We start from the raw sequence: 70,675 nt of genomic DNA, 5'->3' as shown, positions 1-70,675 counted from the left end.
TGTGAGAGATATGCTGAGTGAACATCAACTTCAGCAGATGGAAGTATCTAGAAACTCTTGATACCCTGTCCTATCGTTGAGCCTCAACATCCAAGGAACAAACTTTGGTTTGGTATAATGGGCATAATCTAGAGGGCTTTGCCCTTCATATGAGCCTTTTCTGATTACAGTTCATCAAATCTAAGTCAAGATTGTTGCTCCTACAACTTGGATAAGCAACAGATCTTTGAACTAACTGTGAGCATCTTTTGGGTTGTGTGGATTTTGGCGCTGCCTGTGGACAAAGATTCCTAGACTTCTGGTGATCTGAATAAGGTTGATCACTTCCAGGTTTCTTCAGCTAGGCCTAAAGTCAGTAGGATTACCCGATCCATATTACCCTGAAAAGAAATGACCGTTACCGGAACGAGACCGTTTCAACCACCAGGCTTTATGCCGTCTTCATGGCAAAGAAAGTGGTTTTGAAAAACTGTACAAAATCCCAAACAGAATGGGAGTGATTTCCTCGAAAGCCTCTGCAGTCCGTCTCTCCATCTGCAGCTTTTACACAATCCCTCTAAATGTTGTTCCTACATGATCATCATAAATGACCAATAAAACACAACAAATCACAGCCAGGGTCTTAACACACACACCAATCAGCTGTGTGTGTGTGTGTGTGTGTGTGTGTGTGTGTGTGTGTGTGTGTGTGTGTGTGTGTGTGTGTGTGTGTGTGTGTGTGTGTGTGTGCCAGTAGAAAAATCTTTATCTTATCTGTGTTTTCTTTCCTGATTGGCTGGCAGTCCCGATCACAAACACACTCGTATAGCTGAAACACACTCGACCATTGTTTGGTGTTTCACTTGGATCGGTGTTTCACAAATGTTATCAGAGTCCAAACCCACATCAGGGCCGAGAACCATCAGAGCTGAGTGAAAAAATGTGTGTGTCTCTCCCAGTGCACACAGCCAACATCCCCACAGAGGCTGTCAGGAAAATGATCTCTGCTATTAGCTGCAAGAGACGGCTGTAGACTCTGTGTTTCAACACAATCAACTCAATCTGACGGAGCACTGAGGTCAGCCCGAGGTCTCTCTGGTACTCACACTCTGCAGGATGCTTTATGTTGGTTCCCCCTGACATCCTCAACATCATATTTTCATGCGCTGTCTGTACAGGTGGACAGAGGTACCATGACTTACAGGGGTATGAACAGAGGAGAGGCAGCAAAAATCAGCCAAAACATGAGTTAAAGTGCCCTCTTTAGAGCCAAAACCTGCACTAAGTGCCATCTCTAGGACCAACAGTGAGCTAAGTGCCCTCTTAAGAGCCAAAAGGTGTGCCAAGTGTCATTTTTAGAACCAATGTGCCTTCTATGGACCCAGAATGTGCTCCTAGTGCCCCCTTAAGAAGCGGAACATGCTTTTTGTTTTCTATTTTCCCCTGCCCTTCAAAAGGTCTGTGCGCGTCACTGAAGAATCACACACCAGGTCCTGGGTCATCTGCCTTAGAAAGTCTTCATTCATATGGCGGTCTGTTGTTGTAAAATCAGGCTTCAACACAGATTTTTTTTAATGTATTTTTCCTGAGAATTAACCAGATGTTTTATTTTTTTTCACTGCCTGACTTCTAGAAATTTCATGTATCTGCTTGGGAAGCCCAAAAACAGTCTGAAAACAACAGAGCAGGATGAGTGGAAGTGAACATATCACCTAGAACTCAAACTAACTGGCGGTGACAGAGTGGAGACCAGGACACAAACCTGGAGGAATTCAGCTGCTACAGTTTTTCTTGTTGATTCATGAAAGCATCTCAAATACTGTATATTACCCACAATGCACTACACAATGCTCACGTGCATGTTTACAAGGACACTTGGCTTTACTTCATCAGTACTATCTGCACACAGTTCAGTTCATGTTCACATGTTCAGCTGGATCAGCTGCAGTCTGTAGGATATGTAGACCTGGGGTTCGTTTCACAAAGCAGTTTCAATAAACTCTGAGTCTAATTCTGAACTGTGAGTTGATCTACTTTGAGGTGGAAAACTCAGAAAAAAATTTGTGCGAGGAGCTGAAAGGTTTTTGTTCCAAATTTAAGTTCCCATGATTCTGGGGGATTTAAAATCTTTTCTCTCTTTTTTCCGTGTGGATTTATCTTTCATTTCCTTGTGGATTTAATGACGTTTTTCGTTGTGTGCATCAAGGACAAAAAACTGAGTCAAAGACAATTCAAAATAGCTTAAAAAAGAACACGTAGATTATTTTTGTTAGTTTGGGACTTTTATATAATTTTGGATTGAAAAAAACTGAGATTGGGGAATTATTTTGGTTGAGATTTACTTTGGATTTGTCATTACGCGTGGGGTACGCAGGAGAGTGATTAGTTGTTGTGGTGATCTGTGTTGGCCTGTGTGGACTTTCCCTGGTCTCCCCTGCAAAGCCTTGGCTTTGCTAAGTCTCTCACTCCGCAATAATGACTCCTGCACACCTGATGAGGATCACAGTCACCTGGAGGCTAAATTTAAGCTCTGTGGAGGGAGGACTCAGTGCCAGATTGTTCCCTGCTCAACCAGTGGTATATCGGCTGACCTTTATGAGTATCTTGAACATTGAGATTGGCTGTTTTCGAATTCACCTACTACATACTACTTTCATAAGCAGTATGTAGTATGACTGTTCAGTTGGGTTAATTTTTGTAGTATGCTACGCTGGTTTTCAGTTCGAAGAAAACTGAAGTTGGCTACGGCTGACTTTTCTTCCCCAAAAATCTTTATTGAAAATGTACAAAATAAACAAACCACAAGTAACTTATCTGCAAATATATTGCCAGAGAGAGCATTTTATATGAACTTTCAGTGGTGGAGATGATGAGGATTTAAAGATAAAAAAGAAATGGCTCTTATATTTATATTCCTCTGCTACTCCGGTTGTTGTTGCTCTGCTCTCTGCCATTTTCACTTCTGATATGGGACCAGGCGTGTTGCATTGTGGGTAACAGTAGGCGAAGCAGACTGGTCCGATGCATACTGTAGATTTTTTCCGATTCAGTATGTCATCCGGGTGTTTTTCTCATACTACAACTCTGACATTTGTAAAAGGGGTCAAGGCCTTTTGGCCTTCCTTAAAGAGCAGGCCAAAAAGGACGAGGAGGTGGTGGCCAAAATACTACAACAAAATGAACGTTGCCTCACTTTGTTGGAGGAACTTGTGAAAAATAAACAAACATGAGCTTTCCCGTTGTATTTTTCAGTTTCACTACAAAACATTTTGTCTACGAATATGATTTAAGACAGAGGCTGGTAAAGAGGTAAATACACTTAAGCATACTAAAATGCAGTAATAAAAGTGACTGCTTTCATAATTCCCACAGCAACAGGTGTAATAATAATTACATTTTATAACTTTACACAATGCATCCCCTGAAGTGATGAAAGTGTTGACAGATCAAGTCCAATGTTTTAAAGTCTTTCAGGTTAACATTCAAGCTGAAATGTGTGAATATTGTTGAATAGCTGAAAGTAAGTTGATATTCTGAAGGGTCACAAAGCTAATGTTTAGTCAGTCACCTACAGTTTAATGCATTCTATCATAAAATGCATTGGGATTTGTCTGCAGTATGGTCTTCAAATTTATAGCATGCTCACATTAAGACCCAAGAAAAGAACAAGGCAGTTTTTTCACCAAAAGGCAATGTTATCATTTATTATGGAACAAAGAGTGGAATACGTCTTCAAATACAGAAAAAAGAAATGATGTTTAAATTCAAATGATAATTTTACAACATAACATAATTGTTTCCTAATAATCTTTGTTTCCGTTGCTAGGCGCTACCCAAGTAGCTGCCTGTTGCGGCAGCTCTCTCGTCTTTGTCCGTTTCTTGTAATTTTTTTGTCTCTTTTTCGTAATCTTTGTATTGGGAGTGGATCATCACTTTGTATGGTTCATTGTCGGTCGCGGACACCAAACTTTTTGTGGCTTCGGCGGTATTTTTTACTACTTTTCTCCTGTGTTTGTCTGGAGATCCTACATGTAACCATGGCTGCATTGTTTACATGTGAAATTAGCTGTTAGCAGCCTGTAGCATGTCAATGCTAACTAGAGTAGGGCTTGATGATTTCCCTCGAGCTGAGGAGGAGGAGGTGAGGACGACGTGCTGGTTCTCGGATGTGAGCTGGGAGGTGACGACGTGGACCTGTCCTTCCATCCATCCTTGTTGGGAACATGGGATCTAGCCCCAGGGGATGGACGAGCTAGCTGTGCTAACCCAGCGGCATCGTGCTGTTCACGGACGAGCCTGACGGAGCTGACATCGGACGCCGGCGCCACATTGGAGGAGCTTCGCCTGCTGTGAGCAAACAGGATCCAGGAGACAGAGACTGAACAGACTGCTGGGGAGGCTCAGTCCTGGACCCTGTGGAGGTGGAGACTGGCTGGGCTGGAGAGTGGCGGACGAGTGGTGGACGGGATGTCGTCATCTAATTTCTTATGGACTTTTTTTGCACTTTCTATACTCTTTCTTACTTTTGTTTTCTTAAATGCTGCGGTGACTCCTGAATTTCCCCTCGGGGATAAATAAAGTATTTTCTATTCTCTATTCTATTCTAATTGTGATCCTGTAGAGGAGGGGGTAACTGGTGAGGAACAGACACTTGTGCAGCGAGTCTTTCCCTCAGCTGCTGACCACTGCTCTCATCTCCCTGCACAGGTGGAGGTGGTGGTGGAACAGGATCCTCATCCTCATCCATCTCCAGGACATCTCCAGCAGTCAGGCAGATGTTGTGGAGGACTGCACAAACTGCAACAAACTCTGGGGCAAAGGTATGGTCAACTTCAAGGGCTTTGAAGAACAATCCCCTCCACCTTGTCTTCATCATGCCAGGGCTCGCTCAGTGACTGAGCGAGCCCTGGCATGAGGGGCATTGAAACGGGCCTCCAGTCTTCCCCTTACAGGCTCCCGGTTTGGCGTGATGAGGGTCACTGGTGTTTTAAGGCATGGGTAGCCCTCATCCCCAATGATGAAGAGCCCAGCTGGTGGGTAACAAGCACTGACTAACACTGGACTATTTCTCAGTACCCTGGTGTCGTGGACTGAACCAGGGTAGCCAACAAAAATGTCCAGGAATTTGCCAGTGCTGTCGCAGGTGGCTTGGAGCTGGACAGAGTGGAACAGTTTCCTGTTCAGGTAGTCCATACCACGGGGTCCATGTGGAGCCTTTACCCGGACATGGCATCCATCTATGGCTCTGACACAGGCACTGAAGGCTGGAGAGTTTGCAGGGTTCTAGAACCCTCGGCCTACTCCAGGAGACTCTTCCAGGGAAGGGAGGTGCATTACCCATGTGAGGAGGGTCAGGATGGCCTTGCACACCCGGTGCACAAAGTCAAAGACTGTGGTATTTGGAACATCGAATACTTTCGACACTACAGTGTAAGACAAGCCATGTGCCAGGCTGTACAACACCAGCAGGACCTCCACAGACTAGCTCCATCCATGGCCCTTGTCTATCCTGAGGAGGGTCATCATGGCTTCGATGGACTGCCTGGACAATGGGTAGTCACTCCTTGTGTCTGCTGAGGCGTCCGCATATACTTGGAAAATAGGGAGGTGGGGGTTAAGTTCTGCATAATACTTTCTCTGTCCTGTAAAAAATACAAAATTATAATGTTTTCATTTTTGTATTAAACAAATGCATTCATTTGTTTTAAAGCAAAAACAGTGCAACAAAATGTGATATAAGAAACGTGTAACCTCTGAAATGTGTGATCTCTGTGGGATATACTATTAACTCCCAACCATTTCCAAATAAAATGCCATGGCCCTCCTCAGCCATTCTTTTCTCATCCTTCGGATCAGTCTTCTGTTTTTCAGCCACACAGAAAACGCAGCAACGCGTGGATTGTCCGTTTTGCGCTCTAACAGCAGTGCAAAATCTCTCCTTTTATGGTCCACTAATTGATGCTACTCGTCAGGATAAACTCTACTCAGCTTGGATGAGGGGTTAGATCCATTATTAAGTTCCACACAGATCCGCTCTGATGCAGAATAAGTAGTTTGCGTAATTATTTGACAGAAAAATAACATTCTCAACCTGTGTCCATTTTTAAAAAACCTAGCATAATAAAGTAGACATTTCAAACATTTATTAGATGATAATTTAACTACCATGACCCAATTTTTATAACTAGATTGTAGTGATCCTGCAAATGTAAACATTGAGCTCTGTGTAGAACATCTTGATAAGACATAACATTTTACTTTGTGTGTTTATGTTTTAGTTTTGAGGGACAATGAAGATATGTAGACAATACAGAGTAAACATTTGGGCAGGCATCAAGAAAAATACATGCTTCAAAGATAACCTTCTGTTCATATCTTTATCATTTAATTTATTGGTGGACAGATAAATAATTGCATGTTATTAATTATAAAGCGGTTACTTTCAAGCATTTTCTTGTCTCCATAATTACCCATAATGATGATGAATATCAAACAATTGTGCGACTTGTTTCCTGTATAAATATTACATACTAATTACCATATTTTCATCTGTCTTAATACATGGAGTTAATCATTACAACAATAAGACAGAACAATGGGGTCTCCAGTAATGTTTATTATGAAACAATCAATAAAAGAAAGATATTTGGTATTTTACAATCTTTCTCGATGATAATGTGTAAATAAAAAAAAGATAAACATGTATTAGCAGGCTTAAGGTTTTCATATGTAAACATTTTACATTATTTACCCTAACCTTACAGCTATGAGCAGAAGAGACAATGCATGGTCATAGAAAAAACACCTGTTGTTGATGTTAACAGGTCAAAAAACATTGCAGTGAGGTAAAGCAGATCTCAAGGGCGTTTGTTGTAGATCTCTTTTTCAGAACACTGGAGTTCGTCATGGCTTACATCGTCACAAGAAGCCGTCGCATAAATATGACATCAAAGTGAAAGTGCAGTCGAACTCCTCTTTTACCGCAGTTCTCCTTTCCTTTCCTCTTGCTCCCTCTTTTCCTTGACCGTGTGACGTTTTTCATTGGGGTTAAGGTAAAGTTGAAAGGAAAAGAGTTAGGAAGGAGTTTTCAGCTCTTGTGTTTCCTTGATCATTGCTCCTCCCATCAGTCTCCTCCATCCTCCTTTTCTCTCTCCTCTCTCCTCAGGGCACAATTATCGCTTTGAGACAGTTTTTTAAAATGGCATCTAAGAAAGTACTTCTGGTGCTGCTGAGGAGATAGGACAGAGGAGGCATGAAACTAACGCATTGGGACACACCCAGTGTCTCTCTGTTTGTAGATTGTGTGACACGGTGTGATCATCACATGAGCCCCTCCTACTGGCTGGACCTGGCGTGGCCATGTGAGAGTTTCCACTGATCCCCCTCCATCCTCACAGCGTGGGGGTTCTTCCTGGTGTGTTCAAGTTCTGGTGGCCACATCCGTTTGTTTTTGGTAACATCAGTGCAGACTGGTGACGCACACTAGGACCAGACACCTGATAAAAGCTGACTTCCTGCTTTCTGCTTTGTGTCTCAATCTCCCCATGTCAGACCAGTGTGTGCAACTCTTCCTATGTGCACACTACTGACCTGTTATAATAGTCTGCTCACTTTGCTCATTTTATACAGAACCACTTTGTAACTCTTGTAAATCCACCTGTTTATTTGTATAGGCCAAAAAGCTGGGGTATTACTGCAGAGAAATCTTAAAAAAACTGATCTGGTGGGGTTAGGTTTTGTTCAGAATGTCTGCATCGTCCCTCATCCCAAACCACATCAGACTGCTGTTTTTTTTTCTGTTTTCATCCAATCAACTGTTGCTAGATCAGCCATTAATGCTGTAAAGTGAGGACATAGCAGCAGCACAGTGAAATGATGTGTTTTCTTCACTGACGTTTCCACACGGTCATCACTGTGGAGGTAAATCTGTGATTTTACCAGACTGTGGTTTGCTTCTTCCTGCACTGATGACACCTCTAACACCCTCACAGATCACTAAAACCCCTGCTTCCATTTTTTTAGATTGTTCCTCAGGTTGAAGTGTTTCCTGTTTTCACAGCTTGTGAATAATCATGACTTAATATGACTTATTTTAACCTGAAACGAATGATCCATATTGGTCTATCTAATATGTTGGGATTATCAGCTCCTTCCCATGAAGCTTTGGTGACTTCTTTTTTTTTGGACCCTAGATTTTCCTTTTTTCCGCCTTCAAAGTGCAAAGAGGTAGAAGTAATAACAGGAACATAAAAAGGGGAAGGATTTATAGTGTGGTAAAAAATCTGAAGGTGACATTCAACAGAAATTCAGGAAATGGCAACAAGAAGAGCTGAAGTCTAATCTGAGCATCCAAATCCAACATAATGAAGAGTTTCCACCTACTCATCCTCACACTGATAACAGGTAAATCTATAAAATCATTACAAATGAGCTCCATGTGTTAAATATGTGTTAAACCAGCTGAACACGGGGATGCAGAAATGTTGAATAGAACTTGCATCTTCTAGCGAACATAAAACTCAGGCTTACAAACTTACAAAAGAATTAAAGCTGTCAGACAAATACAGTTTTTGAATATCACTTCATCAGGATTTTGTTACATGTTTAGATTTTGACTGTTTTGCATTTAGAATTAATTAGTGAGTCTGTGTTATGTTTCTTCTTGTAAGTTACATTAACGTCCACTGGGCTAAATTGCACAGCTTAACATTGCTCCCTGTATATTCCATGTTTGTCATTTCTTTTAATTCTTTGATTTTTTTCTCATATTTTTCTTTATTTCTATGATTTATATCTTAACCTTTTTTACATTTTATGTTATGGGTCACATAGCTTCTAATTCTGCATTAGTTAAGTGGCTATATGTATAAATGTACTTGGCAATCAAACCTATTCTGACTTTGTTTAACAGCATCGACTTACTCTACAGTGTGTTGTTTTCGAATCAAATGAATGTGCTGAAATGTGTCATGGTTTGTGTTTTGGTTTGTGTTTTCCTGGGTTTTCTTGTGTTTTGGTCTTCTTGTGTTTCTTTGTGGTTCTGCGTTCCTTGGTTTGTCTTCCTTGTAGTTTTGATTTGGTTCTTGTCATGTGTATGTCTTTCTGTGGATGTCTTTGGTGTTTTAGTGTCTTTTGTGTATTTGGTATCTGTCTGAGTTTCCCTGTGTTTGGTTTGGTTCTCCTTGGCTGTTTTTGAATTCTCCTACTACATACTGCTTATGAAAGTAGTATGTCGTAGGCACTGCCTACTACATACTACTTTCATAAGCAGTATGTAGTATGACTTTTCGGTTGGGTTAATTTTTGTAGTATGCTACGCTGGTCTTCGTCTTGTGTGTTCCCCGTTTCTTGAATTTCCTCTTGTGAGTTTTCCAGTGTTTTTAGTTTGTTTCTTTGTTAGAGTTTTTTTGGGTTTACTTTGATTTTTGAGTTTGGTTGAATAAGGTTTTATTTTATCTATGTTTGGGTTCACCTCTTTTGCTTTTTCCTGTTGTGAAATACAGCAGTTACACATTCCTGCCCCAAAATGAAGTGAAATCTCCACGCCAACCTGTAACCATGTCATATCCTCGGGATGGAAAAGCTCTGACTGGTCCTTCTGTCTGATCCACAGGCTGCAAGGCTTCACCTGTGGAGTCTGAAGTGGAGGGATGCAGAGGTGGATGGGTGGACTTCACCTGCAACTACCCAAACCCTAGCAGAAGCTATGAGGCTGTTGATTTCAAACTTGAAAAAGTAATTGCAAAAAGCACCCTCAAGAATCAATGGGACAATGATTCAAGATTTTCTCTGCACCACAACACAACAAATAAAGCTCTCAGGGTGATCATCAGAGACCTTCAGGACGATGACAAAGCAGTGTACAAGTGTAGGTTTTTTAGACCAAACGGTGGTAAAAAAGATAAATGGAGGGTGAAATTGACATTTGGACAATTGGGTAAGAAACGTTTTTTCTTTCTTGTTCCACATGGTGCTTGTTGCAAAAAACTGTATAAGGATGTGAGTAGCATCTCCACCTACTGGTGTTGTATGAAAGCAAAACCAAAATACTCCTCCAGCAGACACTGACGTGCTGCACAAATGTTTTATTCGTCAGGGAGCTGTCAATCATGATGCTATCTTTGCCCTTTTCATCATGTAGTAATTTGACGATAAATCAGTGTGAGAAGAGCTCGCTATGACAACAGAAGCTGTTTGAAATAAACCTGACCTGTTTTAGTTTCTAACTTTGACCCATGTCCTGTCTGTTCACATGGCTGGGCTGAGGTTTGTGACTCATACTGAGGCCTGTCAGCAGAGGGAGCTCCAAATGTTTAGGCTTCACTTCATATTTCAAGAACCAAACATGTTTGATCAGTTTATCAAATTCAGGGAATCTACATCACGTGAACATGTAGAGATTTGAAAATCTGCACACGCTCAGTCTGAACATCCAGCATTGGTACTTTACATGTGACGGTGTGTAACCAGCTGAATAATTGGGACCCAAAAGCAAAGCAGAGGGAGTAGTTTGCAAGAATTTAATGAACATGAGGAGGTGAGGGGGAGATCCAAAGGAGGTGCAGGAAAGAGGTGCGCAAAGGAAGGTGAATGTCAGTGTGAGAGCGTGGCAGAGTTTTGGCGGGGGAGCAGGAGGCTCGTGGGGGCAATGGAGAACAAAAAGAGGACAGCAGCAGATACACATGGGTTAACCTCAAAAGATACACATTTTATTCATGATTACAATATAAGAAAACAAAATAAATACTCTTTACCTTTTTCTGTTTGTTGGTGCAAAGTCTGCTCACCCTCTGGCCTCTCAACTATGGTACAGACTGAACCACTCTTCAGCCATGAACGTCTTGGTGAAGTCATGTCTCTACGACAGTGGGTGGTGGTGGTCATGGGAAAAGGAGTCTTTGTCCCAATAACACACTCATGATGCAGACCACAGGTGTCAGAGAGCCAGGGATTTGGGATCCTGCTGTACAGGAAGGTCTTGATGGTTAGGGTACCATCAGTGTAGGTCAGGATGTAAACAGGCCAAAGAGACTTCACCCATTAGATTCAAGCTTTGGGTTTGGTGTCTTGATCTGGGGTCTCCAGTGATTTTTAACAGGAGAGTGTGTGTGAGCATTGATAAACCCACTTTAATCACACGTGGTCCTGGTTTACCCTGACCTATTGTCAGTTCTCTGTAAGGAAGACTTTCCTTTTTATTTACAGATAAGGGTGTGTGCCAAGAACCAGTTGATGTAACGGCGTACAGAGAAGCTGAAACCACCATCACATGTGAATACCCTGGAGAAAGGTCCTACGTCAAGTTTTTCTGCAAAGAGAGCGGCCCCACCTGTGAGGATGTTTCATCCAACGGGATGTTCACTCTCACAGAGACTGACAGAAAGCTCACTGTGTCCATCAACGAGGTGTCCTCACAGCATCGAGGTGTCTACTGGTGTGGACTGAAACCTGATGGAGAGAGTTTTCAAGCTGGAGTCAGAAGAATCACGATAAACGGTGAGTTTTTAAAGGTCCCATATTATGCAAAAATCACTTTATTGAGTCTTTTAGTGAAATTTTCTTTGTCTTTCCTCCCAGCCCACAAAATTTGACATTTAATGACAAAACCTGTACTTAGTTGTGCTTGTGAATGTAAACTCCTGACCCAAGACGAGCTGTTTGGAATTTCCGGGGTTTGCAGACGTCAGCGATTCCCTTTATTGACCAATCAGGAGCAAGTCTGACCTGACTGGTCCACCGGAACAGCTACCACCTTTCCTCAGTGTCCCCCCCTGTCTCTGCATTAGCTTCAGGATGCTAACTTTAGCTGCAGTTAGCCTGTTGTTTTGGCCTGTATTGTTTCAGTAAACGAGCTTTGTTGTTTTCTAAACATTGTGCACTCAGAACTCGTGGCGCCGCTCTCAGTGGCGTGGAAGAGCGGGGCGGTATCAGCGGTGGCTCATTTACATATGAAGGCCACGCCCACTAAATCAGAGCGTTCTGAACAGAGGGGCTATGAGAGCCTGGAAACAATGCTGCTGTGCTTGATTTATTGGCTTTTTGGAACAAAACATGTTACTACCATTTCACGAAGACATCAGTGATCCAGATTACACTGCAGGAAAGGAGCAGAATATGGGACCTTTAAGGAGACACAGTCCTCTCACTTTGAAGAGAGCAGATACTAAAGACTGTTTTCTGTCTGTGTGCAGATATTCCTACCTCCACGTTTTCTCCAACAGTTGGAGAGCCGTTCACACACCAGTGTGAGTATCCAAACGATGCTCCATTAAAGAAGTTCATCTGCAAGGGAGACCATCCTTCTTCATGTCAGCAACTTATAAGTGGCATAAAAGGCAAAACCAGCAGGGGGAGGTTTTCCATCAAGATAGCTCCTCAAAGACTCAACCTCACCTTCTCGGTGAGGGCGGTCGCAGCAGAGGACTCGGGGACATACTGGTGTGGAGCAGAGAGGACTGTGGGAACACACAGAGACCTGCTCTATCAAAAGTTCAGGATGGTCATAGGTGGGTGATCTGATTCTGTCTGACTCTCTTTCTGACTGTTGGATGCTAACTGAAGCCTCATGTCACTGTTTTCATGTTTAAATCACATAGAATAGTCAGAGGCAGTTGGAGTCTGTACCAGAAACACATCAGAGTCAAATGTACAGACAAAAATGTGAGTTTACAAGATCAATCTGTTTTAATGGCCTGCAGCCCACTTCCAAATCCATATCAACTGCCAAATCTACATCCATATTCGTACTTTCATCTACACCTACAGCCACATCTATATCCACATCCTCAACCCTGATGACTGTTAGGCCCCGTTTACACGACGCCAAAAACGGTCGATTCCGCAAACATTTCGTTGCGTTTTGGCCTTCCGTTTAGACGAGACCACGTTGCGTTTTCAGTGAAAACGCAAACTTTTGAAAACGCTCCCCAGAGTGGAAAGATCTGAATCCGCTCCTCCATCCAGCTTTGTGTAAACACAGAGCGGAGCGTCTCAGGGTGAAACGCTGACATCACCGCATGCGCACTCGCAGTTTCAGGTGAAGGCTCCGCGCTCAGCCACATTCCCAGTTGAGCCGGTAGTTGGCGGTAATGCGCGTCTCACACAACAAAACGGCAGAAAAAGAAAGAACAGAAGAGGAGACTTCTCCTCCTGGAGTCGTATGAACGCGGATCGTTTTCACGCCGTCCTCATGTAAACGCGGATGGCTTTTGAAAACGCAAAGGAAGAATCGTTGCGGGAGTCTCCGTGTAAACGGGGCCTTAATGGGAATGAAGTGGAGGCAGAAACTACTTCTTCTTTAGGCTAATCTCAGTTGTACCCTTCAGCCCTTTGTTTTACTCCCAGCTCTTGGTTTTGTGCCTTCACATCTAGTGAAGGGTTGTCCCAATCCTCTGTAAGGTCAGCATCAAGGGCTGAGGGGAAGCGCTGCACGGCCTTTTGAAATGAAAACAAACTGGGACACTGACAGTTTATTAGATAGTCAATCCTTTAGGTCCAAGCAAACGGTAACAACAGGAGACGCCATCTTGAAAGTAGATAAATATTACCCCTATCTGCCAACAACACAGCCAATGAGCAGCTTGGGGTAATGGTGTTACAGGAATTGAGTGGCATCTTGTGTCTTCTTGTTCTTCTTCTTGTACCTTAGTGTGTGGTTGTGTCTCCTGCAGGTGGCGCTCAGTTAGCAGTCATCATTCCTGCCGTTTGTGCAGCTGTGCTGGTGCTCTCCCTCCTTTTGGTTCTGGCCTTTAAACGTAAGAGAAACATGTTTAGTAATGTAAGAGCTAGTCAAACAGGGTGTGTGCTGCCTTTCCTCTGAGCACAGGTCAGCTTGTTCTGTTGCTTTGTTTCATGGTGTAACACTGATCACAGTGTGTGTTGAGACATCACTCTTCATTTCCTCTGTGTGGGCGTTATTTCTCTTTTCTGTCTCTGCCAGGGACTCGGCAATCAAAACACTCAACAAATGGAGAAGCACACACCCAGAAAGAGGTAGTTGAAGATTTTTTTTAATAAATGACTTCACTGGACAGACAATGGTTTGAGTGAATGATGATACCTAGATGAGTTTATGATCTTTTAACTCTTGCATCCTCTGTTGTGTGTGGAAGGAGCGAGCCTATGAGGAGATCCAGGAGCACCCCCAGAAGCCAGCCTCAGGAACTGCTCTGAAGACGATCTACACCACTGCTAACTTTCCCACAATCCCCTCTGCCCCTCATGAGTATGACAGCATCACCTTTACCAACCACTCATCGGATGCTAACAATGAAGTGTATTCAACTGTGAGAGACTCTGAGCAATGTGCCAACCCCCCAGCTGCCAGTCATCCCTCTGGACCATCTGAAGATCCTTTTTATTCCACTCTTGATAACCCGCAGCAGCAGCAGCAGCAGCAGCAGTGAGGACGGTTCAGACAGTTTGCTTTATCCAGCGTTCAGTCTGTAAGTGTCCTCACTGGTGTAGACGGAGACAAAAACAGGAGAAAAAATAAAATATATCCCAAAGTTTGAGAGCTTTTTGGCTCCACAGACTTATTCAGATGGATGTGAAGTTTTAGGCACATAAATGACCAGCAGATTTAGCTGTTATTGTAATGCAGGAGCTGTATTTGGCCTCTAGATATCACTGTTGTGCAATTCCTATTTTGTGCTCTTCATCAGAGGCTTCCTAACTTTCCACCAAAATAGTTATGCTGGAGAGGGGTGACCTTGCTCTGGGAACATATAAATATGCTAATGAAAACAAACAAACAAAAAAAGAAAGAAAAACCCAAATATAATTTATTTATCTGTTGTAAATCAGTCTACGGATATGCACATATTTCTGTGTTTTCTGAATTTATCTTCCTCCGCTGATACTGACATCATCCTGGTTTAATCTGCACACATTTTTTAAGCTATACTTGGGCTGTTTTTTTTTTTTTTTTTTTTTTTTTTTATACTTTTAATTGGATAGAGGACAGTGGCTAGAGCAGGAAACAGGACAAGAGTGGGGAGTGAAATGGGAAAGATGCCACAAGCTGGATTTTAACCCAGACACCCGCAAAGGTGAGCTTCAAGGAGCGTGACCTAGACCACTAGTCCATCTGCATTCTTTTTTCACTTCTATTTTTCAGAATCAAAATCAGAAGATTTTTATTGGTCCCAGGGGTAAATTTGGTAAGTCATGTAGATTTTTATACTGTACTGGATAAAATATTTCATTATTAATGTTTTTTATTCTGGATTGCATTTTAATAATACGCTCTCAGTTTTTCATGACCCTTGTTTCAAGAACCACCACTTTATGCAGCATCACAGTCTATGATGTCATTCTGTGTCAGACACAACGTTTTTCAGATTCTACATGAAGGTCACCAGTAATTACAGCGGGTGAAATTAAGAAAACACATTTAAGAAATGCTGTTTTGTAAAGTTGTTCATGCAATGAGTTTATAAATGAATTTAGCTAGTCTGCTAGGTTAATGCTAACCTGCTTTGATCTTACAGTTGTAAAAATGTTGTCAGACTGCTTAAAAGCTCTGGCTGGCATTAAATTGTGCCAAAGATTAATGTTGAAATGAGCTGTGAGAACCTGTGAGGTAATAAATCCTGTCCAGGTTTCAACCACAAACTGAACCCTGTGTCCAGTGCTGGTTTTTCTACTCACTGTTCTCTTTATGCCAAAAATTGCCACCCAGAGTCCCAGGAGAGAGTAGAGGCTGACATACAGCAGGGCCTGCTGAGAAAACAGGTCACATTAATATATAAGGATCGCAACAAAAGTGAAACATACAGTATTCATGAAGTTAAATCTCCCAAACGTGTAAAAATATTCAGGCACGGTCATGTTGAAAATGTAAAGGCAAACTAAAAGACTTAAATGCAGGAAACAAAAACTACTACTAAGATCAGTTTTATCCCCTGTACCTGTACAGCTTAAGATGTTGAGCTGTAAAAAAAATGTCCAGCATAAGCTGTGATGGTGAGTGAGTGAGTGAGTGAGTGAGTGAGTGAGTGAGTGAGTAAGTGAGTGAGTGGCTTGTCGTACTGTGTTTTCTTTTTAACTCTTTAACTGAAACACCTCAGAGATGAGGGTAAAGCGCAAACAGCAAAAACCTCTGCTGTTGGTCTTAAATACATTTAATGCCTGTCAGGCCTGAAATACAACTGACCCCTGACCCCTGATTCCAGGCCCCATGTAGAATACAGTTTGTATACCGCTGCCTCCGAAAGGCGGGAAAAATAACCCAGGACCCCTCTCACCCCGGGCATCACATGTTTAATCTGTTACTGTCAGGCAGGTGTTACAGGTCTATCACTACAAGGACAAACCGGGTCAGAGACAGTTTCTACCCAACAGCAGTAAGGGTCCTGAACAAAGGCTGAAAACACTTCCTCATTTGTTGTCATATAATAACAACATAAAAATTACCTCTATGTCATCAATGCACCTAAACATGGCAGCTATTTTGCACTTTGCACTGACTGAAGGACTTTTGCAATTGTGGTGTACTTGTTACAATGACAAATAAAGTTCTATTCTATTCTATTTTTCATATTTTCCTTCAACACATTTAAGTGATGCCACCTGAGAACAAGAGAATCCACAAAGCCAGTTTCCAATAGCAACCAACCTACCTCTCTGACAAATATCAGGTGAGAGGTTCCCCAGGGTTCACTCCCAGGTCCACTTCTTTTCAGTCTCTGCGTATTCCAATTAAAAAGAATCATTCAGACCAACAACTTCTTTTCCAAAAGGCTGCCATATTGTGTTAAATTCATTCAAATTTTTCACTATATTATTATCATTAATTGATTGATTCATTAATCAATTAATACAACTTTTGTTAGTTGCTTTTTATTTTTATTTTTGTTGTATCATTTTTTTCCTGCTCCTGAGAAGTTTATAGTTTAAATGTCCTTTTATTTTGAAATTGAAATTATTTTGTTTAAAGATTCCAGCCTCTCTGTTTATACAAGTCTAGTTTTTACATCTAAGTTCATGTATTATGTTTCCAATATGAAATATACGCGTTGTTGGTGGTGCTGCTGCTGCTGCTGGTGGTATCGGTGGAGGGAGTGTTGGTGTAAACTGTTCACTGATTGCTTTCCTCTCACCTCCAGCAGCATGCTCCACCTGGCTCACACAGACCGAGACGCTGGGGGAGCCCTAGATGTGGACTCACCAGGCCTCTGATGATAGCAGTGTGCTTATGTTTCTTTATGAGCATGGGAAACTAAAAATGAGAGATTAAAATTGTGAGCAGAATGGCCATTGTGCTGAGGTAAACCAGGACTATGGTCTCCCATATTTTCAAAGCGTTGATTCAGTATGTTTTAGTGTGTAAGGTGAAAAAACAGCAACAAAGAAAAATAAAGTAATCCTTTCATGATGGAACTTTCAGAACTCTGACACACGGAGCAGCACTGTAAGTTCAGGCCTACCAGTCTGTCACTGGTCTCCAACGTGACTGAAAAAAGCAGCTAGTGAACAAAAATCTAACTTTTCAAGCTTCACTTCATCCTCTGTGTGCTGGTTATTAAAAACATACAGCTGATATGGCTGCTGCCTGAGAAAAATCACAACAACAGGCAGATGATGGCATAGAATCATAAATTCCCTCTGTCTTAACATCCATCCTAACCTTTTTTAAAGGTGTAGTCAGCGGTCTGGGAGAAAATGTGTGGAGAGGTTGTTGACATACAAATTTAGACCCGCCTCTCCCTCCATACCCTGCCTCTGGCTCCCCCCAAAGATAATGGACGTGCATCGTCATGGAAACGAAAGTAGAAACTGCGTAGCTGACCAACATGGCGGAAGCCGGACCAGAGAACGCTCGAGGGTCAGTTCGCCATAATAAGTAAAGCTGTATTTATTGCTTTGAAAGTAGAAGTAGTCTGACGAGTTCAGTACTAGTGTGGCAAAAGATATTAAAATATTAAAATATTTTCTGATCAAAGAGGTGCGATGCTCCACAATAGAAAGGCCCAGGTTGTTGGGCTTGACTTTGAAAGACCCGCAGATGAACAACGGAGTGGGAGAACACTGTCCTCAGGAGATTTAACTGCAACACTCGCCAGCTCCAGCTGTTTTAAAGGTATTTCTATCTTTGGATCGCTACTGTAGTTTGGGTTTAATGCTTCTCTGATTGTTGAATGGTGTTTGATGTCCACTCTAATCTTGGTGCGCTTAAGGCTGTGTGCACACCAGAGGGAGAGAAAAGAGAGGGAGGTAACCCTGAGTCATCAGACGACAGTAGCCACAACTCGACTGCCATAATTGATAACAACACAACAACAGTACATTTTTGCAGATAAGACAAGATGAATGCCCGACGGCTGTTACTGTTACGTGAAGCACCACAAAGCTGATCTTGCTTACCTGTCTAGTAGAAAGACTGCGACATCAGCGCCCGTTTTCAGCTCTGATAAAGGGACTGTGAGGAGTTTCTGAGTAATTACAAAAAAAGTCTCACTTTGAGATATGTGCCTGATCAAAATACACACTTTAAGATGAGTTTTATAGCATCAAAAAAGGTTATCTCTAAATGGTATTCCTTAGCTTTGCGGTCCGGTCGGACAGGGCTGGACTGGTTTACATCTGACTTCCGGCGTCCGTTGTCTCTATCACTACCACATGCTGACCCGCACGGTGTTGTTAGCAGTGTGAGTAAGCTCGCCAAGTGAGAAGTAAGTTTCGTCTGTTTTTTGCTGAAGAAAGGGATTTCTCAGATTTTCTTTCTTTTTTTTTGTTGTTGTAACAGCAGACCCTGGAACTGGAGCTGGACTTGCTAAAAAAAAAAGAGGACAGAAGAGCAGAAGAAAGCAAGACGTGAGAGCGACCGAGCTAGAGCCAAGGCTGGGGTAAAGCTCGGTATTGTTTTCAGCTGATGGAGAGAACTAAGGGAGACAAAAGGAGTAAAAACAGATCATGAGTTGGCCCTCTTCTTGACAGGTTGTAATGCTTCTTTTCTTCATTAAACTGTGCTGTAACGTTTCTGCACTCTATTCTATTTAAGTATAGCAGCTGTTGGTAGCTCAGTCAAACTTATAGTAAACACCGCACGGCTAGCTCTTTGGTGTTAGCTGTATGGCTAGCTCTTTACTGAGCAAAACGTTAGCTTTTATATTGAGCAAAGAAAGCACCGTCACACTGTTTTTGAAGCCGCAGGTAGTTAGCAGTGATAGGATTCAAAGCTTTGATCATCTTCACATAATACGGTGGATAAGGCTTTTGCGGTGGATAAGGACCTGAAGTTCCACAAAAAACTTTACTACTGACTAACTAAACATCATCCTTCAGACACCATTTAGTGATTCTAATGTTCCGTTTTATCCATGATCTTATTGACTTATACATTTATGTGTTTCACAGTTACACAAACAGACCAGTGTCATCAACGCCAGGCAAACATGCAGCCTCTGCTGAACCGCTGGTGTTGTCGAGCAACGGCACAGACCCCAACCAGGATAAGTATGTTGTTTTTCAGAGGAAAAAAATTGATAATACAGTAAATGTAAGGCAAGTTCCTTGCAAGCTGGATTCTGTAATTCCATTTGCAACAGTTTGTAGCGACAGTTTTCCCTGTAGCTACAAAGCCAAGACTTGAATATAAGACAAAGATCTTAGCAGAGTTACTCCTAAAGAACTGTGTTTATTGTTGGACTTTACCTGAGTTCAACATGACTTAAACTTTTGCAGTATCGTATCTCCAAGATGTTGCAAAAATATCACCTGCATGTGCATCATTGATGTCTGCAATGAGGCCTGTTCTGCAACGTCGTTGCATGGCTAGTGTTAATCCTATGGGAGAGAGAAAAAGAAAAGCTGACGAAAATTTGCTGGTGCAATTTTGATTGAAAAATCTGCTCCTATTTACTGGCCAATGACTGTATTGTACATGCTCCACATTCAGTGTTACATATTCTTAACACATCTGCCACACAGCACACGACAGCCGCACGAAGGTCAGGCCATGAAGCAGTTATTTTGTCCAGCCCACACATCACACTGAAGCGCTTACCATATCTAAATCCAGCCACACTCCTTCCAAATTCTGATGTGGATGATGAGCATGATTGTAATTTAGTAATTGAAGCTAGCACATCTCCCAGGCCAGATCTCTTGCAGACACCAATCCCTGATTTGATATTGTACACTGATGGCTCTTCAGCACGTCCCTCTGTTAACACACATCTGGCAGGCTATGCAGTCGTGAGCGACTGGGAAGTAATAGAGGCTAGAGCATTGCCCAGTGGCACTTCAGCCCAAGCAGCAGAGTTGTACGCTCTTGTCAGAGCCTGCGCTATATCCAAGGACAAGGTGGCAACAATCTATACTGACTCACAGTATGCATTTGGAGCAGCCCATGATTTTGCTCAGATATGGAGAATGAGAGGTTTCCTGACATCATCAGGAAAGCCAGTTAAACATCACCAATTGATCAGTGATTTTCTTGATGCTATTATGTTCCCAAAACAGCGTGCTATTGCTAATGTGAGGCTCATACCTCTGGATCTGATCCTGTTTCACGTGGCAATGCGGGGGCTGACCATGCAGCCAAACAAGCAGCCATTTCCACTCCCTCTATGGTACAACAGTGTACCTCCGTCAAACCGACCACTCCGACTATTTTGCCTTCCTTTAATGATGTCGCGGATATGCAAAACTGTGCTGATGATTGGGAGAAAAATATCTGGGTGCGGGAAGGTTGTTTTCAAAAGAAGGAGTCTGGCTTGTGGCTCCACCCTGATGGGGGTCCTGTTTGTCCTCGTTCCCTCCTCCATGTGTTGGCTTATGTGGCACACGGTCCCTGACATGTAGGAAAAGAGGGAATGAATGAGATCATTCGGTCCCAGTGGTTTGCACCAGGCATTACACAGGTCTCACAGTTACTGGTACACAGATGCCTAACATGTCAGCAAACTAGGAAGAAGGACAGCTCTACACATCTCTGAGGTTGATGCAGACGTAAGACACACTACTCAAACACACAATTCAGAGCCTGAAAAAGGGAAGAATGACATTGTGGAAAATGACCGGAAAAGAGACAATGGTGCTGATGCAGAAGGTACTGTTAATATGCAGAAAAGACTGTTAATCATGTTTGCTTGTCACCCCTCTCCAGAACCAAAAGAGATGAGGAACCAGTTACTTTTGACTGTCTGGCTTACAGATGTAAAATAGGTAACTGTTTCCTGGGGTTTCCTGAGAGATTTGACAGAGGTAAATGGGTCTGGGGAGCTTTGAACCTGAAGTATGAAACCATAACCCAGATATCCTCTGAGAAGATGAGGGTGAAGTACTCTTCAGCACACAATGAACCTAGGTGACCTGAGTTGTGTTTCACTAAACAACAACTATCTACAGATCCAGACTGTGCAGACTGGGAAGTGAATTTTCAGTTTTTCCCTACCAGGTTGCTGACTTGTACTTGCCCAGAAGATGATATTTGGAGAGATACTCCAATGCTTTACTTTTCCAGTGTACACACAGCTGCAAAGAAAGAGGAAGTGGGTGAGACTGTGACCAAGGTCAATTCAGCTGTCAGCCTGATGTTAGACTATGCAAGAGAGCGTAATCTTTCTAAATGTTGGTTGTGTCAAAATATGCCAAAATCCATGTACTCACCAATGTTTGTTCCAATCCCCTTCTCCAAAGCTGACTATTTGTTGTTTAACTGGAATGATTTAGCTTCTAGGATGAAGGAAGGAGCTGAGGATTGCTATTCACCAGCTTATCACTTTGAAAGAGGTGAACGCACATTACCTGCCTCGTGGTGCAAATCATTCTGTCCTGCTGCGCATAAATTCTGTCCATCCATACATACAGGTTGTGTTTCAGTACAAGATATATCTGACCTTAGCACAGACTAACTGTACCAAACCTGCACCAGGCTTGTTATGTGTTCCTCAGGCTTCTGTCCCCTCAATTCTAGTGGAAGCAGTGATAGAAATTCAGCCTTGATTCGGTATTAAATAGTTTGTCATGATGAAGTTACACATGCAAAACTGCTCCATGGGAATTTCAGATGAGAAAACACCTCTGCAAGATTGTTCTACTTACATGCCTCAAGTATTCACACAGGAGTTAAAAAATGTGTCTTTGTGTTTCCAGGGGTTGGGAAGGAGAAATGATGGAGAATTCGGACAGAGCCAATGTTACAGAGTTGTTGATGTTACACTTAAACAATCCCCGCTTCCTGAAAGAGTGTATTTGATCTGTGGGAACAAAGCTTACAGTTGCATGCCTTATAATGTGATTAAAAGAACTTGCTATTTGGCTTATTTAGTCCCTATGATAGGAGAAGTAAACACTGAGGAGATGGTGACACGACGTGCTCTCTTACAGAGACGCAGGAGAGAGATTAACAAGTTCCAGGCCATAACCAGTGTAATCCTACCATCCTATGGTGTGTATGTTTCACAGCAAGAAATTAAGGCCTTATCTAAGGTTCTAGAAAGTCACCTAAATGTCACCATAAGTCACAGTTCATGTGAATTATTGAATGAATCTGTTTCTTTTTGTATTTTATGTTTCTTGTAAACAAAACATCTAACTTCTACCCTAAACAGAAGAGAACCCAGACACTCTGTGGTGCCTTTATTTCCTGAAACCAGAACTGAGACAAACAAGTGTTACCTTAATGTTGCCCTGCTTCCTGTGACAAACTTGGGCTGCAGCAGAAGCTTGTTTAAGTCTCAGCTTCATTCACACATCAGTACAGAGGGTTATAACAGAGTTCAGACTGTAAAAAACCAACAGTCAGCTTCAGAGCAGAAACAGAGCAGCAGGGGGGTGAGACGTAGGCGGGTAAACTTCAGACTAACTTGATTATTATCTCAGGAAATGTGTGCAGGCTCTGCAGACCAACGCACAGAAAAGGAACTGACTGAACAAAGTGAAGTCTTTTTAAAGATGATTTCAGCATTCAAGGTGGACAATATGAGAGGCTTTCTCCTGCTGCTGCTCTCTCTGATGACAGGTGAGTTACATTATTCTACCTGAGACTTCAGAACCAGCTCTGTTTGTATTCAACCCAGACTGGGTCTGTCAGGGATCAACCAGACCTGAGTCTGTAGTCCCTCATTTAGTGATGAAGACTGACTGCAACTCTTCTACATATTTTCCTGTAGTTTTATTATTCAGTTTTATGACTTCTTAAAATTATATCTCTTCAAATGAATCCAGATCATTATGATAAAATGAACATTTGAAAGGATTAGAGCCACTAAAAAGATGTCTTACTGAAGGCTGGGCCAGTCGGGGTTTAATGATCTCTGTTTCGTTTTCCAAAGAAAACAATAAATTAAAGTCAGAATAAAAAACTCTAGAATTCTAAGGTTAGGGTTAGATAATTCTTTTCTAACTTCTTCCGCACAGAACTCTACAGGTATGACATTAAAGTCTTATTTCTATGATTCTAAGCAAGATATATCTCTAATTCTGACTTAAATATGAGAATTTCTAAAAAAAAATCTCTTCTTCAGAATTCTAAATTTAATATCAGAAGTCTTCTGTCCCTCATCGTCTTTCATTGTTGAATCACTCAACTCTTATTTTTGAAGCATTTTGATGTTTTGATTGTCTTTAGTTCATGTCATCTGACTATGGTCTGTGGAATAGAAAATGTATTTGTAACTTTATTTAATGAGAAACACACTGAGCAAATGACTTTCAAACGTGTGATAAAACCTTCCTCAGATCAGATCATGTATCTTGAATTTGGTGAATCTGCTGTCTGTTGGTGGTAAATCCTGACAAACCTCTCTGTGTCTGGTCTCAGAGCTTTATTTTGTCTTTACAAACAGGTAAACACAAGTTTGTCCTCCTGACAGAGGATTCATCCGTCAGTAATTTTATTGTGGAGTCGGGTTTGAAAACAGGGCGATAGGAGCAGAAGTGAAAGTCGCTCATGTCTATTTTAGACAAGACAAAAAGTTTTTTAAGTGCAGGTGCAGAAATCTCACTGGTGGTTAAACAGTTGGAGAAGAAATCTCTCTCTCTCCCTTATCAACAAAGGTGAAAAAGCCCTAAAACAATGATTCCCTGAAGGTGAGCTGGGAAATCTGACTCAGATTTGGTCTACTCTTTGGTGACTCATAATTCTATAAACAGTGCCGGACAGGTTTTTGGTTGTTTAATAGATCAATGCGTTAAACCGATAAGTTAAGATCAATGAGTTAAGACGAGTGAGTTAAGATCAATGAGTTTAGATCAGTGAGTTAGGACTGACTAGTTAAGATCAAAAAGTTAAGATCAATAAGTCAAAATCAGTTAGTTAAGACCATTCAGGTACAAACAATGAGTTAAGAATAATGAGTTAAAATAGATGAGTTAAGATCATTGAGTTAAGAGCAATGAGTCAAGATCAGTGAGTTAAGATCAGTGAGTTAAGATCAATGAATTTAGATCAGTGAGTTAAGACCAATGAGTTAAGTTTGATGAGTTAAATAAGTGAGATAAGACCGATAAGGTAGGAACAATGAGTTAAGATCAATGAGTTAAGATCAATGAATTTTGATCAGTGAGTTAAGGCTGAATAGTTAAGATCAATGAGTTAAGATCATTGAGTTAAAATCAGTGAGTTAAGACCGATAAGGTAAGAACAATAAGTTAAGATGGATGAGTTGAAATCAATGAGTTAAGATCAATGAGTGTAGATCAGTGAGTTAAGACTGACTAGTTAAGATCGAAAAGTTAAGATCTATGAGTTCAGATCGATGAGCTAAAATCAGTGAGTGCAGACCGTTCAGGCAATAACAATGAGTTAAGATCATTGAGTTAGATAAATGAGTTAAAATAGATGAGGTAAGATCGATGAGGTAAGATCAATGAGTTAAGGTCGATGATTTAAGTCTAAAGACTTAAGATCAATCAGTAAAGATTAATGGGTTTCAATGAGTTAAGTTCAACGAGTTAAGATCAATCAGTACAGATCAATGAGTTAAGGTCAGAGAGTTTGTCCAATCAGAGGCTCAGCCAATGTGAATGGCAGGTCTGTTGTGTAGCTGTTGGTGTTGATGCTCAAACGCTTCTGAAGTCAGCATTGTCCAATTTGGCCTCTGCCAACGATCAGCTACATTGCTCTGGTCCTGAACAGAAGGCTGACGCCACAGAGACTACGACCTGTTTCATACCGTCTGTGGAGCAGGCTCAGTGAGGATAAGTTTGACCTGATGTAATCTTCTTCCTCTCATCCACAGGCTGTGAGGCCTCCACTGAAGTGAAGGGATGTGTGGGAGGATGGGTCGAGTTCACCTGCAAATGTCCTAAACCAGAGTCAAAGTGCAAATTCATCAGTTTATTGAATGGAAAAAAAACAGTTATACAAAGTACCAAAGCTGATGGGTGGATAACAAAAGACAGAGTTTCAGGGTACCATGACAAAAATGGGCAAAGTCTGAAAGTGCTCATCAAACAGCTTCAAACTCAGGATGCTGGGGAGTGGAATTGTAACTTTGACATTCGTCCTAATTCACCTAAAACACAATCAGACACCATCAAAATTAGTCTGGATCCAGGTAAGAGTCACTTTTTCTTTTCCTGTGTTTTTCAGTTACTGAGCCATTCTGGCCTGTTGTTGCTAGGTGCCCCCATTGTGGCTGCCTGCCACAGCAGCCCTCTCTTCTTTTTTTTTTTTTTTTTAGATTTTTTTTAATCTCTTTTTTGTCATCTTTGTATTTGGAGTGGATCATTAATTTGTATGGCTTATTTGTTGGTCATGAAAACCAAACTGGTTTTGTCTTCTGTGATATTTTTTTTTTACTATTTTTGCTCCTGTTTGTCTGGAGATCCATGGTCTCATTGTTTACATGTGAACTCAGCTGTTAGCAGCCTGTAGCATGTCAACGCTAACTGGTGGAAGGCCTAATGATTTCCCTCAAGGTGAGGAGAAGGAGGTGAGGACGACGTGCTGGTTCTCAGGTGTGAGCTAAGAAGTGATGACACCGATCTGTCCTTCCATCCATTGTTATTGGGAACGTAAGATCTATCTCCAATAAGATGGACGAGCTAGCTGTGCTAACCTAGCAACAGACGGAATACCAGAGGGCAGCGTAGCATCATGCTATTCACAGACACGGCTAACGGAGCTAACAATCGACACCAACGCCACATTGGAGGAGCTTCACCTGCTGTGAGCAGACAGGATCCAGGAGACAGAGACTGAACAGACTGCTGGGGAGGCTCAGTCCTGGACCCTGTGGAGCTGGAGGCTGGCTGACTGGACAATGATGGACAAACTGTCAGCAGCTATGTTCTTATGGGCACTTTTGCACTTTCTATAAACTTTCTTTCTTTTGTTTACTTGATAGCTGCTGTGACTGCTCTTGAATTTCCCCTCAGGGATATATAAAGTATTTTGTATTCTATTCTATTCTATTCTATTCTATTCTATTCTATTCCATATGTCTTTATATGAGGAGATTTATACTGTAGCTGTGTTTGGTTTTCTACGACTGATCTATCATGTTAACTTTCTGTTTGTGTGTGTGTGTATGTGTGTGTGTGTGTGTGTGTGTGTGTGTGTGTGTGTGTGTGTGTGTGTGTGTGTGTGTGTGTGTGTGTGTGTGTGTGTGTTTATTTGCAGAAAGAGTTTCATGCGAGAGACCTTTAAACCAAACAATGTACAAAAAAAGTAAAACCACCATCACATGTGAAAGCCCAGACCATGAATACAACTTAGATGGAATGTTTTTGTGCAAAGATCAGAAAAAACACAGTCCCCTCTGTGAGGATGTTTCATCAGCTGGGAAGTTCAGTTTCACACGAACTAACAGTGGCCTCAACATATCCATTAGTGAGGTCTCCTCTGAGGATCAGGGCATCTACTGGTGTGGACTTAGATTGGAGAGTTTCCGAGCTGGAGTCAGGAAGATAAATCTAAAGTTTAAAGGTGAGCCACTCTCCTCTGACACTTCTGATATGAAGGTGACTCTTAAACATGTTGTCAGATATGTTCAGTGCTGTCTGTCTGTCTGTCTGTCTGTCTGTCTGTCTGTCTGTCTGTCTGTCCACAGGTATTCGAGTCTTTACGAAGGATCCAGCTGTTGGAAAGCCTTTGTTGTACTGGTGTCAATACTTTGAAGGTGATCCAGAATCTAAATTCATCTGTAAGGGGGACCATCCATCTGAATGTCAAACTGTTATCAGCAGCAACAATAAGACCAATGGGAAGTTTTCCATGGAGGATGACACAAAGAAGAGAAATATCACCATCACAGTGAGAGATGTCAAAGCAGAGGACAACGGGACATACTGGTGTGGAGCAAAAAACACTCACAGTATCATTATCTACCACAGACTCTCTATGAATGTAGGTGAGGATTCAATCTGATCAGGAGCAAATGATGAACACAGTCCACCTTAAGTTAACTAGCCCCTTTTCATTTTTAGAAAGGACTAGAAGCAGTAAAGTGTCTGCTGGAGTTAGAAAAGAGAAACCACAGTTAGAAGAGCATTTGTTTTTAACCACAGTAACATGAGTGGAGGAAGGTGCCACAGGATGTGGTTTGGTTTTGTTTGTTTCGGTGGGACAAGAAGGTGTGATGTGCTCATGTTTACCCCTAACATCCCTCAGGCAGGATAGAGGTTTCATTTTAAAACCTTTGTGACTTTGACTGAATATATTTATCAAACTGTAGAGTGTGTTCAGAGGATTGAGATGGGATTAGTTCATGTCACTGGGGTTACCAAGGGGGCACTTCTTGTCACTGGTGTTTCAGTAAACACTGGTTTCCACCATGTGGTTCAGTTCGGTTCAGTTCGTCTTAGTACAGCACACATTTATTTTATGGTGTTTCCTTCAAATAAAACCAGGACAGGTCCCCAAATTACCGACTCGTACTGTCCCACTTTTTGGGACCCTTCTGTTGGGAGCCAGGCATACTGATCCAACCCCAGAAGGTGGAGATGGAAACACTGCAGTCTGTGATTGGTGGAAAGAATGGTCACTTCCTGTGTGACAGCGGGTGCTGTGTTCCTCCTGGCGGTCCACAGCCTTCTCTGAAACAAAACTTGATTGTTCTTTGTAACAAAGATCCACATGCCAATAACAAAGAGCAACGAACTGCTGGATGTCCTTCCATCATTGCTCTTTGTTTACTGTGTCACTTTTTTCTTCTTCGTTGGATTTTATTAGCGGGCTACACGTGAGCTCCAGGTAGTGACAACACTGAAACCACCTATACTACTCATAGCCGCCTTCAACTCCTAAACCCAGCAAAAAAAGGAGAGGACAGGGGAGACAGAAGGGCTAGAACTGGAATTCTTTGATTTACAAGGTCACACCATGTCAAGCTGAAATGACCAATATTTGTCATCTTCCTTAATTTTACTGATCCAGCTTCTGCTTCTCTCAGCGCCATCACCATCAACTACGCCTGCTTCCACCACTCAGTCCCCTCCTGCAGCTACAGAAAGTCTCAGTGTGAGTCCAGGTGAGAAAACCTTGAGGAGAAGGATGTTTTCAGAGCTTGATTAAAATTCAAAATTGTCTGTTTGATTAAATCTTGATATTTCCTTCAGTTGGCTCTAAGGTCATCATCGCTGTGATCGTCAGTGTTATCGGGCTGCTGCTCCTCGTGCTACTTTCAGTCCTTATCTACAAATGTAAGAGATTTATCACCCACAGAGCATGAACCAGCACACACTGCACAAACAAAACCATAATGAGGACACCTGTATCCTGTTGAGCTAAATGAAGGCGTCAGATCAGTGTGGCTTGGAGGTTAAATGTGGTCTGAGACATGCCTGAAAGTTTATCTTTGTTGAGCTGCGGTCATACTCACTGACAGTCACATACCACCGTTACCTAAGCTCTTATCTGTTACTGTGCTCTCTTTAAAGTTCAGGCAAAGAATCTGTTTATTTTTCAGAGTCTTAGTTTTCCTCTTGTTTCTGCCCTCCTGTCAGGGTTCTCCAAACCGCCCAGGAGTGGAGCAGCGGCAGCAGCTCAGCACAACAAGGAGGTAAAAGGACATATATGTGTTAGCAATTTGTCTTAGCAACATAACAAGATACCCCAAAATTATCTTGAAGATACAGTCACATAAACTGTAGGTACATTGAAATGGTGCCTTTGGGTGAAGCACAGGTTGAGCTATGGTTACTTCAGGTGAAGCACAGGTGGAGTTATGGTGCCTTTAGATGCAGAGGAGGTGTTAACCTTCAGACTACCAAAAAAGAAAGGAACCAGCAACTGTAAAGTGTGCCTCATGTACAGAAAACCTCTACCCCTTTCTTTCCTGTCTCTAACCAGCAGGGAACCAGCCTATTTTCAGAAGGCCTGTTAGTCAGAAAATCTGGAGGCCTGTTAGTCGAGGTCCAAAAAGGAAATTAGTCTAGATTTACTTAATATTTTTGAATCCAAACTAATTGTCTGACAAACAGGCCTTCTGGCAAATGAGCCTTCTGATTTTCTGAATAATGGGCCTTCTAAAGCTTGGCTTACTGGCCTTCTGATTGTCTGACTAAAGGGCCTTTTGATCTTCTGGCTTAGGTGTCTTCTGAAGTTTTGGCTAAGTAGCCTCCTTTACTTCTGACTAACAAGCCCTCTGATTTTATAACTAACATACAACCTGATTTTATGACAGGAAGGGCCTTCTGAAACTCGACTAAAAGGGCTTTTGACTAAAAGGCCTTCTGCACAGCAGGCCTCCTGATTTTCTGACAAAAAGACCCTCTGATTCTCTGACTAGAAGGACTTTCTGGTTGTCTGACCAACAGGCCTTCTGCTCTTCTGCTTTGTTTGTTTGTTTTTAATGCTTGTGTTTCCAGCCTGTTTGTACTGCCACCATGAATCACTTTTGTTTGATGTTCAGACTGCATTTGATCTGTTCACCACCCTTACCTTTTTTACTGATAGAATTACCTCTACGAGGAGATACCAGCGGGCATCCGCAATCCAGACCCAATGAAAACTGTTTATGCCACGGTGGATTTTCCCAGAAACCCTTCTGTCTCGCTGCTTTACTCCACCATCGAATTCAAACAGAGCTCTGACAGAGCTGCTGGTGACAGACCCATCCCCAAACGCAGCTCCTCTGCCTGTGAATACTCCTCTGTTAAACCAAGTCCAGCTGACACACACACCAACCATCAGTCTGTCGCTTCAGAGGAGCCTCTCTACTCAACAGTCAAAAAAAAGTAACTCACTCTGTGGGACTGTACAGCATATCATCTATTTCAAAGTACTTCATATAAAGAAAGATCTTTTAAACTTTCATACAGATATCAGAAGAGTGTCCAGCAGTCTCAGCTAAAGCCAAAGCCTCAACAGCTGAAGACAACATTATAGAAACATGTCCAGGCTCTGTGTTAGTCTGCCTCAGGACCAAGGGCTCTAATTTCGTGGCGCAGCGCAGGGGGCGCAATCCTGGCGCAGCCTGCGCAGTGCTAATTTCATGCGGCGCATCACTGTGCGCTGCCAATTTGACAATTTGGTAGACCGTCTGTGCAGAGATGGGTGTGACTGCACGCCAGGGGGAGTTGACAGCACACCAGGGGGAGGTGTCAGCAGATTCATGTTGGCGCAGTGACAATTTCGTGCCAAAAAAAGTGCGCTGAAAGCTCGCCAGCTCCAACCTGGTCTATCCTCGGCACAAGGCGGAGCGCACCCCACGCAGCTGTAATTTGACAGGTGACAGGTGCACATGTGCGCACGTCATCAAAGCCTCAGAGGCAGGTTTCTAGAGTGTCAGGCACATTTTAATGCAATAAACAATCACAGCAATCACTATTTAATGTAACTGTCTGAACCTGCATATACATTTATATCTATATTAACTGTCCCGTCACATCTGATGTCAGATTAAAGCCGTTTGTCATAATGGAAAGTTAACCTGACGGCAGCTGGAAGTTTGATGCACATCTTACAATTAAACAATAAACAGCCTTAACATCTGATACTGAGTATATCTGGTTCTCTCATTTCATTTAATTCAAAGAAAAGAGGGAGAGAAAAGACGAAGAAAAAAGAGACTAAATAAATGTGTCACTAAGGATTTACCCGTGATTTCCCATATTTCTCCGATTTAGTCTTTATTTTGAACCTGATCTAATAAGATGGAGTACATTATTGTAAGGAGGATGAGGTGGAGACATTGGGAGAGTATACAGTATATTACCAAAGGATCTGCTATTTGTTGATGACAAACCAGGAGTGCAGGTGGATCAAAAGTATTCTGAATGGATAAGCCAGCTGTGTAACTGTCTCTTCATTTTGTTCTCCTATGAATGACAAAGGAACAGATTACATCTGTCCCGGGAGCTGGCCCACAAGGTGACGCGCTTCGTGTCCTCCTATGAGCCCCGCTGTCCATTCTCCTGCTGCAGGGACAGCGGCTCTGACCGTCTCCGCTATCGGGTCTTTCCAGCACACTGTTTCCACGGTGCTGTAGATCACTCAGACCAATCAGACGCTGCGCCTCGGCCGCAGGGCATTCATAGGCGAGGTGAGGCGCTCATTTGATTGGTGAAGACAGCGCTCGGCTGTGTTAAACCCACTCACGGCTTTTCTCCTCCCTCTCTGCCATTTGCCCAGAGGGAGGCGTGGACGCGCAGCTCTGCGCCTCTCTGCGCCTTGACTGCGCCTCTCTTGGCACTGCAGGAAACTTGCAAAGTGCGCTGGTCACGCCCTGTCCGCACGGCGAAGGCTGGCGCAGGGCAGGTGCGCCTGCGCTTGCGCCTGGTCTACGAAATTAGAGCCCCAAGTCTTTATCCAAATAATCATGACAGCCAACTCTGTCATGTTATCCACAAACAATAATGACCCCAATCAACGGCCAATTAAAAACATTCTTAAATACATGCATACATTTTATAGTGTTTGAAAGGTCTTTCTATCTTATCAATAATGTTTTTCTCTGCTTTATAGATTCATATAACTATGTAAATATTATGTAAATGTATAGATAAGTAACAAGAAGCAGAGCTGACATGACCACACCAGCTTGTTAAAAACGTACTGTAAAATAAGTCTTTCTAAAGATATGGATGGAACCTGCTTGATGCTTCATCTTTCTACACTTCCTAGCCTTCCAACCTTTGATTTTGCTAATTTGCTCACATTCTCTGCATATGGGATCAGCTGTTAGCAGCCTAAAGCATGTTCATGCTAACTGCTGCTAGACTCCATGTTCCCCATAAGCTGAGGAGAGAGACACAAGGGCCATGTGCTGCTGCTGCAGTGACAGCTAAGCAGACACTGACCCGTCCTTTCATCCATGCTTATGAAGAATGGAACATCTATCTCCAACAAGATGGACAAGCTAGCCGTGCTAACCATGCATCAGGCTCATGGAGCTAACACCGGACACCAATGCCACATAGGAGGAATTTTCCTGGACAGGACTTAACAGACCTGTAAAGAAGTTCAGCTTACACCTAAGCTGCCCTCTGGAGTCCTCTGTAGTGGGCCCAATAAAGGTGTATCTTATCTTATCTTATCTTATCTTATCTTATCTTATCTTATCTTATCTTATCTTATCTTATCTTATCTTATCTTATCTTATCTTATCTTGTCTTATCTTATCTTGTCTTATCTTACTTTATCTTATCTTATCTTATATCATCTCGTCTCGTCTCATCTCATCTCACCTGTTTTTTTTATTTGAATTCAATAAAGCTTGAGCATCGAAAAGAATGCACCCTGCTGGGCTCATTGTTTCCCACAATGCAATAGGAAAAGTAACAGAATAATATTGTGCACTGATATGAACCCCTGTTTGTTCAAAGACTTTTCCACTGGCTGATGTTTGTCTCCACACAAAGATAACACAGACCAAGATCTGTGCACACAAGCAAATAACAAATTTGTTGCACAAAGAGTTCCTTTTTTGGTTTTATATTTTCTTAGAAATACAAGAAAAAGAAATTAAAGGACATTTCCTACAAACAGTTGAAATGTCTGTATTTCAATAGCATAGTTTCAGCATCAAGTCTTAAACAACAGGAAACTGCAGAGAGGAAGCAGCTGTGTCTGTTAACACAAGCTCCCCCCATAGATCAATGGTTCAGTCTGGGCATGGGCTTGTGGCTCATCCAGCAGATCGGCTGATTGACATTTCTGAGGCATTTTCATTCGATTGGTGTTCTTGTCTTTCATATTTGTTGGCTGCAAATAAACTCATAAGTATCTCAATGATCATTTAATTTCATGCTATTAATATTACTGTTAAAAATACATCTCATTTAAAAAATGCAAATGAGAGCAAAATATTTTCAAATGAGCGCCATAGTACTTTTTTGAACTTTTTCATTGTTTAATTCCTCAACATTAATCTTTCAGAGGACAGATGTCTTTACCACAGCTGCACTGACTGCTTTGTGTTTTTTTCTAACACCTCCATCAAACCCCACTTGCTTTCTGTCTTCTGCCTACCCGTGACTGAACCTCGTGACTGAACCTCACTGCCCACATTTCCTTTCTAAGTTTTACCACACAGTTTGAGGTGATTTTCTTTAAGACATTGTTCCATAACCAAACACAGAGAAATATTCCATTTTTCTTCATTTCACTCCCAGTCAAATAAATGGTAAATTTTCTAGACATTGTTCAGCCTGGTTTACATCCTTATCATTCATACACTAAGCTGACTTTCAGCTTTCTTTCAAATGTATCCTAGCACTTATTGGCTCTTCACAGTGACCCTTCAAAGGCCATGATGATTATCAGCTCCTTCAGCCATTTTTTATGGCCCTGTTCTACAGTCACTTTCACTTGCAGTGCAACATCTTTTCACGCCAAGTTGAATATGATTCAAGTTGTTGGGGTAAAAAAGAGACAAAGTATGCATACAAACTGGCAACGTTTGTCTTGTTATCATAACTTAAGGGGGGTGTTAAAGAGTGATTTGCGAGCCTGTGGTGTGCTGGGAAATGAAGCTGATCTCAATGGCTGGTTTTTGTAGGAATGAGTGTTTTTTTTTTTAAGAAAAAACGTTCAGAACGTATTCCTCAAAATGAGATGTTGTGTGTATGACAAAAATGTGAGACAGTCATGCTTCACATTAGTTTGTTAACCTGAATGTTTTTGTTCAGGGTCTGCTGGTTAGCAGATGAGAGGCTAACAAACTCTTATCTATCATGCTGCTTCAGCTAAGCTAAGGTAACATAAATGTCGGCTAACGCTAACCTTTACAAAGCAATGTGAAACGTACTCAAAGCTTTGTTAAATCATTTAACAGTGCTGTAATATATGTGCCATGTTTTTGTTGTGATTTTTGGCACAGCATCACGTTGTGTTTTTGAAGTAATCAGAACAACTATAACAACAACTAGAATTCAACAACTTTATTGCAGCTGCTAACAATGACTACATTGACTTTTGAATCCCACAGATGTCCATGGAGCAGTTTCTCTCAGCCTTAGAGAAAGAGCTGTTCCTGAGGGGAATCTGGCAGGAACGGCAGAGGACAAAGTGATGTAGCTCCATAATCCAAGTCAGTAGTCAAAGGCACTGCCTGCTAATGCTAGAGTGACAGAGAAAGACCTTTTTGGTCCAGTTGAGTTGTTGTAAGTCTGTAGAATCATAAATATGACACATTTGGAGGATGATAAATCCATAACACCTGTATTTACCTGGAGAGGATGGACATAAAATGATTTATATGACCTAAGTTAACTGGTAACCACTAAATTACAGCAACAGTTTGAAACACACTCTTACTCTTAAAAACAAATACACAAAAACAGCTATGATCAGTGTAACAGTAAATTAGAACAGAAACTGTATTTGTTGAAACCAAAGGGTAACAGAAAATGAACAGGTTCGTGCTGGTGTGTAGGCTGGAACAAATCAGAGTACATGGAGTAATAAAAGGCTCAGAGAGGTCGATATGAAAATGTTTTCTTTCCTTTTCAGCAGCACACAGGCAGAACAGCTGGAGCTACAGTGATGAGTCTGGGTTTTTCTACTAAAAGAATAACATAAAATGCATTGTTAAACACTCACAATTACATAACACTAACAAAAACATACATTACATTTTACTTAACAGAAATAAACAGAAACCCAAATACATGTAGCCATTCGGTTCATTTATTTAGTTAGTTTCCACTGGTGTGAGATACTTCTCAGTTGCCTGATATGTTTTTTTGTTTACTTTTGAGTGTAACGTTGTGGAATTAGCCAAATGTGAAGCAGGTTTTAAGTGAGAGGTACAGTAACATGTTGTTGCAGATTTTGGTCACAAGGTGGCAATATTGACTCATGTCTCAAGCATAAAAGTGAGTATTTTTCCTTCCAAAAAGTTCCTTCAGTGTTTTTTTATTTATTTATTTTTTTAATAGAAAGGTTCATAACATGAGCAGAGGAGAGCAGAGTAGCCAAAAATTTTACTCAATCTAAAGTACTGGTACTTTGGAACAAGTAAAGGTTAAAGGTATCTGCATTTAAAGTACAACTTGTGGAAAAGGTTACCGATACCAGTTCGAGTACTCCCTCTTGAGCACTTACCGATACCGAGAACCGATAATACTAGTACTTTTGGTATATGAAATTTAAATAAACAGTGACACATTATCAGTAAACTGAAGTTTAAAATAAAAAAGTTTCACTGCTAGCTCTCCCTGGCTTATTCATATTGTCTGAACAGGACCTGATGCACATTTGTAGTGGTGTTAAACTGCAGCAAGTAGCGGAAACTTCTTGCTTGACGCAAGATTTCCTCGCCTTGAGTATCAGCTGCTGGTATTGGCAGCCTTCACGAGCAGCAATATCAATACCTGGTATCGTACTCTCCCATCCCTACCAGTAGGTGAAGGTGACATTACATCTGCTTTTGTGTTTTAAGAGGATAAAAACATTAAGTTCCTTGGAGAAGAAAAACTCTCTACCTTGATTCCATGGAGACCATGTCTGTGCCAGAAACTGGAAGAAGTTATCAGGTGAAAGGATAGAGGATACACAGTAAACGAAAAAAAACTCAGGCTGTATTCAGACCAGAAAAGTCCTTTGGTCCACTTGTTTGGTCCGGACCAAAAGCGGACTTTATTTTTTTTGTTTGGTGCGGTTCGTATTCAGATTGTACTTTTTGCAAGTGGACTAAATTCTGTAAACACATCCACGTGTGTGACGATCAGTGCCGTCATTGGACAGCACTGACAAAGGGAGGCACACAGAGCACAGACCTGGAAATGGAGGTAAACATGTGAGTTTGTGCTCTTATTAGAGCTGATGAATCATTTTCAGTTTCAAGAGCAGCTCCTTCAAAGCAGCTTAACAACACCGTTTACAATTTAGGAACAGGAAGACCAATGATCGCAGCAAGGAGGCGCTATGCTCTGCGTGTCCTGACCTACAACATGCTAGCAACAGCGTGGCTAAACAGAAAACGGAGGATCAGGTATGAACCAAAGACTGTTAGGTTACGGTGGCCTTATAGGCCCAAAATGCGCATGTATCCCGTAGTTAGTTTGGATGGACCTTGGTTTGTATTCAGACCTGAGAACCACAAACCGCACCAGTTTGTTTGGAAGCGGACTGAGACCACCTCAAAAAGTGGGTCTCGGTCCGGTTGTTTGGTCCGCACCAGGGTTTGTTTGTGTCTATTCACACCTGCATGGAAAGTCCACACCAGCATGGGAAACAAACCCTGGTCCATTTAAAGTGGACCTAACAGTCCAGGTCTGAATACACCCTCAGTCATCTCTGTAGCTCCAACTGTTCTTCCTGTGTGCTGCTGAAAAGAGAAGAAGACATTTTCATATCGACCTCTCTGAGCCTTTTGTTACTTCATGTACTCTGATTTGGGGCCTCGTGCTTTTCCAGCCTGCACACCAATCAATCAATCAATCTTTATTTATATAGCGCCAAATCATAACAAATGTTATTTCAAGACACTTTACAAAAACATTTACAGGTCTAGACCCGTAAATGTTAATAAAATTTTATTAGCAGAAACCCAACATCAAGACAAGATAAGGAGTCTGATCTTATCTTAATCCACCATGAGTACAGGACTTTGCAGCATTTAGCAAGTTACAATGGCAAAGAAAACCAGCGTGAACCTGCTGATAAACCTTCAACTACTGCCTCGTCTGAACATTACTAGTAGTTTCTCCACAACAACCAGAATGACACAAGCTGAATTCAGCTGGACCCCAATCGAGCCACCAGTCCAACCAGCTTGATATCGAGTACATCATAGATCATAAAGCCTCTTACCATAAATTAGGATATATTTCTGTTACCATTTGGTTTCAACAAACTTTAACTAAAAAAATGAATAAAACGGAAACAGTTGTGATCTTAGTCCAGTGCTGCTTTATTGTCTGCTTTATTAAGACCGTCTTTTAAAAACAAACATAGTAAAACTCTTTTCTCCAGCTGTTGAGTGTTCAGCTGATGTCCATGCTCTCTGCCGGTGCAACGCCCCCTCCTTCACCTCCCTGGACGCTCTGGTAGATGGACGCCATGTCTGCGTTGGTTCTGATCTGGTTGGCAAAGTCGGCCATGGTGGGGCTCCTCTCCACCTCGGGGACAGCCAGCAGGGCAGCGACAGCGCGCATGGCAGAGCGCCGCAGCTCTTCCTGCTTCTCAAACTCCTGCTTCACAGAGCCAGCCTTCACCTGCAGGAGGGCGTGGAAAGGGTGGGGCTTAATCTCAGAAGAACAAACACACTGGCTGTTTTCCAAACCACCAACTACATACTACATGTGAATGTTGTATGTAGTAAGCACTACTTATTACATACTGCTTTTGCTTGTAGTATGTAGTATGAGCGTTCTGTTGGGTCTTAAAAAGGGGTAATTAGTTTTTTTTATATGGGCTTTAATGCATTTGTAAAAGTAAACACCTCTTTTACAACCAGAAGCGAAAAGATTTATTGGTATTTCTTTATTATCACTTTACTTCTACCTCACGGACCATAATAACGTTACCCCTAAATTCCACCGCAAGCGCCGCGCCGCACAGCGGAGCGCCGTGGTCTTGCTCCGATTGTCAAACCTCACTGGAAGCAGTGCGCTGTGCATCGCTGCTCCGCTCAATCTGGAGGGGGAGGGCTGGTCCTCGGAGAGTCACAGGCTCAGACATAACTTTTGATATGTCAATCAATCAATCAATCAATCAATCAATCAATCTTTATCTATATAGTGCCAAATCATAACAAATGTTATGTCAAGACACTTTATAAAAACATTTACAGGTCTAGACCCGTAAATGTTAATAAAATTTTATTTTATTAGCAGAAACCCAACATCAAGACAAGATAAGGAGTCTGATCTTATCTCAATCCACCATGAGTACAGGACTTTGCAGCATTTAGAAAGTTACAATGGCAAGAAAAACTTCCCTTTAACGGGCAGAAATCTCAGACAGAACCAGACTCATGTTAGACAGACATCTGTCTGTGTCAGTCCACACCTTGTCTTTTCTGCCTGTATTCTTATAAAAAGGATGTTTGGGATCATACAGAAAGTTAAACTTATCCACTTCAAAGATCAGCTTCTCTTCATCCATGCCTTTGTGTTGCGTCTAGGACCCTCCGACCGACTGTTTACCTATTGCACGTGCCTTCAGATGTGGCACGTTATAACATATGGGGGAAAGTTACGTTTGAGAGTCCGTGCATTGTGTTTTATTTGGAATCTTCCGGGTACTTTACACAGTGACTTCCTGTCTAGTGCTTTCTTATCGACGGTGAATTTACGAGGTTTGGAAGCGGCCACGCAGAAAATAGACCTGAAGCATATTTCTCGCGCCAGGGCGCGCGAGCAGTGGAATTTGCCTGATAGATTACAATGGAAGCGAAAGTGCTCCGCAGTACGTTTCAAGTGCGCGGTGCGGTGGAATTTAGGGGTTAATGCTGTTGTGTTGTAGTTATAATGCTGACTCATTCCACTAGATAGCGGTAATTAACAGAAACCTGCCACCCACATTGACAAACAGTGTCAGTGCTGTGCATTGTGGGAAAGAGTATGCCAGGTAGACTGGTCTGTTGCATACTGAGAAATTTTCCTGGATTAGTAGGACATCAGGGGATTTTTGACATACTGCAGATTTTGCAAGTTTTTGCATATTGACCTCTACGTTCTAAATTTCAGCCCAAACAGTAGGCACTGCTAGTGTAGTAGGCGGTTTGGAAAACAGCCACAGTCCTGAACTCCTGTTAGCATGACTGTTTTCTCCCCAAAGGTCTTCTATGGTTTATTAGCACCAAGCAGCAAACTCCTGCTGAGAGAAATGAAGCTGAGGCAGAAAAGCCAAAATCTGCAGTCCTCAAGTGTCCACTAGAGGCTGGCCTCACCTTCAGAAGGACAGACGCCTCCACTGATTAGCAATTACAGCTGTAGGGCATTTCCCCGAAGGAAGCACAGCAGAGTTCAACAGTTTGTGGAGCTACGCATTGAGGCTCACCTCCAGAAAGAGAAAAAAACTCAACTTTGAAGAACAAGCCACAAGTCCTTCAAGTAAAATCAGTGAGTGGACAGAAGACAAGAAATGCTGTGCTTCTGAGCACAGTCACCCACTGATGGCAGAGCCTACTGCTGGTGAACCATCCGTTTCAGCTAACACATTCATAACCATCTGCGCACCGTTGAGGGTTTCCTTTAGGAAGTGTTTGTGCCAAATTCTATGCTTGCATTACCAGTCCAATGATTTTTTTTCCATTACCTGCTGCACTATCTTGCTCAAGGACACTTCAGCATGTGACTGCAGGAGCTGGGATGGAACCTGCAGCCTCCTGATTGAGAGATGACGACTGTACCACTGAGCCACAGATGACTGGTTGTTCAGTGGTGGTGGGTTGTCAGAGACATTACTCCACCGTAGACTTCAGTCCCACTTGGTTCTGACAGGGCCCCCACTCTTCGAGAGTAAGCAGTGTTTTGGAGCCAAAGGTGACTGTGCTAACTGGAGACCTCCAGCTGATGGTGTAAGTCAAACCTGGTCAACTGAGGTGGCTGTGAGCTATTAAATGATTACATTTGATAGCCCACAGCCACAGCTGTCACTGGTGTTTTAGTGGAAAGTGTAACCCTGTTAACTGGTGACTGTCTGACCTTTAACTGAAGGTCTCCAGTTAGCACGGTCACTTTTTACTCCATAACACCAAATGTTCTGCAAGAGTTGTTATCCTGTCAGACTCGTGTAGAACTTGAGTCCACAGTGGAGAAATGTTTTCTGACAAGTGACCACAGAACACCCAGACAGTTTGCTGCTGCTAACAGCTCATATTCAGTGGTTAGAGAACACCAACTGGTCTGAATGACCAGAGCTAAACGCTGTTGTTGCCAAAATGCATGCACACCTTTCAGATGACGTAGGAGGTAAAGGGGTCTACTGGCTGTGTGTCCTCACCTTGGTGGTGCAAGTTGCTCTCAAAGGTTCAATCAGTCTGTCCAGTCTCTGGAGAACGGCAGCGGGACACAGAGACGCCAGCCGGGCCAACATCAGGAACGTCAGCATCTACATCCAGAACAGAGCGTGACAGAGCGGTTGATTGATCCCATGGTTAAACCTGTTCCTGTCTGAGTGTTTTCTGCTCACCCTGATGTCGTAGTGATCTTTGAGTCCCTCCTCCACATGATCCAAGAACTGCAGCACATCCAGCCCCTCCAGACAGCTGTCCAGCAGAGTGTACATACACTCAAACGCAGCTTTACGAACATCCAGACCATCGTCCACTGTGTGTTTGAATGGACCCATCTCCACCTGCACGCACTCACAGATTACTCATACACACATAAACACACATATTGAACATCCTGTCCAGCTGACACACACACAGACCTCTCTGATGAGATCCTTCCTGATCTGGGTCTCTTTGTAAAGGTGAGGCAGCACCGTCCCCAGGAGGCCGAGGATCAGAGACGGTTTGTTGTGAGCCGCAGAGTTGAACATGACGAGAGCAACGCGGCGCACGTTGATGTCCTCGTCCTGCAGTGTCTTCAGGAAGTCACCTGAGGAGGAGGAGGAGAGAGGAAGAGATTGATCAGGTGACAAAACATGTTAGAGGCAAGAGAAGCTGCAGGTTCAGGAGGTACAGGGTTTTTTGGACCAGAGCAGCATGCAACAAGTTAAAGGGGTAGTTGGAAAAAAAGAAGAAACTTTGTTAAATCAGACACTCCACACGTGTCTGTGTCTTGTACTGATGCAGTCTTTTAGCAGGGAGTCTATGGGAGCCGGCTGATCCATGATGGTGAACTTCACAGCTGTAACCACGGTGCTACGAGCCAAAGGAGAACCTGAGGGAAAGAAGAGGAACACAGCGTAACACAGAACAAGATCATAAAACAGCATCCCTTTTGGATTTCTAAGTTCCTCTGTTGGATATGAGCTCTTTAAATCTGTCCCTGGCTGCTCATCACTCTCTGACCTGCTCTCAGCTGCTTCTTCAGTCGAGGTAGAAGCTGTTCAGCATTCACTAAGGTGAGCTTCCCCAAACACTCAGCCACCAGGTTCCTGGTCCCCTCCTCCTGACACTCACACAGCTGGAACAGCAGAGACCAGATGGACTCCACGTGGGGCCAGAGACCAGAGGCTGGACAGGCGCTGAGGGAGAGAGAGAGAGAAGGTGCTCAAGAAAAAGACTGAGTTAAAAACCTTTATCTGGTGTTTTAGTTGAAAATCAAACTGCTGCTTCTCAGAAAGAAAAGAAACTCTTCCATGTCTGCGTTCTGCTTGATTTATTTCATGCTGTGATTTTCAAAAAGCATTTTTCTGCCACCAGAGGGCACCAAAGTGCAGCTCTTTAAAATAAGGCACTGAGAAAGAAGACCCTGAACAGCACGCAGAGAGGAGTGGGGTCAAAACTACAGCTGTGGAGGATGGGACACAGAGTCAAGTGAGCACACACCTGATGACCTCCTTCAGGGAGTGCAGCAGCAGGTACTGCCTGCGGGGCTGAGAGGAGATCTCCTTCAGCAGGAAGGGCAGGTAGTCGTTCAGGCTGCCCACCGCCATGCTGCCTAACGCACAGGACGCCGCCGTTTTCACCTGACATCACAAAAAAAGAAACTCTGCAGCTTTTCTGTCAACAGAGACAAAAATGAGCTCAACACCCACCTTCAAAGAAAGACCCTCTGGCTTAGCACTTCTAATGCAGCGTGAATTAAGTGTGGTGTGTGTTTGAAAATATCTGTTCGCAGTGTGAAAAGGGTGTTTCACCTCCTCATTGGTGGAGGAAATGGCCTCCAGGATGACTCCCTGCACCTCCTTACTGGCTCCAAGACTTCCAGTCCTCCCCACCTCACCCAGACTCAGCAGAGCCAGGACCCGAGCTGACTCAGGAGAGCCAGGATTCTTCACCTGAGGACAAGGGAGGAGAAGAGATACAGGAACCAGAAGCCAGAAGGAGAGTTTAACACATCCAACAGTCCCTGACCTCCTGCAGGAGTGAGGAAACAGTTCCTGGAGTCTCTTTGGGGCAGGAGGAGCACAGAGCTGCTACACAGCGCGCTACAGACAGGAAGGACTGTCTGTGGAGGACAGAGCCGTCCACTGAACACTTGGAGCTCTGAAAGGGAGCCGTGAGGGCCTTTAGCAGCTGACTGAGAGGAGGAGAAGATGTGAAAGATGATTTTCAGAGCCACAGACCCTGTCCAGTTATCATGCAGCAATTGTATTTTTACGGATGAATTCAGACATTTAGATAATGGATGGATTTAAGTAATTGTGTCTTTTACTTGCATGTTAAAAATGCAACAGCTCCTGCAGACTTCATCCCTTTCCTAACACCTTCAACCTAAAGTTTTCATTTGAGCTTCGACTCTATTTTGTCCATGTTTGAGGGTTAGTAATTCAGGAGGAACAAAAGGAGGCACCAGAGATGCCTCCTTCATACATCACGTGAGTGTAGAATGTAAATCTATATTATTCTGAAACGTGCTCCCTCTAGCTGAAAGGATCTACAGAAAGACATGAAACGTCATGAACTGTACTCTCTCACGGATCCTGAATGATGTGTAGGCAGATTTATCTGTCTGCAGACGTCTTGTCTGACGTATGTTGTTTTTAAATCCTGGGGGTAGGGGAGACCGGGTATGGTTGTAACATTGGGAGAGTTGTAACACCACCAATTCCTCCAATCAGGCACAAGATAGGAGTCATACGATCCTTTCAATATTTACCCACTTTCACCCTGATCATGGTGATTGTCAGGGCTGGTAACAGGTGCATGCAGATTCTACAGAGAAAAAAACTGATTTTGAGGTAAGAAAGTAATTTTTTTTTACTAAGACAACATTTTGTTTAGTTCTAAACTATTCCAGATAAAACCATTTGACTTTTATCAAAATAAGTTGTAGTTTCTTGGGCAAAATGTGATGTATTTTTCCCATGCTAATTTCAACCAACTATGCTAATACAGCTAGCTAAACACTGGCTGGCAGGGGTGGGGTGGGCTGTAACACATCCTTAAAAAGAGTTACAATCATCCCCTTATGTAGAACTAAGAGCATTTTCCTGATTTTAATAATGTTACAAAATTCCTAGGCAGGGCTGCATGGTGGCGCAACTGGTTGCCAGCCATTTTATAGAAGCCTCAGCTAAAGTTAAAGCAGTTATAGTCATCATGCCCAGCACTGCTTAAAAGTCACTTCTAATAAGGGGATGAGTTCTTGCTCACAAGAACTCACCCTGAAAGGTTTGTATGTTTGTTTAAGAGATGCTCGGAAAAACACTGGTCAGGTCAAATATGTGCAGCTGATGTGGATCTTCTCACTACTGACCGCTGGTTTTGGTAGGGGAGGTCACCACCTGCAGTCATCCTGATCCTAAAGGATTTCACATCCTACCTGAAGCCCATGTTACTGCTTTTAGAGAGCACCAGAGCCTGCAGGAAGTCCAAAATGGCAGCCAGAGCTCCACCCTGCAGCAGCGGGGAGTGGACGAGCCTGAGGACACCTGACAGCACCGAGGAGCTGATCTTTCCCAGAGAGGATGGACACGCTTTGGCCAGACAGGTGAGCAAGGAGACGGACACCTGAGCAGAGACAGAGCACAGGTGAGATCCTGAACGTGGTTCAGACGATAGACTACTTGTCTGTTTCACGCTGCGAGCAGCACCTGTGACACGTGCATGTCACTCTCATCCACCAGAGCCGGGAGTTCACTCAGCACTGCTTCCAGAGCTGCAAGTTTGATGCTGGCGGCGTGATGAGAGACGAGTGCTGTTAGACACGCCAGCGTACAGAGCTTCAGAGCGCGCTGGTTCTTCCTCAGAAAGGATCCCAACACGGACAGAGTGTCTGACAGGATGGAGGACAGATCAATCTGGACGGAGGAGGAGAAGACTGTGAGAATATCTCTGACAGTTTTTATTGGAATGAAACTTTTGAACTCAGATTAAATCAAAGATTGTCTCATGTGAAGAAAATCCCACCAAACCTTCAGAGGGGAAGCAGAGACCAGCGCGATTGTCCTCACTGCTGTCAGTCTGGTGATCTCATTCTTTAACCTCTCAAGGAAGATCAACAGAACACCCTGAAGCTCCGCCCCCAGGTGGTCGCCAAGGTGGCAGACCATGTGACCCATACAGGAAATAGCTCTCTCCTTGACTTCCTGGTCGATGTCTGTTGCTTTCAGCCTCTTCAGGGTCACAGAAAACACCTGGAGAGACCAGACAGAACGTGAGCTTCATTTTGGACTTTCCTGTCCTGCATCTCTGTACAGACAAAGAGAAAAACAATCACAGTGCCACAGATGAGAAGAGGAAACAGACTGCACCCATCATACCACTTTGACAAACGGTTTGGGGTCAAATCCCGTTGCCGTGGCGTTCTGTCCCTGCGGCCGCATCACTCTGACCAGCTGCTGTGTGACCAGCAGAGCCTCCGAGGTGATCTTATAGAAGGTGTCCTCCACACATGCCACCACCGGGGGCAGCAGCACCTGCAGGGAACACATACAGAGTTCATGAGCTCAGCTTTATCCTCAGCTTCGTACTGCTTGTTGATCCTTTCAAAATAAGACATAACCCATGCTACTTTGACTTAAAGTCATGGTTGGGATTACAGGGGAGCTCAGGCCTGACCTTCACATTTAGGGGGAGCTCTAAAGCATTGTCCTCTTTGAGCCCCACTCTGTTTTGGGGCCCCAAGTTTTTTAAAATGCAATGGACCCATAAAGAGACCCATAAATACATATTTCAGGTTTACATAATGATTTGACCTTATTTTAACCTTCAAATTCAAGATGGCTGCCACTTTTGGTGTTTTTTGTGTTTTGGGGGGAGTTTTTGCCGTTTTGGGGAGTTTTTTTCAGTATTGTTTCAGAGTCTCTGTAAGGTTAAAGTGGAAGCTCTGCTCGTGATGAATTGAATAATATACAGTTAAAGTTCACAGATATAACATCTGAAGTCAATAAAGTAGATGTTTATGTGTAAACAACACTTATTGATTACCCATTTCCCATTAAAAAGGACTATGCAGCCATGACTTTTCAGGTCTATATCACAATTTGGGCTATATCAATTTCTTTTGCAGTTTCAGACCAATGGAAATGAATAGATTCCTTTATTTTGCTCCCATTTAAATGAATGGAGATTTACCATCACCATGGAAACCGCTGGCACAAAGACAAATGTGTGATGTCACAAGAAAAACGCAGGCCGTTTTCATATTTGCCTACTACATACTGTGTATGAAAGTAGTATGTAGTAGGCACTGCATACGGTCTACTACACTTGAATGTAGTACAGTGAGAGTATAAAGTATTTGATCACTTGCTGATTTTGTTGGTTTGCCCACTAATAAAGACATGATCATTATATACTTTTAATGGTAGATGTATTCTAACATAGAGAGACAAAATATCAAAAAGAAAATCTAGAAAATAACTTAAAAGAATATATTTTAATTCATTTGTATTTCATTGAGGGAAATAAGTATTTGTTCCTGCTAGCCAAAAGCACTTAGTACTTGGTGGCAGAGCCTTTGTTTGCAGGCACAGCGGTCAGATGTTTGTTGTAGTTAACCACAAGGTTAGCACACATACCAGGGGAGAATTTTGGCCCACTCTTCTTTGCAGCTCCTCTCTAAATCATTAAGGCTGGTAGGCTGTCGCTTGGCAACTCGGACCTTCAGCTCCCTCCATAGATTTTCGATTGGATTGAAGTTCGGAGACTGGCTGTGCCACTCCATGACCTTGATGTGATTATTCTTGAGCCACTCCTTTGCTGCCTTTGCTGTATGCTTCATTGTCATTGTCATGTTGGAACACCCAACCACTGCCCATTTTCAGCTTCCTGGCAGAGGGAAGGAGGTTGTCCCTCAGGACTGCACGATACATGGCTCCATCCATCTTCCCACTGATGTGGTGAAATAGCCCTGTGCCCTTGGCAGAGAAACACCCCCAAAACATAACGTTTTCACCTCCATGCTTGACGGTGGGCACAATGTTCTTGGGCTCATAAGCAGCATTTTTCTTCCTCCACTCATGTTGGGTTGAATTTAGGCCAAATAGTTCAATTTTGATCTCGTCTGACCACAGAACCTTCTCCCAATCACTTTGTGCATCTTTGAGGTGAACATTGGCATACTTTGGGCGGGCCTCCACATGTGCCTTCTTTTGAGCACTGTAGCATTTTAATCCATTGTGGCGCAAAGTTTTGCCAATAGTTTTCCTGGTGACTGTGGTCCCAGCTGCCTTGAGGTCATCCATTAATTCCCGCTGAGTGGTTGCAGGACGATTTCCCACAGTTCTCATGATCATTGCCAATACCCAGTATCTTGCTAATGTTTTTATAGCCCATTCCACATTTGTGCAGGTCAACAATCCTGTTTCTGAGGTCCTGAGAGAGCTCTTTGGTCTTACCCATGTTGGAGAGTTTGGAATCTGTCTGAGTGTCTGATTCTGTGAACAGGTGTCTTTCATACAGGTGATCAGTAAGAACAGATGTCTTCAATTCAATTAACAAGTTGATTGGGAGTGTCTAACTGGTCTGTGAAAGACAGAATTCCTAATGCACACTAGAGGATCAAATACTTATTTCCCTCAATGAAACACAAAGGAATTAATTAAAATATATTCTTTAAAGCTATTTTCTGAATTGTCTTTTTGATATCTTGTCTCTCTATGTTAGAATACATCTACCATTAAAAGTATAGAATAATCACGTCTTTATTAGTGGGCAAACCAACAAAATCAGCAAGTGATCAAATACTTTTTACTCTCACTGTATGTCCTATGACTGTTTGGTTAGGTTTAATATGTAGCAAAGAGGAAATAGGATTTGTTTTATTTTTTTATATGAGTTGTATAAATACATGTTGCTTTATATATATATATATATATATATATATATATATATATATATATATATATATATATATATATATATATATATAGTTATTATATTGTTGCTAGGCGCTGCCCAAGTAGCTGCCTGTTGCAGTTACAGTAATGAAAGCCAGCGGAGGAAAATCTACGCAAAAAGTGGAACAGCATATCATCAAGATATCAGCTGGCTGATTTAAAGACGATGAACTGTCAGAGAGCAGGCCGAAGACAAACCGTCCAGTTCAGTCTATAATCCAGAGTTTAAAGAAGCTTCTTCCTGAGCTGGACCTTGACAAGACATTAAAACCGCAGGAAAGACAGTTTTGGCCCAAACAACACAGTACCCTGATTCTGTATGGGGAAGCTGAGGTGTGCACATCAGCAAAAACTCTGGAAGAACCAGCCCAAGATACCATCCAGGACTTACTAGACTTTAAACTGTGGAACAGCCCGAGCTCCAAAACTTACATGGACCCCCTTGAGAGGTCTGACCCCCTGCCTTTATGGATTAAAGCTGTCCACCAACCCTCAACATCCTGCGTTACGGTATAAACAACCAAAGAGGAGGATCCCCAGGTGCTGTGTTTGCCTCTGAATGAAGGTTAGAATCACAGAATGAGCTGCTTGAGTCTGGTGTTTGGACCGGCTTTGGTCCTCTTTAATATTAGTGTATATATGAGATTAATAATGAGTCTGTTTCAAACTAAGACACAATCTAGTTTTTAATAAGCCTCACTTAACGTCAGAGCTTGTTCCAGCACCATGGATGGCGCTGTTTGTTGTGTGTGGTGTAACAGGATGTTTTTTGCACCTGAGCAGATGTAAAATGTTTGCACTGATGGTTCATCTGACTGCCTTCTTTTTGGGTCGTTACTACAGTCTAATATGAAATGTTTCAGACAGTATCAAGCACTTTTAGTACAAGTAACCCTGTTATTGGCCACACACAGATAATTTTTATATGCATGGGAAATGGAAAGGCGTGGTGCACACTGTAAGAAAATAGTGCTGAGAGGCCACTGAGTGATTCAAATCCTGCCTAAAGTTACACTTCTAAAGGACCTCAAGGGACATTTTAAGGCACTGCAGGGACTGTCTAGGATCAGAAATCCCTTTGTAAACTGTGAATAATAAAAAGGAAAATACAGAAAAGAGAAACTAGTTCAGATCACCAATAAAGTCCTCACTGGGCCTTTAAACCCATATCTAATACCTGCCCGAAAATAAATCCTGAACCAGATCTGAGAGAAGAGTTCTAGAGAACCTGCATGTGAGGCTGAAAGGCCTGAGGAGGGTGAGTGAAGAGGAGGACGTGTAGGAAGGAGAGGGCATCGATCCTCATGGTGGAGGAGGTTGACTTGTCAGTCAGAGAGAAGACAATCCCTGCCGGACAGAGGATGGAGGGTGAAGGAGAAGAAAGACCAGGGAGAAGAGTAGGAACAAGAGGGAAGGAAAAGGAGGCATGAAAGTTTAGAAAACTAAATAAGTTAAAGGGAGCTAGGGAGCTGAGAATGGTGCGCATGAGTGTGCATGAGTGTCTATGAATGTGTGTGTGCGTGAGTGTCTGTGCGTATGTTACCTGGTATGAGTGCAGGTATGTGTGGCTCCAGAGCTCCAGGTACGGTGTGAGCCAGCTCAGTGAGGAGGCAAAAGCAGCCCTGTCGAGATTTGATGCTCTTCTCCTTCAGCTGTCTGTGCAGAGCTTTCACTATCACAGGCACCTGCTCTAACACACACACACACGCGCACACACACGCACACACACACACGCACACACACACTTAAACCTGAGAAACATTTGACCTTTGACCTCTCAATCCCTCCTTTCTGTACCTGTTTCTTCAGCATGGCGAGCGCCGGCTCCTCCTCCCTCACTCCTGAGTCTGCTCCTGCCGTGATGTTACCACGGTGACCTGATCCTACAACCCGTGTCTGCTTCAGCAGCGTGGAGAATGCAGTAAAGACGTCGGCCCTCACGTTCTCCTCACGCTCCTTGAAGCGGGCGAGCAGAGCGGGGCAGACGGATGAGTAGAAGGAGAGGAGGAGGTCTCTGCGAGTGCTGATCAACGCCTCCAGACACTTGATGGAGGAGCGACGCACCTTCCAGCTCATGTCGTCATCGTCACTGTACTCGTCATCTGACTCTGGAGAGGAGGCAAAGGTGAGTCATTCAGGAGGAACAAGGCCCTGCAATAGAGGGTTAAACTGTCTCTACAGCTGGCTGCATTAAATACTGGGATTAAAGATCATTTCAGAGCGTGCGACCTGTGACCTGAAAAAGCTAGATTTGGTTTGAGTCCAGCTCTCAATCATTGTGAGGAGCTGTCTTACATGACTCATCAGCTATGTAAGAGTGTGACAGCATAGCAGCGCAACACAGTGTACCCTGCTTATAAATCCAACGAAGAAGAAAAAGGACAGAAGTGACCATTCTTTCCACCAATCAACAGACTGCAGTGTTTCTAGCTCCACCTCCTGGGGTCGGATCGGTATGTCTGACACCCCAACAGAAGTGTAACAAAAAGGGGAACAGTACGGTCAGTAATTTGGGAACCTGTCATGGTTTCAGGACAAAATGTGTGCTGGACTGGGACAAACTGAACTGAACCACTTGGTGGAAATAGGGCTGAAGGGCTGAGCTGTTTTTGGAGTTTAGTCTTGGCTTCCTCAGACCAGAACTCATTTCCCATCATGCTTTTGGGAGACTTCAAATGTATGTTTGCTAAATGTAGCTGTGCTTGAATTGTAAGAAAAAACTTCCTGCTGTCTTGCCATACACTGCAAAAAACTGAAATCTAATGAAGTGTTTTTGTCTTTTGTTTTGGTAAAAAGTGTTGTATTATACGTAATATGAGCCACATTCACCAAACCAGCCCGGAAAAATTTCATTTAAAGCTATAATAGGAGTGTAGAAGTAGAATAACGTCTTAATACAAGAAACTTTTCTCTAATGGCCATACGCCATTAGGAAACTTCTCTGTGCTGGAGATCCACAACACCATAGCAGCAGAGGTAGAGAGAAATGACGCCGTGTTGTTTGGCAGCCAGAAAAGTGGCTTATGGCGAGTCAGAAATCACTGCAGTGATTCAGCAGCGTGGATGTGACAAACTAAACTAGAGCAGAGTTTGAAACATTTGATTTACACGTCCTTCGTTTATGTATGATGATGGCCTGGAACATTCGAATCTTTAATATAAATCAAATGTTAAACTCTCTAAGACACAAGTTCAGTAAAAACTGTCTGTGCACAAGATATTCAATTACAAACCTTCATCAAAGCCGTCCTCTACGTCCATGCTGTCTTCGCCCTCCACCTCCTCCTCATCATAGTTATAGTTGGGGTCAAAGGTCATGAACTTCAGGCAAAGTTGTGTCACAGTAGTAACGTGGGGGGACATCTCCTTTGGACACCTGTCAATCAAAGAGGGTAGAGAGAATGAGAGAGGTGTGTGTGTGTGTGTGTGTGTGTGTGTGTGTGTGTGTGTGTGTGTGTGTGTGTGTGTGTGTGTGTGTGTGTGTGTGTGTGTGTGTGTGTGTGTGTGTGTGTACCTGCGTATAAAAGCTTCAAAGGCCTGAAAGCAGTACTCTCTGAGCTCATCATCCTCCACACCCGTGAACTTCACCACCATGGGGATCAGCTTCACTAAATGCTCACCTGCACAAACACACACACACACACACACAAACACACACACACACACACACACACACACACACACACACACACACACACACACACACACACACACACACACACACACACACACACACACACACACACACACAATAAAAGTTCAGTAAAGTGAATCGTTTGGGTTTCTAGTGGACTCAGCTCTCACCGACTCGATGTCCACCCTGACGGCTGATGGTCGCCAGACACTGGATGTACGTCCTGGTCATTGAGGTGGGCGGGGCTTTGGACAGCTCTGTCAGCAGGTGCTCGGTCAGCTGGGAGAAAAGGGTGGGGCTGCAAGAGGGCACCAACTGACCAAGAGCCAGGATGGAGCGCTTCCTGACCGCCATCCTGGAGCTGGTTAACTGACCATGCAGGGTTTAAAGGACAGATACACAATTTGAATCAACATTTAAGTCTTAAAAACACAGTGCTAACAGCTCTTTCCTTCTCTGTCAGCACACTCTGCAGAGAGTTTGTTACCTGAGGCAGCAGGCTGGAGAGCAGGGAGCTGTGGAAACCCACCAGAGCTCCACTCAGCCTGGAGGAGGAGGGACAAAAACAAACTTCACCAAGAGAACAAGGAAGAGTCAGACGATCACAGGGATGAGTGGGTTTATCCTTTGAGGACTACGATCTGAAGACATTTCCTATCCGCCAAAGACATCACACACTCCACTGAGACAAAGGCATGACTGAAAGACTAACCAGGACTAAAAACTCCTGATGTTTTGTTTCTACCTTCCCAACATGTCTGAGAGGATGTCCAGAGCCTCCAGCTGAACGGACACGTCCTCCTGTTTCCCCATGGCCCCGATCAGCTGAGAGGTGATCTTCTTACACACACCAACTGTCAGCGTCAGACCTACACACACACACACACACACACACACACACACACACACACACACACACACACACACACACACACACACACACACACACACACACACACACACACAGATGATATCATATAGGAAACAGGTCCTGTGATTCAAAAACAACATTTTACACTGAGTCGTCATGAACAAACACATCGACTGTTGACCTGAGGAGGACAGCGGCAGCTCTGCGATCACCGTCTTCAGCCCCATGCTGGAAATGTCCCTGAGCGGCTCTTTGTCCGACATCATGTTTGAACACAGCGTGTCCACCATGGTCTCCACCTGAGGCTCCTTCACTTTGCTCACCAAAGGAGCCAGGCTGGAAATCAAACGCACCCAGAGGGAAAAAGAAACAACTACAGCATCAATTATTCAGTGAAACAATCAGAGAAGATTAAAGAATTATCACATGTCACACAGGGAAACAACATCACGTCACGTTTTTACCATTTCACCGCTAGGTTCTGCACCTCTCCGTTCTTATCCTCCAGCAGCTTGAGCAGCATGCTCACCACCTTCCTCTCACTGTCCTCGTCCAGCTTGATGCTGTCCTTCTGCAGCTCCAGCATCAGGTCGTTGGTGGCCATGAACCTGTTTAATCACACACACACACACACACACACACACACACACACACACACACACACACACACACACACACACACACACACACACACACACACACACAGTAAGGTAAGGGACTTGATCAAGGGGCAACTCAGCAGGAGAGAAAAGAGCCACAGAAGAACAAATGACAAGCAGTGTCGAATTGAATAGAGTCAAATAGAACAGGAGTTTACAGTTAATAATGAAATAGAAATGCAAACCTTGAAGAAGAAAAAGAAACAATATCTTCCCCTGGGGGTCTATACCATAAAACTTGCCTTGACCCCCCCAGCATAAAAAAGGGGAAAAAAGTAGTAGGTCAAACTAACATTATCCATTAACAAGCCTACAGGCAAAACCAAAATGTTTTGCTGTACAGAAGAGGGTTAGGGCCACTGGGGAAGAAAAGTTAAGGTTAAGTTAAAGTTAAGTTTTTATTACTATTCTGAGGCTGAAGTCAGAATTCTGACTCTAATTTCAGAATAACAATAACAATAACGATAAAAAATATTGGACCTTAATTTTCCCCCAGTGACCCTGATCCTCTTCTGTAATCAGTGGTTTAAGACAAGAACAGTTAAAATCAGAAAGTTGTAACATATATTTTGTGAGTTTATGATACATCAGTTTGCTATCTGGGCTGTAGTTTCAGGGCTTCCTCACTTGGTGGTCTGTGAGTTTTGTTGGGGGGAGGATAATTTGTCTTTGTTCAGAGCCCTGTTTAGTTTTTGGTTATCATCCAGACATTTTGTAAATGCTTCTTAATATAATCTATCTATAATCTATAATCAGGGAGCTTTAATGTGTTTTTTGGTTTGAATAAATATTTCTAATATTTAGTTTCTTTTAAAACCAGACACTAGCTACTTTGGTAGATGACAACTTGGTAAATCATTTGAAAATACAAATCTTGGGTAAATCATTCCTAGAAATATTGAAGTTTGCAATACAATGCTTATTTCAAACAACTTCTTTAATAACTAATGTAAAAATCACAGCAGGATAGTGACCTTTATTGGATGTTTACATTTTTGTTCCTGCTTATTTCTTTACATAAGAGATCCAAGTGCTTAATAAATTGAAATTAATTAAAAAATGGATTTCTATACTAACTTTACTAACAAGTGGGTTAATTGTGACTTAAATGAAATAGAGCACACTAACAGACTTGTTGACTTCGTCAGGCAGTGACTGTTATCACGTTAGCTTTAGTGTAAAGTAATGTCTATGATTCAAACACAGAGTTTAGTAACTTGGCCTGTGTTTCCTCTCAATGAGCCAGAGTCAAAAAGTGTCATCTCACTGTCAGACCAAACACACACTAACTTCACTCTGTCTTACCGAAAGTCTTTGTCAGTTGATGTCATTTTCTCCAACAGGTTGGAGATGTGATAGGACACATTCGACATCTTGACTCTTTGACAGCTGTCACCAAAAAAGTAAGAGTTTTACAACGAAGAAATAAAGTGGATCGTCACATTTAACCCAGCAACATGGCGAGAGTGGAAGGGACGGAGAGGAGTGACACGGAGAGATAGCACGGGGGAGAACATGACACCCTGGGGGCTCAGATAAAAATAGACCCAAGAGGAAAGTTTTTCAGAAAAACGGCGCCATCTAGTGGACAATTTTGGTCATATAGTTTAAAACTCAAGTGGTAGTTTATTTTGTTGCTTTAGCTTTGAAAATTGAAAAATAAATAAATAAATAAATAAATAAATAAATAAATAAATAAATAAATAAATAAATGGATAAAATGTATTAATTGGAAAAAAATAACATAAATATAAAAAAAAGAAAAATAGAAACGCTTTACTTCTATTTTATCAACGCATCATTAGTGCAACACTAATTTTTTAACATAACTCTTTGTCAAACACTGACTCTCTTAAAATCGGTATATTATTCTTTTACATTTGAATACAAAAAATGTTCCTTCTACCGGTGTTCTGTCGACTTTTGCGGACCCCACAGGATTGTGGTCTACGCCATAGACTGTGGTCTACGCACGCGCAAAGCCACTTTGAAGAACGTCTTTATAGGACGTAATATTGAATAGAACACCGATAGAAAAGCGCGAGTCAACTAAAAAAAAAAAAATACAATTATTAATATTTTATGAGCAAATACCTCCTATATTGTGTTGCAATATTTGACGAATGTATTAAAGAAATATGTGGGCATGGGCCTGCCCGGGCTCGCCTCCATGGGGACGGGTCGGGGCTTGCCTCTGGCGTCCGGTCCCTGCTCTAGAGACCATGGAGGCCTAAGTGGGAGGGGTGAGGGGGTTAACAGGCCAGAGGGTTAACCAGCCCCCACTGTGTGTGTGTGTGTGTATGTGTGTGTGTGTGTGCGTGTATGTGTGTGTGTGTGTGTGTGTGTACTGTGTGTGTGTGTGTGTGTGTGTTGTGTGTGCTTGTGGGCAGATGGGGGTACGTTCAGATGTGTGTGTGTGCAGGTCTGTGTTTATGTACGTGTGTGAATTTTTCTAAACAATGGAATAATATTATTATTATTATTGTTATTATTATTGTTATTATTATTACCATAATTATTTCTATTATTATTATTTCTATTATTATTTATATATTACTATATAATAGTATATATCTCCCTAATATACAATGGGCCAGGGTGGTCCGGGGTGTCCTTGACCCTCTGGCTGCCACGGCCCATATTACCTGAGTGGCTGGAGGTAATATGGTGCTGCCGTGTTGTGATATTGTTGTGTGGTCGTCTTGTGGTGCTGTGGTGTTGTTGTGCTGTTGTGTGAACGTATGGGTATGGATGGACAGAATGTTTATGTGCGGGTGTCAGGGTCCACGGTGGAGGGCTGGTGAGCTGTGATAAAGATGAGAGGGGGATAGGGGTGGGTTGGGACAGGAGGCTGTGTACGGGGGACACTGGGTTTCTGGGGAGAGGACTTCTGTGGTCTCTGGTGTCTGACCGGGTGCGCTGGGGGCCGGCACCGACTCGTGATAGGTGGTGGCCTGGGCTGGGTCCGTCCTCCCGGGTGCCTGGCCGAACCCCCCATCCTCGGGGGTGAGTGGCCCTTGGGCACAGGTGACCCCTGGTCTTACCCCCTGCACTCGATCGGGGGCCCTGCGTCTAGCGGGGCCTGCAGACCTCAGTCCCTGGCCCCTGGGGTCCTCCCTCTGCAGTGTCGGGGGCCTGCCTCTAGCCTTCCCGGGACGCTCCCCCCTTGCCTCCTCCTGGATTGGCGTGCTGCTGTCTCCATGGTGGTCTGTCTGGGGCCTGTGCTCTGTTGTGGCTGCGGGACGCCCGGGGATGAGGGCTATCTCAGTGCATGTCTGGCCTCTGGGAGCAGCGGGGCCACATCTGCATGATCACTCCTTGGCATGATCACCTGACCCAAATCAAACCCAATTTTCTATACTGCCACCTGTAGCCCTATATGTGTAGGTGAGTATATGCGTCTGTGTATAGATCTATATTCGTATATGTACCTCTTTGCAATTGTCATTGTTGTGCTCACTGCTACTCATGATTTCTCCAGTTCATCTCTCCAGGTTCTTCTTGTGATTATGACTTCAAAGACCCCAGGATACTGTCTCCTTTCAGGCTCAGTAGCTGGTTATTTGTTTCTCCTGTCTGTAGTCATCTGTTCAGTTGTTGTGGTTGTTCTCTACTGTTGTTTTGTTGTCTCTCTCTCCCCCCCTGTCTAGTCTCTTCTCTACAATCTTTCCCTTTATCACTGTTTCTTTCCTGATATCACCTTGTTCTGGTTAAGCAGTAATCTTAAAACTTGGCAATATACGGGAGGGAAACTGTATGGATACATGTATGCGTATGTATATATATGTGCATACATACGTATGTGTGTGTGTATGTATATGTATGTATGTGTATTTATGTATAAAATATATATATATAATTAAAAAAAAAAAAAAACACTAATAAAGAGTACCATTTTAACACTCAAGGGTAGCTCTATACATTAACGGCTCCCTTTGGAAAAGCAAATGTGTTCTGCACAATACGGCATGCAGACCATAATTCTGTTGTCGTGACGCTGAACAGGACAAGGGGAGGGAAAAAAAAAAAAAAAGAAAAAAAAAAGAAATATGTGGTTTAAAAAGCGAAGTTAGTTATATTTTATTCTTGTATTATATTACCTTGCAGTCAAAGTCCGCGACCATCGGACCTTTAGAGCGTTACATCTAGGACAAGCCGCCGGTCTTCTGTTTGTTCTAAATGTTCCCTTATCCATTCTTATCATGCTTCATATACAGGCATACTCCCCTTTTGTCCTTTATTACATTTGTTAAAATTATTTAAATTTCCATGTTTTTACCCCTATCAAACACATGTGTTTGTATGTGGAACCTGTGATTTTCCTTCTTGTTTCCACGACAGAACAAATCGCCGGACGTCGGTGGGAAGCGGCTTCTGTAGTTGTTGCCACGTCGGAGTAGTCGGTGGAGCAGTGTAATACGGGCAGTTAAACACACGGAATAAGTCCGTAGAGTGTGTGTAGTTTACCTGAAATCATGGTGAGTGGTTTTATTCCCCGTAAACGCCTCAGATTTAGCTTCATGCTGATCTTTGTGTCGCTAAATGTTGTCCGTGTGATGCTGACGTGCCCAAACAGCTAGCTTATTGGCAGACTGGCTAAGGGCTGTGAGCTAACCTCTCAGGAAATATTGAATTGTCCTGAAAGTTTCATTGGAATACTAATTTATTTACGTCTCTTTATGTTTTAGGTTTCCGTTATCAACACGGTGGACACCTCTCATGAGGACATGATCGTAAGTTGTCTTATTGTACTTACACTTTTAACACCTGCTAATAGATAAGTTGATGCTAGCATTTGCAGGATAGACGGGGCTAAGTGAAATAAACTGTAACATGCTTCATGAATATACATGTATTTTTGATTAGTGTGCGTTTAAAAATTGAATGTGTCAGTTTAACTGCTTCAGTGTTTTTGTGTTTTCCTGTTCTTGTCATTTTATGTGGGTCAGAGAGATACAGTTGATTTTACATCGACCGTGACAGCTCTATCGCAGATCACTTGTGTCAGTGTTAAAACAAAACGTCAGACATCATCATCAGATTCATTCCCGCTGTGCTGAAAAATACTGGGACTTTAAGGAGTATACCATGAGCTCTAAACCAGTGTCAAACAGCAGAGATATCACACAGAGTACAGCATAGATAGGTTCAATGAAATATATTGTTACTCAGTCTCCTATCAGCGCTGCTTTTAGACCAGGTTGGAGTTGGATAGCTTATAATAAAGCACTAATTACAATGCACAAGTTAACTGCTGTTAACATAAAGATACGTCCATAAGGAGGTAGTGTGGCTCTTTCTCAGATCAGTTCCTCCCACTTTGCTATTGACGTCCTGTCACTGTGTGAAAAACTCTCCTTATCGTCTTTGGCAGCATTCCTTTACTGAAGACATTTCTTTTTTAATCTGATGTTTACGATCTGCTTCTTTATTTTATAAGTGGCCCAAGTTGGACATCGGACATTAACATCTTCAGTATTGTCCTGCTGATGTCAAAGGGCTTCAGCCTCCTTAGGAGGCTCCCAGGCACTTCAGTGATCTTACCACACTTCATTTTATTTCCAAATTAAAGCTGCACAATTTGGCAAAATTGTGTGGTTGTGATTATCTTGATAAGACATGTCTTTTATATGAAACTGTTTGTGCTGTTGTTACTGACCATAAGGTGCCCATCAGGGTGCTGGGTGTCAAATAGGTACAAAATAATTTCTATGTCAGTCTAGTTTCTGCTGTTTTGTTAGTGAACTGTTACTGTCATAATCACTCTGCACTGACACACATAGAGTCCGTGCAGCAGACAGGCGTCGGAGAGTTGTATACACACAGACGCATATCTAGCTATTTGAATCGCAAATCGCCTTTGGTGTGGCTACATAGTTGCACTTTCTCACAACACTTTCTTGCAATTGCAATTTGATTAATCGTGCAGCACTAATCCAAATGTACCCCAAAATGAGACTGTAACTGCAGTACTTTATTTTCTGACACCCTCTTTAAATCTGAAAAAAATTAAAAAGTTGTAAGGTGATGGGGAATCACTTTCTTGCCTCGGGTCTTGATGTCTTTTCTTGCGTCTGTGTTACAGCACGATGCTCAGATGGACTACTACGGCACCCGACTGGCCACCTGCTCCTCTGACCGCACAGTGAAGATCTTTGATGTGAGAAACGGAGGGCAGATACTGGTGGCAGACCTCAGAGGGTAGGCAATGAATCTGAATGTAATAACATATGAAAGACTGATTCATGGTCAAAGATTCTGCTGTAGAAGATAAGCAACAGAAAAATCTGAATACGATACTTAATTATGTTTGATCTGACCTGTAAAACTTACATTTAAGCTCGCTCTTTTTTAAATATTACTTTTACGAAGGGCGTTTGGTTCTAAATCTGAGTCTCTTTATTTGTGAAGTCACGAGGGTCCAGTGTGGCAGGTGGCGTGGGCTCACCCCATGTTCGGCAACATTCTCGCCTCCTGTTCTTATGACCGTAAAGTCATCATCTGGAAGGAGGAGAATGGCTCCTGGGACAAGATGTATGAGTACACAGGACATGAATCATCAGGTGGGGAGCTTCCTGTGTGTCCACATGAAGACCAGGTTACTAATGGAAACACAGTTGAACTTGTCAATAATTTCAAAAAGTGTGTTTCGGACAGCAGTGATGGTTTGGGTGAGGTGTGTTGGTACACTGCGAGCCTCTGGTCTTGTTTTTGACTTCATGTCTTTGTGTCTGCAGTGAACTCTGTCTGCTGGGGTCCTTATGACTTTGGTCTGATCCTGGCCTGTGGGAGCTCAGACGGAGCGATTTCTCTGCTCACATTTACCGGGGATCAGCAGTGGGACGTGAAAAAGATCAGCAACGCACACACTGTGAGTTAACAGTGATCCTAATGTGTGATTTAAACCTGTTCTTTATTGCTTTTTTACTTTTTAATCTTTGATGTAATTTTGTTGTTTCTGTGTGTTTTTTTCTCTCAGATCGGCTGTAACGCAGTGAGTTGGGCGCCTGCGGTTGTTCCAGGCAGTTTGATTGATCAACCCTCAGGACAGAAACCAAACTACGTCAAACGCTTTGTCTCTGGAGGTTGTGACAACCTGGTCAAGCTCTGGAAGTAGGTTTTTGTTTATGGACCGCCTGTAGTCTATCTTGTGTTGTTACCGTCCTGACTGATGCTGACTGTCTCTGCTCACGTCCAGAGAGGAGGACGGTCAGTGGAAGGAGGACCAGAAGCTGGAGGCTCACAGTGATTGGGTGAGAGATGTCGGCTGGGCTCCTTCTATCGGTCTGCCCACCAGCACTATCGCCAGCTGCTCACAGGTGAGGTCACTCAGAAAGTCTGCAGTCTGACCCCAGTGTAGACAGTCATGGACTTTATCTGTCCTCAGTCTCAGGGATGTGAATTAATGAGTACAGCACTTTCAGTCTGAGGCAGAAGCGTTGTGAATGAGGCTGAGAATTAGAGGTGATTTAAACCCAAAGTTCCCAAAGAAAGCAGAAAACAAGCTGTGTGCCACACAAGCAAGCAATGTGCATCATGGCACTGTGACTTTCCCATCAAATTTCCTCAAGACAGAGTTAAACTGTTTTTGGTTACTTTGTTGAATACATATCAAGCTTTTTTACGTGTCCCAGAAACCACGTTTCAGCAGTGTAGCTGACGTCCACTGTGGTCAACAGAAGCATGTGAGGTTGTTGTGTGTGCGTTTGTATGAACAGTGTCACCTCAACCCCACAAGGCTCCAAAAGAGAGCAGAAAGCAAAAGTTAAGCACAAGATAGAAATGTGATTCGATTAAAATGGGATGATTTGAATTCAAATATTTTTTCCTTATTTAGCAAAAAGTCCTCTAAGAGTTACTCACCAATCAGAACACCTGCTACATTTGGCTTTTGACATCTGAACTGTTGATGCTGCACTTTAAGTAATGTGTAAAAAATTTCAAGTTTCTGATAAAAGGAAAAAAAACACATTAATACTACTAAAAACTAATATTTTATTTATGTTTCTCTTACTACGCCAAAAATAAGCCTAAGAGTAATCAAATCTGAGACTCTTATTGAACTCTGACCAAGGAAATCTTAGCAGGGATTAAGGTTCTCTGTTGATTTGACAGATTTCTGTCAATTTTTTTAGAATTGGTATAGTTTTGGTGGGTGTCAGACAGAAAGTGGAGCAGACTGCTGTTTTTAATGTTTTTATCTGAATCCTCTAATACTAGTGGAGTTTTGCATGTGTTTGGCATTTTAATTTAGGCTACAGTCAGAACTTTGATCTGCCACATGACACTCTCTGATAGGAACATACACTAACTCTACAGGTGATATAACACATTACCCACAGAGCACTGTGCCACATGAAACAGATGAAACTGAACTGTCTGACAGCACAGTTCTTACATGGTATATTAGCTCAACAAGCTAGCTCCAGTTTACTTTCTTACATGGTATATTAGCTCAACAAGCTAGCTCCAGTTTACTTTCTTACATGGTATATTAGCTCAACAAGCTAGCTCCAGTTTACTTTCTTACATGGTAAATTAGCTCAACAAGCTAGCTCCAGTTTACTTTTTAACCTTTAATGACTTCATGGGTCAAAGTTATAATACACAGTACTGCATAAATTATGTCCAAATGTTAAAAAATCCTACTTGTTTGTCCATAAAAAATAATTTCTTACAACAATGAATTTAGAAAACACCTTGAAATTATTTGTTAATTATATCTCTGATTCAAATTTATAACATTTTTATATTTTTATTCACATACAAAGTTTTATGTAGAACACCTGTGGCATTTGTTACTCTGTTTTGTATAAAATTCACTTAACTGTTTGTCAAATTTGTTAAAAAAAAAACAAACAAGGAAAGTTCGTATCTGTCAGCCCAGATCTTTGGCTTCAAAAAAAAAAAACTTGTTAGTTTTATTCCTGGAATAGAAAACACCTGCAAACACGACCACCCCCCTTGAAAATACCTAAACATGCCTCTGGATGACTGGTGTGACACACTGGAGTGGTTGGTGAGATTTTTGTAGACAGTGCAGAATGCATCTGCTGGTGGAGCAGCAGGATAAAAGTCTTTTCCCTCCTCTTCACAAAATTAACTTTATGGCTAAAATACACAGGATGCGTTTGCTGCGCGTTTCTGTGCCGTCACGGCAATCGGATCAAATAGGTTTCATTCAAATCAATCTGTCAACTCACACTGGATCTGTTCTGTTGCAGTACGTCTGCGCGGCTGGTCTGACGTGTTGCAGGTAATACACAGCCATCCTATTTTTGGCAGACGCAGGGCTGGGATGCATAAATTCAGCGTAGGGAAGATCGAGTGGGACAGGACGTCATGACCGCAAACAACCTAAAAACACCCAGGACTTTCAAAATAAAACAAACCACATCAGAATCAGTTGGTATTTATCTTGACTACAACAAACAAATGGACAAAATGAGCAGAGCCAGACCAGGAGTCAACAGGTTTGAGGTTTCACAGCCCAACATGAATGAAGAGAGACTGATCCATGGGGTGGGAACTCCTCGGTCTGTGACTCCAGCTGTCTGTCAGTCATGCTGCTTGTTGGACTGAACACACAGCCGGTGTGAGTTGACAAACACAGTCGAGACACAACAGAGTCGCACTGCAGAGGTATCTGGTGTATTTCAGGCGTTAGACTGATGGACTATCGTCACTTCCTCTGGCAGAACAGATTCTTGTGTGGGTTTAAGGCGTACACTCACAGGTACAGGAAGCTCATTGACTCTTTTGTCTTTTCCATTTCCTTTCACCTCTCCCCTAACCTGATAATCTGGAGCACGCAGCGCTGCAGGAGCCTCATTGGTCAGCACAGCTTCCCTGTAGAGAGGCTGTCGTGTCGTCTGTCTCCTCATTGATGGAAAAACAAATTATTAGTGAATATGTTGTGCTGCTGTGTCAGTGTTACCTCTGCACCTTCTCACAGGACGGTCGTGTATACATCTGGACGTGTGACGACCCCGCAGGAAACACGTGGACGGCCAAACTGCTCCACAAGTTCAACGACGTCGTTTGGCACGTCAGCTGGTCCATCACCGGAAACATCCTGGCTGTTTCAGGAGGAGACAACAAGGTAAAGTCCACAACGTAGACACCTAGCATGTTGGGTTTGACTCAGTGTGATGAATGTAACCATGAGCATTTTGTCGTGTTGTCGTGTTCTCGTGTCCAAGGTGACCCTGTGGAAGGAGTCCATGGACGGTCAGTGGGCGTGTATCAGTGACGTCAGCAAGGGACAGGGAGCCGTGTCCTCCATCACAGACACGCAGCAGAGCGAGCAGTGACATTTTCACTGCTTGTGTGTGTGTCAGTGCGATACACACACAAAACAATGACCACGACTTCACCCTGCAGCACGCTGTCCACACTGATAGAGCTTCGTTTGCCTGATTTTGATCTTTGATTAAAACATGAAAGTTGAGTCCAGCTGCTGGACAAACTAAGGATTTTAAACTCACAGATTATAGATGAGAAAGACATAAGAGGATCCTGGCTCTGAGGAGGAGTCCTTATGATGCAAACATGACTGTTAATCACCTTCACACACACTTTTCACTATCACGTACACACTTCACTGTGTCCTGCTCCTCTTCAGTTTCTACTCGTACATGATTCTTGTCCAAACATTACGTAAAACACATCTTTAGACATGCACCCCCCCATTTTTATCCCATCATGCTCTGCTCCTGAAACATTCCACTTTACCAAGCAGTGAGCACTCACCCTGAATGAGCACCTGTTCTCAAAGTAAATTGTGTTTGTAGACGGTCTGCTGGAAAATCTTGTTCGGAGCGGAACACTCACTCACTCACTCACTCACACACACACGGTGTCATTCATGTTTTAATTCCCCAGTGTTGTACGTAGGTGTGACAAATGCTGGGCCTGACTCCAGCCCACCACTTGATCCAGAAATGAAAAGAAAAAAAATTGTTTGTACGGTGACGTGTTGGCGAGCACAGAGTCTCTGTTGGTTTGTTGTTGAAGCTACATGGAGCAGAATAAACCGACATGTTGTGAACACACAGAACTTGAATGAAGCATGTTTAAGTCAGTTGTAGCATCACAAACCTGGATTTGTTCCTTCTTATTTCATGTCATTAAAATAATTATGTTAAAACAGCATCCTGGTTCTGTTTTTAATCACGCCGTTAGGAGTGTGATGGCAAAATGCCTTTCATTTGGGGTGGGAAAAAAAATCTTTATACAGTATAAAAGGATTTTTGGTATGGCAACATCAAAATCATGATTCTTTGTCAAAAAATCTTTTTTTTTTTTTCAAATGAAAATTCTTCATTTCAGTCTTTCTTTATAAACTGGATTAGAAAAAAGTTACCACTTTTCTCCAGCAGAGGGTGAAATGTTTCTCTCTGACCGACCTGATGTGCATTTTATGGGAAAATAATATCATCGTCGAACTTTTCCCCATGGTCTGGTGTCAAAAAAGCAAATTAAAAATTGCAAAAACTGTATATATCAAAGAATCAGAATTAAAATCCAATTGGCCCCCACGAAAATTGTTGTAGAATCAAATTGAGAAAATAGCATATTGTCTCAGCCCTACATTTCATAGTGTGTAAAATCAATGATTAGTTTCTGAGAGGAGTTTGAGTGATCCTGAAAAAGTCGCCTCTCTAGATATCTGCCTGATCCTAATCCAATCTTTAAAATGAGATTGTCAGCACCAGTAGAGGCTAAATGCTAAATGCTACTTCTCAGCTTCTTACTCCGGTCGAGCAGGACTGGATTTACAGCACGTCAAAGTCTCCATGGCAACACCACACTGGCTGATGAAGTTTAGTAGAGAGAGTGTTTTTCTCTGCTGAAAAAGCCTTTGCTTCACCCTCACTCCAACAAAGCTAGGATGAGTCAAGAATTTTCACTACAGCTGCCATCATCAAACCAATGGGTGAGATCACTGAAACTACATCTGAGCCTTGTCCATGTCTATAACTGATCCAAGTGTTTTTACCGTGGGACAGCAGGGGTTTTTGTGCTCGCAAAATTGAAATGAAGACCTTTGAACTCCATGGTCTGGATCTCGAGATGGATCAAGGTAAGATTTAGTGAAAACTAGTGCTGACAGTGCTTCTGCTGTGCTGATCGCAGCCTTGTGGATCTATTTTAGTTTTAATCATTTGAAAGATTTTTGTTTTTAAAGTCAAAACAAAATGGAATAGAAGAGAATTACTTTATTGATCCAAAACTGGGAAATTATGGTGTTACAGCAGAGATCATCAGAGCCAGCAGAACAATAAAATATATACACAAGCACTCAAAATATAACAAGTAGGTTCATAAGAGATATATGGGTGATTCTTCCATTACAGGGATTTTTCTTTTTCCCTGGGTAGATTTCCTAAGGAAAAAAAAAAAAATGTTAGTTAGCAAAAAACATAAAAAATAAATAAGGGTTAGGTTAGGTAACTGAACCGAACTGAACTGGTACGCCCCACATTAATCTATGTGGAGGTACTAAAACAGGAAGCAGCACCAGCGAGCTGGCCCAATGCATGGAAGACAGGGATGACTGGAATCAACGATGGAAGGCTCGTCTGTGGATGACCTAAAGAGAGAGAATGACACCTCATAAACATACTCCCACATCAGGGCGTATAAAAGATCAAATTACTCACATATCTGTGCATCAAAAAATCAGGCTTCTGCCTCATGTCTTGGATGTTCCTCTGAAGCATCTAATTAGCATGCAACAATGTCAGTAATTTTTTGTAAAAACTTTAGCAGACTGTAAAATGTTGAGTGTGATGGTAATGATGGAAGTATAATGTAAAGTAAAGTTTTAAATGAATGTAGCACTTTTATTGCTTTGTTATAGAGGGAATGTTAAAATACCTGGATTGGGGACGAGCCCAAAACAGTGGAAATCTTGCACATTCAAATTTTCAACACCGAGAGAAAGTATTAGAATATCACCATTGAGACACAGTTATTTTTTTCTGAACTTCTTCAACCTAACCCTTATGAATACGATAATTGTTTTTTTTTTTTTTTTGTTTGTTTGTTTTTGGTGAAAAAGAAAAAAAAAACATTTCTGTTCTTGGAAATCTACCCTGGAGACAGAAAAACTCCCTTAATTGAAGAATCACCCATATACACCCAGATTTAAATTAACATACCCACTGGTTTTAAAATGAGAAATTAAATACAACTTTAACTTAACTTATACATTTCGACTGTGCTCAGTGGAAAAAATAGCTTCAAATGGCTAAAAACAAACAACTGCAAAGGAAGTAAAGCTAAAGAAAAGGAATGAAGAACGTTGAGAACTGTCAGTGATGTGTCAGATGAAGCTACGTTTGGTTTGGAGACGTAGATGTCTGGCAGGAACTCGTGCAGAGAGCAGTTTGTCTTTCCCTACAGGTCTGAAGTTAAAGTGTAGTCTTTAGCAAAGCTTAGAGAGAAATCTAGCTATTCATCCTCTGGAATTACAGCTTCCTACTGCGTCCTTACCAAGGTACCAGGTCCTTTGTCTTTTAAACTGCAATGTCCGGACCTCTGAAACAGCACCACCACCTGGATCCAAAGCCCTGTCCCAGTGTGGATTCCTGCAGCAGACAGAGGGGTGTGACCTCAGGGGGCGTTTCTCAGGTATATTTGTTAAAGTCTCCACATGTTGGGGATCTCTCACATGCAGACTGACCTTTTCTTTGTAAAGAAGATAAAAACCCTGTCAGCAGACAGGAGTCTCTGTTTCATTCTTCACCAGTAAAAGGAACATTTCTACAACAAACGTTGGAGAAAACATTTGGTAAGCAGATGCTGATGCAGCAGAACCATCACTGAATATTAACAGGGGAAGCAATGATTACTTGTTTTCATAGCCACTCTTTAAAACACCACCCTGTGGTAATGCATGATATGACAGAACTAACACCTGGGTGGATTGTTGAGCCCACCCCACAGTTTGGGAAGCACTGGATCTGATGTGTGGTATCTGAAAGCCTGCGTCAAGATTTTTTCCTGAGGTGTTTTATTCATCATGAAATATTTTCTTTCTTTTTCTTTTAAATGTTTGATTTTTTTCATATAGTTTCAGACCTGTCCTGTCCAGGGGACCACATGAGCCTGAGCATTCAACATCAAACAGAATGAACTTAATGGAAAAACAAATTAAACTGTGTTTTTTAATACCTCCAGAAATAAATGTTTCTATTTATGCTTAGAAAAACATTTTAATCTATTTTTTACACATTTTAACTTTATATATCTTACAGCTACTTATAGATAGATAGATAGATAGATAGATAGATAGATAGATAGATAGATAGATAGATAGATAGATAGATAGATAGATAGATAGATAGATAGATAGATAGATAGATATCGTATGAGTACATACATGATGTCCCATCGTCTTTGGAATTGGAGTTGTAATATAATCCTGATTTTTGTGCTTTGTTTTAAAGGTTGGACTGAGTCTGAATGTTACCCGTTCAGATTCATGTACCTTCCTGTAGACCGTATTCAGAGTAACTCTGAGGCCATGTCCAGATGTAGCTGGGTTTTTTACAAAACGAGGCCCGTCCATTTTTACAAATACTTTGGTCCACACGCAGTGGGAAAATCCGCTGGTAAGTGCGGCTCAAAGCAAACCAAACCCATATTTGGCAGTGTCCAGACGTAAAACCCGTTTGATCCAATCAGAATGGGCCCTGTCATTCAGCTGTGTCATTTAAGAACCACAAACTCTGTTTACCCGCGTCTACAAGAAACCATGAAACCAGAGTTTTCCAAAATCTTCACTTTGGCCGGAATTTTCAGGAAAAATGTAGTGACATAGAGCTGTGGTTTCATGTGGATGACAGGCATAAAGATATAAAAATATCTGCAGTTTCCTAAATACCCGACTGCGTGTCAACATGGTCTGAGTTTTTGGTTTCAGAACAGCTGATTTGAGTCAGTTAAATCAACTCAGAGTAGTTTCACCTGGAGTTAAGCTTGTGCAGCTCAACCATAAAAACCCATCATCAGTGGAGCCCAGATTCAATGACACACCATGGCAACAGAGAGAAGGGCCATGTTTTTCACCTAATTGAAAAATATTTTTTAATGCACTCGTTTGAAGAATTTGTGCGTAATTTGAGAAAAAAGAGCAGAGAGAGACAGACATTGCTGCAGTGGTTTTATCCCAAAAATGATACTTTTCACAGACATAAATAGCTTTCTCATCAATATCATAATCATCAATATCATGTTCTGTTAAATAACCAAGCCCAATTTAACTAACACAGACTTCTACTCTGCCAACTGAAAGAAGAGGAAAACCACAGACTGGTAAAAGCTGTTTCATGTTGAGGCACACTTTTCTGCCTGCTCTGCGTACAGTTGCCTTACTTAAATTCTCAGCATCTCCGATATTATCCAAAAAACTTTGGTTTGCAAAGAAAAGCAGTGCAACACACAATATCTGCTGGGACTGCGAGCAGCAACGTTTCATATGAAAGGACGGATTAAGTTATATAAATGACTGAGATGGGAAACTGCCGCTCAAAAAGAGAGCTGACTGGTATTGCGATTACATCCATGCTCGGTCTGATAATCAACTCCTGATGGATATCTAATTCTCTGTGCAGATATGCTGCACCTTCATCCACGGGACTGTTGACAAAAGGATGTCAGTGAAAAACGTCGGTAACACCTACTGTGCCTGATGAACTACTGACTCTGTTTTTTTTTTTTTTGAACAGATACAGATGTAAAAAGTATATGAATATTATACAATAGTGTGCTATAACAGATATAGATTGCTCCCTGGGATGTTCTTTAAGTTAGTGCAAATCAAAAAATAAATCGAATAAAACAAAGTGGACAAACAATAAAAGAAAGGAAGAGAGAGAAAGAAAAAAAGTAAATAAATAAAATAAAATAAAATAATGAAGATAAGGAGGAAAGAAAAAGAAGAGAGGGAAAAAACGGTGGAGTGGAGGGGTCCATTACATAGTAGGTCAAGCTTGAAGAGAGTGAAAGAAGCTGAGAAAAGGAAACCACTTCTTACAGAATTTGTCAGAACAGCCTTTTGTTGAATATCTGATCTTCTTGAGTTTAAGAAAAGACAAGATGTCTCTGAGCCACTGGGCAACACGGGGTGCTTTGGTTGACTTCCAGAGAAAAAGAAGATGGCGTCTTGCAAGCAAAGAAGTGAAAGCCAGAATATCTATCTGAGAGGAATTAAATCAGTCGCAGTCTTTTGGAAGGCTGAATATGGCGAGATGAGGGGAGACTTTTATGGTCGTAGAGAGAAATTTTGACATGACATCGAAATAATTCTGCCACAAAGGAGAGAGTAGCGGACAGGAGGAAAACATGTGGGTTAAGTTACAAGGTGAAAGGTGGCATCTGTCACATCTGTCACAGCTGTCAGTGATGTTGGGGTAGATTTGTGAAAGTCTGGATTTGGAATAGTGGACTCTGTAGATTACTTTAAACTGTGTGAGATGAGCACAGGTTGAGCTAGTATAATTATTTTAAGTGCATTGTCCTGCCAATCATTATCAAAGAGTACACCCAGTTCTTCTTCCCAAGCAGCCTTGACTTTTGTAAGTGGAGAGCGATCAAAGGAAAAGATTTTATCATAAACCTTAGAGATGGGTGACTTCTGAAATGGGTCGTGGCTCAGAAGCTCCTCCCACTGTTGACCTGATGGTAGTGAAGGAAAAGCTGGAAACAAGGCATTAGTGCAGTGTCTAATATGAAAGCAGTGAAATAGATGGGATGATGGGAGATTAAGTTGACCTGAGAGATCTGTGAAGCTGCGAAAGATGCCATCCTTATATAAGTCTTGGAAACATCTCATACCCGTTATGTCATAAAAGAAATGAGGAATCTGAGGAAATAAATGATTTCTCAATAGAGGAGTCAAGATGGATGCTGAATTGAAATTAAAGTGTTTCCTAAATTAAAACCAAATTTTTTACGTGGTTCGAACAATCAGATTATTTGTAAAGCCAGAGGGGTTGGATGGGATGGAAGAGGTAAGCAAAGCAGGTAAGGAGGACGACACACATGACTGTGCCTCCAGATAACACCGAGGCAGATCTGTTGAACTGAACCAAAATGAAATCTTGTGGATGTGCGCTGCCCAGCAGTAATATTGAAAATTTGGAAGGGACAAACCGCCATAGAATTTACATCTCTGGAGAGTAGATTTGCGGATTCTGGGTGCCTTTCCACGCCATAGAAAATGAGAAATAGATTGATCGATCGTTTTGAAAAATTGCTTTGATAGGAAAAGAGGGAGACAGTGAATTAAGAATAAAAATTTGGGCAAAATATTCATTTTTACTGTGTTGATTCTTCCAATTAGTGAGAGAGGTAAGATTTCCCATCTCTGAAGGTCAGATTTGATTTTAGAAATCAAAGGCAGAAAGTTTGCAGAAAAAAGAGAGTTAAGTGTTCTGGTTATATTGATCCCCAGATACTTAAAGCCAGACGGACTCAACTTAAAGGGGACTTCAGAATGTTTGAGCAGCAGAGCTCAAGCATTGACAGAATGGCACTCACTTTTTGAGATGTTCACTTTATAACCTGAGAAAGAATGGATTTTATGAAACAAGGACAGGATCACAAGGATAGAAAGGGCAGGATCTGAGACATACAGCAATAAATCGTCCATGTAAATGGAAAATTTAAATTCTGTATCCAATTGTGAAATAGCAGTAAAAATGGAGGAGGATCTCAGAGAGATTGATAGGGGCTCTATTGCTAAAGCAAACAATAGGGGGGGGGGGTAATGGACAGCCCTGTCTGGCACCATGGGATGGAGTGAAAAAACTAGATTGAATGTTATTGGTGGAGACATTAGCTTGTAGGGATGTATAAAGAAATCGTATCCAAGAGATAAGTTCCTCGCCCAGCACAAATTTCTTGAGTACTGTAAATAAATAGACCCATTCAACCCTGTCGAATGCTTTTTCAGCATCGACTGAGATCACTACTTCAGGTGTTGCTGTGGTGACTTCAGAATAAATAATGTTTAAAAGTGTACGGATATTGAAGAATAACTGCCGCCCTTTAACAAACCCAGTCTGCTCGGGACACACAATAGTTGGAACAATAGTTTCCAAGTGAAGAGCCAAAGCTTTTGCAAGGATCTTAGCATCCACATTTATTAGTGAAAGGGGTCTGTAGAAACTGCAGGGTCAGGTCCTTAGCATTTATTTAAGAGGAGACTTATGGAGGCCTGTCTTGAAGTTGGAGGGAGGGTACCAGATTGTAGTGATTCCACATGTACATCA

At 42.3% G+C, this 70,675-nt stretch overlaps 4 protein-coding genes across 4 annotated transcripts; 3 read left to right on the top strand and 1 right to left on the bottom strand.

Moving 5' to 3' along the window:
• Positions 1-8,195: 8,195 nt before the first annotated feature.
• LOC141795489 (polymeric immunoglobulin receptor-like) lies at positions 8,196-15,317 on the top strand. The gene is made up of 7 exons (XM_074676395.1): positions 8,196-8,382; positions 9,593-9,916; positions 11,185-11,475; positions 12,171-12,485; positions 13,650-13,733; positions 13,919-13,971; positions 14,091-15,317. Exons 1-7 carry the CDS (start codon positions 8,343-8,345, stop codon positions 14,382-14,384), a joined length of 1,401 nt encoding a protein of 466 aa, XP_074532496.1. The 5' UTR covers positions 8,196-8,342; the 3' UTR covers positions 14,385-15,317.
• Positions 15,318-26,655: 11,338 nt separating this feature from the next.
• Positions 26,656-31,019, top strand: LOC141802004 (CMRF35-like molecule 8). Its single transcript, XM_074685427.1, has 6 exons — positions 26,656-26,860; positions 26,985-27,284; positions 28,326-28,403; positions 28,492-28,575; positions 28,879-28,934; positions 29,831-31,019. Exons 1-6 carry the CDS (start codon positions 26,656-26,658, stop codon positions 30,113-30,115), a joined length of 1,008 nt encoding a protein of 335 aa, XP_074541528.1. The 3' UTR covers positions 30,116-31,019.
• A 6,206-nt stretch (positions 31,020-37,225) lies between these two features.
• On the bottom strand, positions 37,226-53,873 carry cand2 (cullin-associated and neddylation-dissociated 2 (putative)). The gene is made up of 24 exons (XM_074680677.1): positions 53,697-53,873; positions 52,197-52,340; positions 51,914-52,068; positions 51,607-51,730; positions 51,349-51,406; positions 51,032-51,230; positions 50,742-50,847; positions 50,461-50,603; positions 49,025-49,335; positions 48,771-48,912; positions 48,456-48,574; positions 44,648-44,803; positions 44,300-44,521; positions 43,979-44,185; positions 43,708-43,895; positions 42,297-42,462; positions 42,080-42,220; positions 41,769-41,908; positions 41,289-41,464; positions 41,062-41,157; positions 40,703-40,872; positions 40,460-40,624; positions 40,271-40,378; positions 37,226-37,536 (listed from the first exon to the last, which is right to left on the bottom strand). The coding sequence occupies exons 1-24, from the start codon at positions 53,762-53,764 to the stop codon at positions 37,306-37,308; spliced, it is 3,735 nt and encodes a 1,244-aa protein (XP_074536778.1). The 5' UTR covers positions 53,765-53,873; the 3' UTR covers positions 37,226-37,305.
• Positions 53,874-56,712: 2,839 nt separating this feature from the next.
• On the top strand, positions 56,713-63,543 carry sec13 (SEC13 homolog, nuclear pore and COPII coat complex component). Its single transcript, XM_074680662.1, has 9 exons — positions 56,713-56,869; positions 57,080-57,124; positions 58,477-58,592; positions 58,803-58,954; positions 59,129-59,262; positions 59,371-59,504; positions 59,590-59,710; positions 62,347-62,493; positions 62,594-63,543. Exons 1-9 carry the CDS (start codon positions 56,867-56,869, stop codon positions 62,702-62,704), a joined length of 963 nt encoding a protein of 320 aa, XP_074536763.1. The 5' UTR covers positions 56,713-56,866; the 3' UTR covers positions 62,705-63,543.
• Positions 63,544-70,675: the final 7,132 nt, after the last annotated feature.

The sequence above is a fragment of the Halichoeres trimaculatus genome, unplaced genomic scaffold, assembly GCF_033239565.1.
Source record: "Halichoeres trimaculatus isolate MK-OKI-2021-1 unplaced genomic scaffold, fHalTri1.1 fHalTri1_scaffold_1, whole genome shotgun sequence".
NCBI classification, from domain to species: domain Eukaryota; kingdom Metazoa; phylum Chordata; class Actinopteri; order Labriformes; family Labridae; genus Halichoeres; species Halichoeres trimaculatus.
The sequence above is the reverse complement of the archived record's forward strand: the minus strand, read 5'-3'. Positions and strand labels throughout refer to the sequence as shown.

Excerpts from the sequence above, each read along its gene's own strand:
- LOC141802004 (XM_074685427.1), top strand. The coding sequence starts at position 26,656 with ATGTTTTTGTGCAAAGATCAGAAAAAACACAGTCCCCTCTGTGAGGAT. Across the intron at positions 28,404-28,491 it reads AAGTCTCAGTGTGAGTCCAG|TTGGCTCTAAGGTCATCATC; the intron begins GTGAGAAAACCT and ends TATTTCCTTCAG. Across the intron at positions 28,576-28,878 it reads TTCAGTCCTTATCTACAAAT|GGTTCTCCAAACCGCCCAGG; the intron begins GTAAGAGATTTA and ends CCCTCCTGTCAG.
- LOC141795489 (XM_074676395.1), top strand. The coding sequence starts at position 8,343 with ATGAAGAGTTTCCACCTACTCATCCTCACACTGATAACAG. Across the intron at positions 13,734-13,918 it reads TTTGGTTCTGGCCTTTAAAC|GGACTCGGCAATCAAAACAC; the intron begins GTAAGAGAAACA and ends TGTCTCTGCCAG. Across the intron at positions 13,972-14,090 it reads AAGCACACACCCAGAAAGAG|GAGCGAGCCTATGAGGAGAT; the intron begins GTAGTTGAAGAT and ends TGTGTGTGGAAG.
- sec13 (XM_074680662.1), top strand. Across the intron at positions 57,125-58,476 it reads CCTCTCATGAGGACATGATC|CACGATGCTCAGATGGACTA; the intron begins GTAAGTTGTCTT and ends TCTGTGTTACAG. Across the intron at positions 62,494-62,593 it reads TTTCAGGAGGAGACAACAAG|GTGACCCTGTGGAAGGAGTC; the intron begins GTAAAGTCCACA and ends CTCGTGTCCAAG.
- cand2 (XM_074680677.1), bottom strand. The coding sequence starts at position 53,764 with ATGTCGAATGTGTCCTATCACATCTCCAACCTGTTGGAGAAAATGACA. Across the intron at positions 44,186-44,299 it reads TCTCTGCTTCCCCTCTGAAG|ATTGATCTGTCCTCCATCCT; the intron begins GTTTGGTGGGAT and ends TCCTCCGTCCAG. Across the intron at positions 41,909-42,079 it reads TTTCCTCCACCAATGAGGAG|GTGAAAACGGCGGCGTCCTG; the intron begins GTGAAACACCCT and ends TTGTGATGTCAG.